The sequence below is a fragment of the Miscanthus floridulus genome, chromosome 3 (genome assembly GCF_019320115.1).
Source record: "Miscanthus floridulus cultivar M001 chromosome 3, ASM1932011v1, whole genome shotgun sequence".
Lineage (NCBI taxonomy): Eukaryota > Viridiplantae > Streptophyta > Magnoliopsida > Poales > Poaceae > Miscanthus > Miscanthus floridulus.
The window spans coordinates 55,334,318-55,398,139 of NC_089582.1; the positions used below are offsets into that span (position 1 = coordinate 55,334,318).

Consider the following 63,822-nt stretch of genomic DNA (forward strand, 5'->3'; position numbering starts at 1 on the left):
GTCGCGTCCCCGCTGCTCCGCCCTTCCTCTGTCCATGACCGACTGCACCATCATCTTCCTCTCACCACGCCGCCCCTCCCGCACTCCCCCGTCGGCCATGCCACACCCTGTGGCGCGGGTGCCGCCTACCGCCGTCGCCTAGGCCACCGGCGTTCGTGGCCAGGCCGCGTCGGGACTCCTCAGAGCAAGATGTGGCCACCTTCGAGTGCGCACCAACCTCCTGGTGCCCCGCCTCCATTTTCCCACCGCCGATGAGCCTCCTCCGGCCGAAATCGCAAGCTTTCCGACGACCTCCCTGCTGTGTTTCACGTCAGGGACCTCGTCTTAAAATTCGACATAAGGGAGGGACCTTTCTGCAGAACCTGTGACTCATGTGAATAGTGCCATAAGGACTGGTTTGTAATTATTTTGCAGGAACTTTGGAAATTCATAGTAAATCGTAGAAAATTCGTAAAATAGTAAATGAGGACTTTTTGGAATCCTTGTGAAATTCTCTATGCACTAGATCTATAATATGTCAGGTTTAGTTTAAAGTTTTAGCTGTAAAAATGGATTTGTGCAGTCAGGGTTTGAATGCTAGTCTTACTTGTTTTTTTTATAACTGCAGTTGTTGTGCTCAAATAAATGTGAAATTTTTGTGGAGTGCTACTAAGTTGATTGTTGTTGTCTGGTAAAAATTTCATGAGTTTAGGATTTATATTTTAAGAGTTATAAAAATAACAAATGCCCTATAATGCTTTGCTCCTACTCTGAATAGTTCTGCATGTTTGAATTAATTGGCTCAGTTAAGTTATGAATCATGACTTGATGAAAATACATGAGTTGTACTACTTTTCTTAAGCTTTCCAAAAAGTTAAATATCATGATTTTTGGCTAAGTAGATCTTGAGTTATACTTGTTTAAATCTCTGTGCTGTTTCTGCCCAAACCCAGACATGGTTTCCTTGTTCTTACTGTGGGGCCTTCTTAGTAGTAGAATTAGCTTTAGGTGTTTACAACAAAGTTATTTAGAATTTGCTAAGATTTCTAAAGAGTCTAGAACCACATTTATTGGACATGTATAACTCCATTTATAGCTGTTTAAAGTGGCATGTCAGTTTCTGTCTATGTTTTTGATAGAGATGCAATTATTGGATTAATTGACCCTTCTAACTGTAGAATCATCTTAATATGAGAATAATAAAGTTGTAGGTAACTTCCTAAGATTTTCAAAAAGTTATGGTTCATGTTTGTTGGAGGTCTAGAACTCCAATTATGCTTCTCTGATGATGCTATCCGTTTTCTATACCACTGCTGTTGGGCTGGATATGTAGTTTTGCTTGTGCAATTATTTTCATGGTGTAAATGATGTTTGCTATGGTGGTAGGGAATACAAAAGTTGTAGCAAATTTCATAATCTTCCTTTTGTTCAAATTGTAAGACCATAGGCCTGATAGTTTAGGAGTTACATGACTTTTAAGTCTTCTAGCAAGTTTTGATTTTATTCTGAGCAGATCTGAAAGATGCTAGTGTTTGATCTAGTTAGGATTTGAATGAGTTTTTGGTGATAATAACAAAGTTGTAGATAATTTATGTATCTAGATTCTGTTAAAATTTGGTGGTATTTGGCCAAGTAGTTTGTGAGTTATGCCTGTTTAAAGTTGGGTTACAGAATTGATTACTCTCTGTCTTGTTTAGACCAGTTTCTGTAAATGGTTATATTTGACTTAGTTAACTTGAGAATCATGCTAAGATGATTAAATATGAATTGTCGAAAATTCCATAAGCTTTCTAGAATGTCTTCTTGCAAGTCATTTGGATTTGTGTAACTACAGTTATAGCTAAATCTTGTAGCTGCTGTTTGCATGTCCAGAAATTGACAGATTCCCATTTTAGTTGTTCGCTTGTATATTGCTAAGTGTGGCTCATACCTTTGATGATGGTTGAGTTAGAGTACCTGAGATCTTGGGAAACTTGTGTCATGCTTGGTGTTGTCATCTTCTTTGCTATCGTGGCATGATAAATTGTGCGATATTTATAGTAAGCAATGTGAAGTGCTTGTGCATGTTAATGTAACCTTATGCTTGTCTTACTTACTGCATGCAATGCATTGCCTATTGCACTTCCATGTATTCATACACCTGCATCTTGCATCTCATTTAGGTACGCTAGATAAACCATGTGAAGGATGTGATGTGGAGCCGAACTCGAAGATTGGGTTTGGTGGATCTATCCCGAAGATGGAAGGACTAAGCAAGTGCTAGGACCGGAGATGTCACCAAGTCGGTGCAAGCTAACTAAATTGACTTGTGTTGGATCCCAGGCAAGCCCCGGAGCATTCTAAGTCTCCCAGTATTTTACAAATGATTACTTAAGTACTTATGATTAATGTATTAGGTTATAAGAGTTGAATGAAACCACTGGATGCATATACATTCCTTGTCCAGATATTACACCTTTAACCGGTATAGGTCCAGGATCGGATATATGCTTAGCCCTGCTTAGACCGGTACAAGTCGAGTGATGTCCTGTCACCTGTGAGATATAGGGGGATACTAGAGCACGGTTGGCTATATTTGCTATCGTGGAACAGAACCATGGGGTAAAAGAAAATCGAGACCGGGCGGGATGTCGATAGCGAAGCAACAAGACGTGGAGGTCTTGGGTGTGGATCTATCCCCGTCTGTGTCGATTAAGGACCGTACCATTGTTGGCGATTCTGACAAGATTGAACGCATGCCTCTCACTTAGCTAGCCGGATAACTCGTTCCGACCGCGAAGCCGAGTAATTCAACTTAGGCCGGGACCCGTTCTGTTGTGCGCTCCTTCCGGGGGACGATCAGACTGAGCCCAAGGGCAGGCTAGGCCTGAACGTCCTGGCATCTGGTGTCCCAGATTGTGCGGCGTGGTATGGACCCGCGAAATGTGTACCTGAGTTGTACCAAAGGTGACCTAAGGTGACCATTGATCTGGTCTGCCTGGGTTTGTGTTAGGAATAAATTCCCAGCTGGTTGAAATCAATTCGAATTGCCGTCTCTCCTGGATAGTGAGAAACTTGGCTAGTCCCAACATCGTAGTAATTGGATTATGGAATGTGATGGTTCGGATAAACATGGAATTACTATACCTGCTATGGTTACTATTGTATGCTCTAAAAAGATATACCACATGTTTGGCACAGGATAGTTGCTAATCTAGAGATGGATAGTTCTAATTAACTTGATGATAGAATTATAATTGTATAATTGAGTTAATCGCTTGTTATGCAAAATGTTGTCAAGCTACCTCCACTTATAAAGCCTTGCATACTCCTTGGAGTCAATTTTATTTCTGGTTATGATGGGTAAGTCTAGCTGAGTACATTCGAGTACTCAGGGTTTATCCCACCATGTTGCAGGTAAGGTTTGACCTGTTGAGGATGGTGGCTAACCACCGGTGGGCTCGGTGACTCTATATTCACTTCTCATCTATATGCTTTTGTCTGAGGATGTCACTTATGCTAGCAATGTATTTGGAACTTATATTAATGTAATCCTTTGAAAGCAAATGTTGTTTTCACTAATCGGTTTTGAAACCCAAACTTGCCCTATTACTTATGAACCTATTTGTAATATTATTTTCCGCTGCAACTCTGCGTATGTGATTTGTATTTGCTTAATCACGCGATCTTGGTTGTGATGTTGATTTACCGAGGTCCTGCGTGACACTTGGTGGACTACCGGGTTTATATAAGTGAGAGTATGCGCGTGTCAATGTATTCAACGGGGACAGCCGTACTTGATCTTGTATAAATTGGGCGGTTCTGTCACAGCTATGGAGCATATGGCAACAATGGTGATCCACATGACCTAGAGGTAAAGCTCATGAACTTGACCCCGTTCCTTCTATCTCTCCTTTAGATTACAGGAACAGCGGTAGAAGGCGAGAATAAGGTAACAGATCAGCTTAGATAAAGGGAGCTATTTATGTGGTGGCGACCAGGGAAGCGAACCGCACTTGCACAGATTATGCCCTAATACAAGCCCCACACACCCTCAAGAAATGAGCTGGCACACCATAAACGTGCAGGGATGCCATTAAGATGTGGAATCCAGGGAGGTCGACCACCCCTAGGATTCGCATGTAGAGCGCCCCATAGTCATCATGACTGCAGAACGCGCACGCAATCACACACCAAGTAAACGTCGATAAGCCACGACCATGGCAAGGAGGCCTGAAAGCCCCTAAGCCCATGTGCAAGGTCACTGGTCGTGACCATGACCCAACATCATGCTTAGGAAACCCACTCTTGGGTCAGTCCTTAAAAGGGCTCGAGGGCATAAAGGGATAGGGCAGGGACCAGATTGGCCCCTATGGCTCTAATCGGTGGTGCGAAGCCATACGATCGTCTCTCTCTATGTTCGAGTCGTCCGCTTTGAAGTCTCCTGGGTTGACCCCCTCTGAGGGGGAGGCATCTTGCCCCTTAGCCACTATGGAGGCAGTTGGGGACCGATGGGATTGATGGCCAATGATTTATGGGATGTCTCTCGACGAGGCATAGCCAAATTCCACGTCAAGTTGGGAGGATATTAGGTCCCGCTTGAATTACCCATCGACCCCGATGAGGCACACCGCTCTGACCATGTGGTTATGGTGGACATGCCTCTCCCCATGTGGGGCAAAACTAAAATTTGCCTATAGCAAGGCACCATGACCCCTCGGGTCATGAGAGGCGTCAGGGAAAGAAGAAAGTGGGCACCAATAGCCCCACTATCAGGACGAGGCCTAGCCTCGACCACTTCCTCCCTGAGCCCTGGGTTCTCTACCTTCGAACGGATAGCAACACATCCACCGAGGATCAAAATCCAGATGGCGCCAAGTCGAGACTCCAACCCCTAGTCAGGGAAGGTGTCTTAGAAACCCTGACGCCACCCAAAAAGCACACCTTAAATTTCCACAAAAACACAGGACGATCCCGGGCCAAAAATCTTAGGAAATACCTTGTGATAGCCTCAAATGGTAGGAAGGTCTCCATTTATAGGCTTAGGACAAACTGAGTAGCCTGAACCCCCCGTGCCATGTGGCACACTACGGTAGGTCACCACCAACATCAAATGCCCACGTAAGATAAGGAAAATCGAGACTCTAACAAAAGCAGGACCAGTATGATGTCGATGAAACTACTCAGCCCTGCCTAGGTCACGAGCCCTAATACGCAGCACACTGACACAGCAAGGCTCAGTAGTCACATACCACATCATCAGGGCATCCTGATAGGGCAAAGCACAATGGCCACCTATCGCATTGAACGCACTTACCCGCAAGGGATCGAGTGACGAAGCTCGAATAAGCCATGACTACGAACCCACGCGCAACGCACACGCACCTTAGAGCTTTCACGATCACTTCGTGATCATAAAAATACTTAGGGGCTACTATTGAGGTTGTGACCCTGGGGTGTCTCAAGGCACCGATTAGTTAACAGGCCAAGCGGCCCACAACATATCAGCTAGCGAAAGCCTAAACGACTGAGGCCCAGCTAAGCCAAGCGAACTAGGATGAACGCTAAGACCGGGGTCAGCCATGACCCCTCCTTTGTGCCTTAGCCACACGGTGTTGGGAAGGCGCATGACCTCTCCCCTGTCATGACCCCTAGAAAGAATGGGGAGAGGTTGAGCCTAGCCAAGCATGCCTACTCCGATAAGAACAAGCACGCCGCACTGACCCTGCAAGGACCGAGGAGACAGTAGTCACCTCGGTCCGATCAGACACCATCCCTATGCCACGCTGCACAGACAAGACAACAAGGTGATCAATGACCTGAGGACATCCACCAGCTCCTGTACGATGCCCTAGGAAACCAAGATACGATGACGAAGACCACAATAGAGATCACATCACACAAGACGGCTGGTGAACCACCATCGTGCTGACAGTGCCACTACAGCTGGCATAGTAGCACCATGCCACGATGTGGCCACAAGACCATGACGATAACCACGCCTAGACGTACTCCACGAGATGGCATAGCTTGCAAGCCAAGTTAGCTAGGCCCTCCCTTAGGCTCACGACCCTTTGATCGGGAGAACCTATTGCTTTGTATTCGCCCTGGCCCCAAACTCTATATAAGGGTAGCCAGGGCACCTATCTCAATATCATTCTGCATCCTCTACCATTTCACTCTTTCTCCATAGTAGTAAAGCTCCTAGAGCTTCCCTTTGGGCAGCCCACCGCCTAGCTTTGGTTCCTCTACCTCTTCCACCATTCTTGCACCCCCCTCATTATAAGAACTTCAGAGCATTCAAGCAAGGAACATGAACTCGATCATCTCTGAGACCAGACATAGGGCTCTGGCCTAAACCAGTATAAATCCTCGTGTCTTTTAGATGCTACCATCGTCTTCCGAGAACAGCGTGGCAATTGTATAAATTTACTAGTCCGGTTTACAAAACACCGACAATGACAATCCAGAGATTGAGAAGGAGGAGGAGGCACCTCCAGTTCACCACCCACCTCAGGGAGGTCACCCAGCATAGAGCATTCACTTTGGTATGCTTGAGGTACATCACACTCAGGTGCCCCACTATGTTGCTAGAGTAAACTACAAGGCTAAGGGTATGACTGAGAGAGCCAAAGAGCAAAGGAGGATTGATCCTAGGAGTTAGCCAGAGAGTTGCCCATATGATCATAGATTTTGCACCATGTTTCAGCTTGACTAATATCATAGTGTAATACTCCCTAGAAACCCAGTTGGGGCTAAGTCTCAGTAGATTGATTGGACACATGTTAGAGAGTTACAGAAGCCTTCTCTTGATATTGCTATTGCTACATGTCAGCGTACAGGTGTGTACTAGCTCATGGAGTTTTAGCATTCCTGGAACTCCAAAGTTATTGCATAGTTCTACGCCACCTTGTTTGTAGAGGAGGAGTCAAGGCGTATGCACTGGATATTAGAGGGTCAGTGGTACAGTGTTGATTATACAGTCTTCTTAGGGCATCTGGGCATTTTAGAGGAGGAGCTTTAGAGAGATAGGATTCACACTGAGCAGGTACTACCTCCTAAGAGGATGGCTTACATGTATAGAGGTGGCTCAGTTGGAAAGGTGAATGGCCTTCATCCCACCTATAGGTACCTAGATAGGATGTTCAAGAAGTCCATTGACTGCAAGGGAGGTGACAAGGGTATGATTGCATATTACTCTAGGAATCTTCTCCACAGGATGGCACTAGATGCAGAGTCATTCAGTATCTTTGACTTCATCTGGTGTGAGATCTAGAGTGTTGGTGAGAGGCCCATCAAGGGCTATGGTTTCAGTCCATACATCATGTATATGATTGAGAAGGTGACCAGGCACCAATTTGAGTATGACAGGCCTCACAAGGTTCTAAAGATTATAGCTGATTTGCCAGAGGTTGGAGTCCCCCCACCTGGTCTAGGGGAGCAGCAGCAGCAGTAGAGGCAAGTGCACCTGAGTGTGGTGCAACAGCAGTAGGAGGAGCTTCACCTCCACCATGTGCTCCTCCATGTTCTTCTTCATGACGCTGTAGACCTCCATCTCCTATTTGCAAGATTTCTAGTGCCATTTTTGGGATGTGCAAGGACAATGAGGTCCGACAGTGGAAGGAGAGAGAGGCTAGGAGGAAGGACACCTGGAATCTCAAGTAGATTTCTCAGAACTTGGAGCTTAGACCTCCTAGGTCTCCTATCTTAGATGGTGACCCCCCTCCAGTGAGACTAAGACTGAGGATCAGAGACAGGTTAGACACGATAGACTAAGTTTCTTTAGAGGCATGAGTAGCAAGCACCACAGCAGTAGGCTCAGCAGTAGGAGCAGGCACCGAAGCACCCTGACACCTTGCCACTGTAGGCTCATGTGCCTACTCATGCTCAGCCACGTCCTAGTGCAGCAGATGAGTATGCTTCAGACTGATGGAGTGAGCTCACAGGTGGATACAGCTACTATGGGTATGGTGGTTACGATCCTTCTGGTGATAGTGGTTCTCATCCAGCTGGTGCTCCACGTTCTGAGGATGAGGATGATGGTGGACAGGATGATGATGATGATGATGATGATGATGATGAGTGATCTCAGGTGTCAGATACAGCTTGCAGCCCCTTTGTGCTTGGATTGTCAATTTTGGACCTTTTGTGGTGATAGATAACAAAGAGGGAGAGAGACTTATTAAAGCTTCAGATGTGTTTCATGTGTTATATTTATACCTGGAGATATGTACTGCAGCTGTAGTTAATCATCATTTGAGCTTCATTGATGTATCTTGAGTTTGAGTTGTACCTTGAGTTTGTGATAGATTGTATCATGTGAGAAATGAGACTTGTGCTTTGTGGATGTATCTTTTGAGACTCATGTGACATGATCCTTATCTTGTAATATAATCTATCTTAATTGTTTGTGGACTTGAGAAAATTTGTGATCAGTGCTATGTGTGTGATATACATGTGTTGTATTTATTTTCATAAGGACCCTACATGTTTAGAGTGGATTTGTTTGGTGTGATGCTTTTATTTATTCCTTCCTTGTGTGATATATCATGTCATATGCATCACGGTTTTATTTGGTAACACACACTTGCACCCCACGGATGTAATGATTTAGGGGAAGTCTCCTATGTGTTTTAATATGTGAAATTGACATTTGAGGTCGTTTTGTGAATTCCATTCATAATCACATATTAAGGGGAGCCTCTCATAAATCATTGAATCCAAAAGCTTTAATATTTAATATCTTTTTGTAAGCTTTAATCAAGTTGTCATCAATCACCAGAAAGGGGGAGATTGAAAGTGCATCAAGCCCTTTAGTGGGTTTTGGATGATTGAATGACAACATGATTAAAGGTCTAACTCATTTGCTAAGTGTGGACAGAAAATAGGTTATCTCACAGGTATTTAATGAAAGCCAAAATAATTTGTTGTTGTAAACAATCTAGTTCAAATACAAGACAACAATGCAAATGTAGTTCATGCAAGGCTTACTCATTGTGGGATTTCTATGGCTTATATGAAAGCAAGCACGTTGAAGAACTTATTAATGAGACATAAGGGATTGCATATGGAATGGTCTCATATACTAAAGCTTGCTACATTAAAAGACATTTATACAAATGATCTAAATGGATGATTCAACACCAAGTGTGACTTTATGGCTTGAGACGGTGAAGATAGCAAGGAAAGGCTTCGAGGTACTAAACAAGGGTGAAGGACAAGCGATGGCTTGATGGCCGAGGAACCTAGCTAAGGTGAAGAAGGAAGTACTTGCATTAGTCTAGATACTAATGAAATCGTGACGGTCACATTGAAGTGGAGGATCAAATCCTAGGTGAATAAAGGAGTGACTTGATAAATTTGAAGCCAACTCACATTTATTGAATGAAGTCAAGTCACATGCTCAAGATGGCTATGCTCAAGGAGAAAATCATAGGTGACATGATTGACACCCTCACTCGATGAAGTTTTAAAGTTATGGCATTCGGTTCAAAGGATTTCAACTCAAGCGCTTCAATTCCATTTTCATTAAAACTTGAGTAAATAGGTATGTCGTACTATTAAGAGGGATACATCATGTTGATAGATGATTATCGATAAGTGCTCAAGCCAACCCATGTGATGTTTGAGTGAAAGAGAGACAAAAGAGCTAACTTGTGTTTGTTGTGCCTGGCCCAGACGTGTCTGGTATTTGCCTAGCCACAGTAACCTTCTTGGTGTTCTCGGTTTGGCTCATTGGGAGTTCCGACAAGAGTCGGGAGTTCCGACGCCTCGCAGCTTTACTAACATTGTGACCGTTGGGGTTGTACGGCCAATACCGGACGTGTCCGGTATTCGCCAACGGCTACATAATGGCTACTTTTTCAAAGGGGCTATAAATACCCCTTAGCCTCCACCTTTGGAGGGTGCTGACTTCCAGACATGTTTTTTAGCCTTGAGAACACTCTCCAACCCTCTCTTAGTGAGTGATTGATTCAAACTTGCAAAATCCACCTTGTGGGTTGAGTGAGATTCAAAATTGAGAGCAAGCCACCCTTGAGCACTTGTACATATTTGCCGATCTCGTGATTTGCATTTGTTACTCTTGGACTCTTCGGTCCTAGACGGCTAGGTGTCGCCGGAGAGCACCCAAGAGCTTGTGGTGTGCCTCGAGAAGTTTGTACCGGTTCAATTCCACTGCCGCAAGGGAAGGAATCAACTAGTGGAAGGAGGAAAAGGAGTTGGAAAAGACTCTGGCTAGAGTGGCCTTCGTGGTCCTCTAGAGCTAACCTTCGCTAGGTCGCTCGCAGCCCCCTCAACGGAGAGTAGGACTCAACGGAATCCGAACTTTGGTAAAACAAATACCGTGTCTCGATCTCTCTTTACATTTGGTATTTGTGATCTTGTTGTTTTGCTTGAGCTTGTGAGCAGGTGACCAGTGAGTACCTACAGCTTGTGAGCAAGGAGGAATCAAACGGAGCAAGTCGGGCCGCTGTCTGCAGAACCCACATATACCGGACGCGTCCGGTATTTGGGGCCAGTGCCAAATTCATTTGTTCTTTGCTCTAATCTTTGTGTTGCAAGCTTGTGGCTCCGTTCTTTTCTCTGATTTGGAGTTTCCAATTTCGCATTTTAAAGGGTTGAATTTTAGAAATGCCTATTGAAAGCCCCCCTAGGTGGCATCCTCGGTCCTTTCACTATTTCCATTCTAATTGCTGTCGTCGATGGTTGTGTTGAGACACGTTCAGCGATCTTTACGTTACTAGTATGGTGCCCGTGCTAACACTACGACAACATTCAAATATGCAAATTGAAACAACCAAAAGACAGTTTGGTCTTTCCTACATAAGACTTAGCATTTACAACTTAGTTGGTTACCATTTAGCACTCAACAAGCACGATGCAAATTAACATATGATAAGAAATTCCTTTTTAGTGAAATTGACTTAAATCTCTTCGATGACAAAAAAAATATTTGTTGCACCCGAAACTTTCTGTCTCCATATCAAATGATTTATCTTCATGAAACAAAGGTTTTTGGCAGGTAGCACAAGTTAGCATGACCCATTTACACAAAACGGAGGCTATTCCATACAGAGTTGATACTGACTATTAGGAACTTTATGCATGCTGATGTTCATTAATGCAGACTCTTGCACAAAGAAAGATCACAGGCCAGTGTCGTTTATATAAACTAAACAAAGTAAGAAAGCATTAACCATATGCATTAGGCTCATGGATTACAAGATCTTCACTGCTTTCAGAAATTAAAAAAAAACAAAAAATATATTAAAAGGGCCAAGTGCATGAGAAAATGAAATAAAAAAGATACAACAATCACTTGCCTATACGCGTGGGTTCTGGACATCATCCACTGCTGAAGCTACTGCAGGTAGCTCAACATGGCCCAACCAACTGTTCCAGATTCTTAATCATCACCTTAGCAGAGCCCTCTGCGATCTGAGAACCTCAGCTGCCATGGATAGAATTGTATTACTGGCGACAAGCGTGACAACAAACTCGATGGCAAGGTGGCGGGTGCCGTCCTCTGGTTCTGGGGCCTCGGCAATCTGCAGCATGGAGGCGACCACGTCGGGCAGCTGGCGGCGCAAGAACGGCTCTGTGCCAGCGAGGTCTATCATCATCTCCAAAGCCTAATTTCATTGAGCAAACTTTTACATTCACAAATTATTTTCTCAGTCGCCTACTGACAAGTAGATAGCTTTTAATTAACTGAGAACGGCCCAAAAAGAATATCTGAACTTGCTGGTTCTAAAATGTCCAAGAAAGGCAAGCTCATTATACGATGACAACACCATCCGTTGCAAGATAAGCACATTTTAGATAAATCAGTTCAAGAAAAAGCAGAAAATAAAGGAACAAGGAGCTAGAGCTAGCGTAATCAACAGCCAAATGTACTATCATCAACTAATATTCTCATCAGTGCAATTCGTAGGACGATTCAAAGATTCCAAATATAATATTAGCATCTGTAATTCTATATACTGGAAGCCACTAAGAACAGAAATCTCACAGCCTTTGGTCATGCATCAGCAGAAGCAATGATTGAATGGAATCAGCAGAAGTAAAGCCTCCAGGCTCCAGCGTAAGTCATGCATCAGGGGCAGTTTCTTTTTGTGTGTGCATACGGTTAAAAGAATTTGATCAAATTAACAACTATCTAAACCCACAATAATGCAAACTAAAGTCGATGGATCATTGTTGCATACAACATACATCAAGGTCTCTCAAGCGTGGCACGTTCTGCGGCTAAAATTGATGACAAGCACACTCTTTAGAGACTAATGCAGAGTTGTTCTTTGGTCCACTCGCTTGCTCTCACGATAATGGATAATCTGAACTGCAAACACAAAAATAAAAATTTTATTCACTAATCTTGCTTTCTTTGCGGGCTGACTGGTAAACTGGTAGAAGGAATAGGGGACAGTGGCTAGTGGGGCATAAACACAAATACCTAACGTGCAGGCCGGGCATGGTGGATCACCTTGCGCCTTGGCCTAGAGGCAGCTGCAGAGCTGCTCGCCTGCACTCCTAGATCGTGACCACACAGTGTATATAAGGGATCGAATCGAAATATCGAATAGTACAGCCGTCCCGTTTCTTGTCTTCACGCACGCGGCACACCTAGCCACCTCACCGGCTAGACGTACCTCCGAGCATGTCCGGCGGCGGCGGCGGCGGTGGCGGCCGCGCCCGCATCTATGGGCCGACGAAACTTGAGAACGACTTCTACACTTAGAAAAAGAAAGAAGAGATCGAGCCAGTTCTTGCCAAGATCAAGACGATCTGCCGCCGGGCGAAGCATGACCGTGAATAGTACAGACAGAACGAACTTCTTGGTTGCTTTTCATGTAGAAGAAGAATGGTGCGTGGCTCATGAAACCCCCATGATCTAAAACTCGTGGGGAAACAGTTGAAGGAAATCATCATCTCTGCTCCAGGATCCATCCAACGATCCATGCTATGTACTATACAGTGCACTAGTACAGTATATTGCATTGCTACCGGCCTTCGAGGTGCGTGATGGTTAGCTCGCTGTTGCCGCAGGTGATCTCTCGCGCGTCCACGGCGAGAGCCGCGGCGGCAGCCGCCGGCCAAATGTTTGGGGCCGCCGCGTGGGCGTGGCTCATGGGCGTGCACACCACGGGCCTTTGCGGCTGCGATGGCGCTACCTGCTGCGACAGCATGGGGATGACGTTCGCCATGGGCGGCCGCTGGGTCGGGCACTCCTGCACGCAGAGCAGCGCGACCTGGACGCACGTCGCCGCCTTCGCCAGCTCGGCTCCCGTGCAGTCGCTGCGAATTGCTGGGTCGATGAGGTCATGGCTCCGCCCTGCTTCCCAGAGCCCCCATGCCTGATGATCGTCGTCACGTCAGAGTAATTCAATCTGAATTGACTGAATATACACTTATATGTCAAGTTTCTGAAATGGATGATCGATGCTTACATATGCTATGAGATTGAAACTTCGGTGGTTCTTGCTGCCGCTGACGATCTCCAGCAGCAGGACGCCGAAGCTGTACACGTCCTGCATGAAGGACACCGTGCCGTCCATGGCGTATTCCGGTGCCATGTACCCACACTGTTGTGTCATCGTCGCGCCAAAGCATGCAAACGCACGGTGGTCAGTAGTTTCTCACGGTGGAAATTCTGCCAACACCCAGTGCAGTGAGCGAGAGAGAGAGAGAGTCCATCGTCCCTTCTTACTATGTGCCGATGATTGTCCTAGTGATGGTTTCTTGGCGATCGGCGCTGCCGCTGAAGAGCCTGGCGATGCCGAAGTCGGAGATCTTGGCGACCATGTCGGCGTCGAGGAGCACGTTCGCGGCCTTGAGGTCCCGGTGGATGATGTTGAGCCTTGAGTCCTGGTGAAGGTAGAGGACTCCCCTGGCGATGCCGAGGATGATGTCCAGCCTCGTCTTCCACCGCAGCGACGCACGCCGCCTCTCATCTGCACGTACGCAATGCAAGGCCGCCGTTCACCGGGTTTAGTTACTGCTCCTATTTGGCACACACAAGTACAGCAACGCAGTTAAATATATATAGGATCGGAGTACCAAAAATGAAGGCGTCCAAGCTCTTGTTGCTCATGTACTCGTAGACTAGCATCCTCTCTGAGCAGTGGACGCAGCAGCCCAGAAGGCGGACCAGGCTGCGGTGCTGCAGCTTGGCGATCAGGACCGGGGGTGAAAACGGTACGGAAATTTTCCGATCGTATTCGAGACCGAATTTGTTTAGAGGAGTTCAGATTTGTTTATATCCGAGTCCGGATATTCAACATTGAAAAAGTTCGGCGAACTTCAGCGCCACCGTTCTATTTTTTTCCCCTCCATGCCATCAGATTGGGCTCTAACGGTGTCAAACTGTACGTGTGAAAAGTCAAAAATACCTTTATATCTAAATATGTCATTAATTTTTTTGGAGCATCTTAACGACTTCAAATAAAAAAACTCAAAACTAAAAAGTTGTATATCTCATCGAGATCTATAATTTTCATATAAAAATTATCTTCATTTAATACCACAAAAAATATGATTTTTCTAAGATATATTAATCATATCAAATCATATTTTTTACGGAATTAAATGAAGATAATTTTTATATAAAATTATAGATCTCGACGAGATCTACAACTTTCTAGTTTTGAATTTTTCCATTTGAAGTCGTTAAGATACTAAAAAATTAATGATATATTTAGACGTAAGGGTATTTTCGACTTTTCACACTTTAATTTGACACGGTTAGAACTCAAATCTGACGGCAGTGGCATAGAGGGCAAAAAAAAGTTGGAGCAGTGACGCTGAAGTCTACCGAACTTTTTCAGTGGGTCACAGAAAATTACGATCTTTTTAATGGCTCACGAGGAATTCCCTCATAATCCAATCAGACATTTGGGCATATACAGCATGTTCGTTTGTTGGTTTCAGTTAAGGTTTATCAGCTAGCTAATAGTGTTTTTCTCACAATAAACCAGTATCAGTCGGACTTATCAGTCTAGAAACCAACCAACGAACAGGCCGATAGTATATACGTACAAACAACAAACATATTCTGGCGTTGTCTTCAAACCTCAATATGTGATTACTACTCCGATCCCTATATAGTAGTATAGTACCTTGTAAGCTACGCCGAATCCGCCTCGCCCAATCACATTGTCTGCACAGAACCCGTTGGTGGCTGTTCGAATGATCCCCAGAGGGTACGTGGGGCATTCACTGCTGCTCATCATAAGCTCGATTGCCTCATCAGCCATGGTAACTGCAAATAAATAAATGGAGAGTTCGTTTATGAGGAAGCAACGAAGCATATATGATTGCTCTTTGTCATCAGACAAGATGCTTGTTGCTTAGAATAAATCACAAAATAAGTAAAACTAACCTTTCTTACTGCTGCGCTGCATTTTTCTCCAAATGACAAAGGCAAGAGATAGAAGCAGAAACGCGAAGCCGACGATCACCAGCGTGATGACAGCCGCAAACTTCTTCCGGGTGTTCTTGGTAGCGTCTGAAGACACATATGCGGTGCGGGGTGCATTGTACGTCAGAGAGACAGTGAGGTGACTGACTGCTTCAATCTAGCAATTTCTTAGAGTTCAAGGTACTCAGCCAGCTACGACGACGGAATGAGGGCGATGGGCTGATCACCGATGGCATTGTTCAGACTTTTCAGTCATCAGTCACGCATGCATATATTCGATCAATCTATATTTCTATGACGACGGAAGACCGAAGACTTAATTAATGCGATTAGAGAGAGTGAACAAAACACAGAGCATCCATCCTCTCGTCGCAGCTGGCGAAGCATGACTTGGACTTGAATTAAAGGTCTAGGCAGTGCCTGAAAACGTCTTGCAATTGCAACGACCATGTTCTACAAGGAAATTGAGTGAGTATTTGACCAACCAAAATTCGAATGTCCCTGAACCAAACGGGAGATGCCGTACGACCGTATCTCCTTCATTCCCTAGAATCATACGTATTATATATGCGACCAACTGATTGTTCATGATTATGTTTTTTTTAGATATAAAGAGTTCATGATTATGTATTATATACATATATACTATTAAGTGAGTAGAGTAGATGAACTACCAACCTGATCCCGAGCGACACTATGTAGGCCCCGTTCACTTGTCTTAAAAATAGTTTGTTTGGCTTCTTTTTTCAACCGGAACAGTATTTTTCTCTCACAACAATCCAGCTGGAACAGTGTTTTCAGCCAAGTTTCAGACCAGCGAACGGGACCGTATAGGGCGTATAGTAGGAGTGTATTTTGTTAGGATGATCTCCACCAGTTGACCCAACGGCCAATTGGGTTCTTGATTCGTGCCCTGATCGAGGGCGCTCAGTCGTTTCTAACTAGCTGATAGGCCCCTGTCGCGCAGCACAATAAATAGGAGGTGGGGGCTGGGACTCGAGACACGAGGTTCACCGCAACCGCCAGTGCCCACCATGTCCAAACCCTAGTCCGATCGTGAGGGTGCGCTGTAAGCGACAGGAAGCTCAATCGCCTTCGCCGCCACCACTACGATGCTACCTCTACTCTGACACTAGAGGCGTGTTACGCCGCGCCATGGCGGGGTACATCATTAAGTTTCTCATCTAAGTTATGTTTTTACCCACTGATCTACGCCTAGATGGTCCAAGACTTCTATCAATGGTATCAGAGCCAGGTTAGGTTGTAGATCTAGCCCGGGGTAGTATCAGTTTTCAGCATTTAGAAGGAGATGAACGAATCGAGTCGAATCGGGTTGAAACCCCAACCCTAGCCCAAACCCTAAGTGAGAAAAGAAAGAGGGTTGGCGGGACTAACCTTTCCCACCTACTGGCCACCACCGCCTGACGCGGGATGGCACCATGCGGGAAGTACAAGCCGAGCCACCGCACGGCGCTGCTTCGTCAGTGCACGGGCCAGGGCTCAAAGCACCGCCTCACGGCTGCTCGACGACGGCGGGCTCACCCTCGGGCGAGCGCGCACCGGCAAGAGATCTCGCGGCGGTGCCATCGTCCTCCTCTGGCCACGGGACACCTCTCGAGATCTCACTCGCTCCGTGCAGGGATAGAACAGAAGGGAGTAGGAGCGAGAAAAGAAGAAGAGGAAGGGGAGCCAGACTTGCTTCGATGGCTGTCTTCCTCACCATCGCCGACGCCCACCATGGCTAGTTCGAGTCTGGGGTAAAAAGGTGAACAGAAATTAGAAAGGGGTGATTCAAATCGGATCAAACTCCAACCTAAAACCCTAACCCTAACCCTAGAAGAATGGACGGAAAGGGGAAGGACCTACCTGATTTTCTCGCCGCCGTCACCACCGCCATCGTGCGGGAAGAAGCCCCGCTGTCGCCTCGCCGGCACGCGGGGAGATAGCCGAGCCACGCTCGCCGCCGTGCGCGCGAGCCCCAGCCGAGGGCACCATCATAGGACCGCTTGACGGCGGTACGCTTACCCATTGGGGAGCGCACGCTCTAACAAAGGGACATGCGGTGGTGTCGGAAAGATCTAGAGTTTAGGGCAAGTCCTACCGTAGCACGTGTGGGGGATTAGGGCACCGTCGCCCAGACCGCTCGACGGCGGCGCACTCAGCCTAGGCTGAGCGCGTGCGCCGGCGAGGGGACCGGCGGCGGAGCCACTGCACTGCCTTTTCTCTTCCGGCTGCCGCGAGGAGAGGAAAGGCAGGGAGAACCGAATGAGGTTAGGGCTCGGGAGCCGTGGCCACGGACGCCGTTTTGAACCGCCGAGGAGCGCGGACAACCGTCGGATCGCGATGAATGGACGACATTCGCTGGACCGGATTTGGCCTAGGCGGGCGAGAGAAATCCCGGCCCAGGCCCAGGTTGCGGCCTGGGCACGGGGGAGCGCGGGCGCGAGCGGCAGCAGTGGGCTGATTTTGCTGCTGGGCCGCGACAGTGCGCAGCGCGTGAGCGGTTTCGGCCCAATTGCACAGAACCGATTAAAGTTAGTTTATTGATTTTCATAAGCAAATTTTGATGATTTTTTATCTAGTTTAAATCTCTGTTAAAATTTAAACCAACGGGATAATTTTTTGAGAGAGTATTTGAGTACTGTAAAATGCTTCTAAAAAGTAGATAAAAAATTTTCATGTTTCCGCTGCAAAGTTTAATTCGAATTATCTTCTAATTAAATTCGAACCAACGGAAGAAATTAATTTGAAGAGCATTGACTTTTAGTAAATTATGATTAAGTTTATCCTCTAATTAAATTAGAACCAACAGAAAAAATTTAAATTAGAGGAGTAGTTTATTTTGTTTAAGTCAGATTATGGTATTGCCATTTTCTGACCAACGTTGATGATGATAATATTATAATGAGTTCAAGGTTAAGGTTTAAATCTCTGATAAATTTTACACCAACATGGTCAATTTTTCAGAGAGTAGATAAGGACCAAGAAATGTTCCTAAACTAAAAGAATGTATTTTATTATCAAGTTTCCGCTGCAATGATGTTGATTATCTTCTAATTAAATTCGAATCAATGAAAGAATTTAATTTTGAAGAGTAGTTATATGTATTTCAAGTTGATTTATGAGTTTTATATATTAATTATATTTTCTGCCCAACGGTGACGTGGAATTGATACAGAAGCATCTTATTTATTTAACAAACGAGATCACTCGGCTGCATGTCAATGGGCTGCAATGCTGAATTTTTTTTAATTTTAACACTTTTTCGAACTTAATTTTAAATCTAACACTCTCGGGTTTTTTAAAACTAACACTTTTGGCCGCGCCTATTGCCCTAGCGCGGCCAAATGCCTATGCCGCGCCATGCATGGTGGCGCGGCAGAGGGCTGATGTGGCGGCGACCAGAAACGCTGGCCGCTGACGTGGCAGGGCTCTGCCGCGCCACCGATCTTGGCGCGACAGTGCCGCGCCCTGATCCATGGCGCGACAGAGCCAAATATAACCTCCGCCGCGGCCAGTCCCGCTGGCCGAGCAGCAAAACGGCCTAGGCGTCGCTCCCGCTCCCGACCGTCACCAAGCACGCCGGCCACCGCGCCACGAACGGCGGTAGCCCGGGCCTCCATTGCTGCCTCCCTCCCTTCCCTTCCATTCCCCGGCCGCCTCCCTTCATCCTCATCCTAGTTCAAGGTAATGACACATATTTTATTTTCGTTTAAATGGTGGATAGGATATTATGAATGGGAGTTAAGGTAAGTAGGAAAATTATGTTTGGGAACTATGGTGAAGATATTAGTATGAGTTTGTCAATGTTAAGGTTAATTATTTAGTTAGAAGTATGTTTGCCATGTATATTTTTGTTGTTATAATTGTTGTTTATAATATTTTAGTTGCATTGCAAATGATTTTATTTTACATTAATTTGCGTTGTTTTGATTGGTGTTTAATTTGAACCGTTTTATTAGATGGAAGACATGTTTCGGGAGCAGTTATGGTAAAAACGGGGTCGTCCTAGAGAAATGTACCCCGATGAGTCTAGCAAAGATGCCCCGTCCCTCCTGAACTCCCTATCCCTAACTATGACTATGGTCGTCCAGCTGACGTGTTTCAATCGAGACATCCAGACACAGCGGCTCGTTGCTTCTACATGTGTAGTCGTTTTAATATAAGTTGTTGTTTCCGTATATTTTTCTTCTTCATTTGTATTACTAGGTTACTAATATTTTGTTGAATTTTTGTTGTGTAGGTCCATGAGAGGTGCTTTTCCTTTTAGTGGATCGACGGTACAGACAAGTTTGACCCCAGGTACCTCTATTTTGATGATTGGTGGAGAGGGCGACATCCATGAGAGCACTTTGAGCGGTGGGTTCCACCTCCCCCTAAGCCCCACCCCCTTCAATGACGGCTAAGGAGAAGCACTTAGCCGCAGTTATACGACTCGAGGAACCTCCTCTGTGCCATTGCGGAGACCGAGCCGTGATAAACCCTGACAATACGTTGGAGTTTGTGTGTCCAAACAAGCATGAAGTAAGTGCAAAGTGCATGTGTTGAAATGTTGAGCTATATGTGTCATGTACTAATGTCACGTTATTTAGGTGTATTCAATGGCGAAGTGTCGTTTCAAGGAGTGGTTGTATGGTCCTAAGAACAAATGGCCCGAAGAACCTCTAAAAGCAAAACAAAAGAAGAAAGAAAGGTTAATTTACAAAGCACCACCAGTCAAGTGCGAATGTGGTGTTAATTCTAACTATGGCCTAGTCCATTCGGAGCTTGGAATAGGCCATTATTGCGGCCATATGGTTGAGTACGAAGAGGTTCATTATTTTTATGGTAAACATGAAATCGTATTTTGTTTCTTTTGCTAAGACATATATGATATAATATTTCTTTTGAACAGAGCACTAGGAAATGCAGGTGGGAACGTTACGATGGTCAAGCTAAGTTATTGGATGAACTGAAGAAGAGGCAACTAATTGTAAGAAAGAGGGGATATGGACCTGACTACGTCAACCTATTCGTTAAACATCACAAAGAAAAGATGCGTGAGTTTGCTAGACAGCGCGGTATTTGTAACCCGATCGATGTTGGGCTTAACAAATGGGGATTGGAGAGACGGATGACGTTAGAGGAGGAGAGGGCAAGGAAGGAGTCAAGGGAGGAGACAAGAGTAAAGATGCAGGTCTTGAACGAGCATGTTGCTGCATTATGTGCCAGTGAGTGCTTGAACGCCTATTTTCGTTGCTTGATTTTAAATGTAATATAATCACGTTGCTAACTGATTACATTTTATACATGAAGGGACTGGTTACAGCGAGGATCATGCTGCAGAGGTTGCTCGTGCAAGGTATGAGGAGAAGAAGTTAGATGAGCATAGATCATGAGCTAGTCGCACCGTTCAATCCCCGATTGTGTTGTCTGATGAGGGGGACGAGGATAAGGACAACACTGGCAGACTTAGTGAGCTAATTACTCTAGCAGAGGCGGGCTTGCAGGCGGTGGAGGATGAGGACGACACTAGCAGACTGAGCGAGCTCATCGCTCTAGCAGAGGCGGGCTTGTAGGCGAAGGAGGATAAGGACGACATTGACAGACTGAGCGAGCTCATCGCTCTAGCAGAGGTGGGCTTACAGGCGGAGGAGGATGACGATGCATTCTTCACTTAGGCCATAGCAGCCGCAGATGAAGCGGAGGCCGCTTACTACAGGCGATAGGCAAGTCAGAGCAACGCAGGTGAGCCTAGCCATAGCAACAGGGTTGTGGTTGAGGATTGGTACTCGGACGATGAGTTGCTTACTCAGTATGTTTCTGACTGAGGGTTTTTGATTGCGACATCTGTTAGTTCCATGCTTTATTAATGATCAATGTAGCCATGTAGTAGAAATTCTATTGTGTTGTCTTATATTCCATTTGAACTACTGATGTATTGTACCCATGTATCATGTACTCAGATTACCCATAATCGATCTTAAGTGATCACATCTGTTTGTATCATGCGTTAAAAATTTCTAAAATAAATGTAATCATTTGTCACGCCATAGCCCACGGCGCGTCTGTGCTATACAAAAGTACAGAACTACAAGCGGAGGTGGGCTTACAGGAGGAGGTGCTGTACAAAACTACAAGTGTTGTACAAAACGAATATGAAGCAAATAAATGGACGATAAGTTGCCATACAACATTTTCATTGGTTTATGAGTCTACAAGTTTTCGACGACAATATTCGTTCGACATAAGTTCAACATAATGAACTAAGTCCCACGACGTAATGAACCTCGTCGTCCGGTACAAGAAGGGGGTCGTTATACTCCGCATCAAGAAGGGGGATCAGCTAGTGCGGCTTGGGAGGGGTCATCCTGTTACAAAATGATAAATAAAGGGTTGGAGTATTCAAATTAACAATTTTTAGATTAACATTATGTAGCATTGCAAAATTTGAACTACTTGTTATGCAATTCGAACACAATATGAAATCACCTGTTGTCTTCTATGTCGGCTAGCCTTGTGGCTAGATTGTTTGCAAACGGAGCAAAGATTCCTGCTGTCAGTGTGTTCCCGCTGGCGGCGGAGGATGCGAGAGGCAACGCTGAGAGAAGAGCAAGGAAGAGAATGTGGCTCATGGCCATGGCCATGCGCGCGAGCGAGCGACAACTCTGACAGGAGTGTAAGACTGGAGCGCGAACATCAGTTTGCTTCAGGCCTGGTTTAGTTACTAAAAATTTTCACCCCAAACTATCACATCGAATCTTGCGGCACATATATGGAATATTAAATATAGACGAAAAAAACTAATTGCACAGTTTGGTTGAAAATCGCAAGACGAATGTTTTAAGACTAATTAGTCTATGATTAGCCATAAGTGCTACAGTAACTACCATGCGCTAATGCCGGATTAATTAGGCTTAATAAATTCGTCTCGCAGTTTCCAGACGAGCTATGTAATTAGTTTTTTTATTAGTATCCGAAAACCCCTTCCGACATCCCCGAAACATCCGATGTGACATCCAAAATTTTTCATTTCGCGAACTAAACGCAGCCTCAGTAAAGAAGGCTATGGTACTGTAGAACCTTATTCACTTTTACATAGAGCATCTCCATGGCTCTATGGTCCAGAACTTGAGTTGTAGTGCAAGCTAAAACTACCAAGCAACTAAGTGCTGACTTGCTGACATGGTTTAATGGTTTAACTACAGGGCACGGCAGCTAAAAATGTTCGATGAAACGATACCGAGTTGTCTACTACACGTCAACACTTCTTGTTGCCATTTGCCAAGTTGCCGCTTTGTTGTTCTATATGGGAGGCACCCATGGTCAGAAGTCAGAACCCCTGCTGAACATTTAAGCATGTTTACAGAGTTAATTATTAACAGGTGATCTGAGCATTTTGCACTTGCATTATTACGCGTAAGGGGTTGTTATTTATGTACTATATATATTGGTTTTGGATGCTTCAATGCTTCAGTCAAAGGCGGAGGATATATACTCCCTCGTTTCAAAACGTTGGTTATTTTGATTTTATTCCAAGTCAAATAAACTATTTTAAACTATGATCATGCTTATATAGAAAATGACAGCAACATTTACAGTATTAAATTAGTTTTATCAAATCCACCAAGAAATATGTCTTGCTATTGCATTTTACGGTATTGTATAATTTTTTCTATAAGTTTGGTTAAATGTTTAGAGAAGTTTAATTTATAACAAAATTAAAGATGTCCTATATCAAATTTAATATTGTGGTCATTCGGTTTTCAAGCATAAAACTGAGTAACATCACCGGTGTAGCGCTCCTCCAGCCTCAAGAGCCGCTTGATACAAACTAATGTACATGCTTTGTTTGTACCAATCACACTGCTGTCAGCTGATGCACATCATCAGCGCATACGTGTTGCATGCTACTGAAACTCAAAAGGGAGTATACATAACTAACTTCATTATTTTACGTGTTCTGCTAGCTAGAATTATTTTGTGAGTGACACACAACATGCACATAATAAAAACTATATATCCGATCTGATTGGGCGAAAGTTCCATGATTTTGGTATTTGTAACTAAGCTTCTGTGAACCTGACCTCAAGAAGTTCTAGTCTTGACGACTTGACCATTAGGTGCTGGAAGTTCCAGGAAGCTGAAACTACGCTATCACCAGCATATAAAATTTTGGGTTGCTTACTTAGAACAATTATTATTCTCTCCTGCTGATGAACCCATTTATTAGTTTCTCGTCCGAGTTTGGTATCAGCAAACTTAATGTACCTGATGAACCAAAATTCATGCCTGGAGATACCAAAAAAAAAAAAAGAAGCAAGAATCACCTGTACAAATGAGAAATAGCAACATATGCCTAGAAAAGGGCCTCATGCATGGTCAATGTACCAAGTTTTTTTTTTAGTTCAAATTTGAATTCTATATGGCGAACATGATGGGTTCGTGTTAAAAGACCGTTCTCATTTGAGTCCAAAGTCCAACATTGGACCTTACAGATCAAAGTGCTAGCTGAGCTGAAAGATGCAATTTTAGTACTTTTGATTTTCTTTTCATGATGGTACAAAATTGGAGTTCAAAGTCTCCAGCTTCCCTAGTGAAACACCAGGAGTGTCGTGGCTCTTCCACAAATCATGGGCGCTAACCCAAACGGACATGAGAAATGGCCTACTCCCTCCATCCCTGAAAAAAATTATATTTCTAGCTTTGTCTTAAGTCAATTTTTTAAATTTTGACCAAATTTCTAGAAAAAATCCGTCAAAATTTATGACATCAAATGAGTATCATTAGATGATGTTCATAATGTGCTTATTTTATATCATGGATGTCGTTACTCTTTTTTATAAAATTAGTAAAAAAAAATTAAGATAGCTTCACTTGCACGGATTCTATGAATTGATTTATTTGGACTACGTTTTAGTTGTCGTTTTCTTGGGAATGAGGGGGGTAATAATTTATTGAAAAATATACAGATAATTTTAATCATTATTATCAGAGAAAAGGGAGATTAATTGATACAAAAGAGAAGACATATATTGAAAGTTCAAGCAGACCTTGCTTTGCGTCATTTCGACAATATAGAATGTAGTTTGCTTATAATAGTAACAATCAAAATTTTATTACATGTTTTGCATGTAACATCAAAAACAATGTTACTTTTTTTATCGGAAAATATTGTTAATTTTAAAGTGAAAGGAGTTGCACCATGCTCTAGCTCTTTTCTTTTTGTCTGTATACGAGGGGAAACAAGGCTATATATATGTATTAGCCATATGTGAATAACACAATAAGCTTTAGAAATTAGGAGACGTAAGATGGGTTATGACGATATTAAATTAATACACAGTAGCATTATGCTTGCAGCTTCACACATAACCATAAAGGCATGCATTGCTTTGTTTTCTCCACAATTATGCCAGATAAAACTCGCACGCTCCATTATCCAATTAGCCGTCCTAGCTCAGTGGTAGAGCGCGTGGCTTTTAACCACGTGGTCGTGGGTTCGATCCCCACGGACGGCGTTTTTTGTCAGATCTGCTGAGATAAACTTCTCCTTTTATTTTTATTTTTATTTTATTTTTGTCATTTTTTCAGCTTTCCAATGTTTCTGTCATCTTGTGAACTTTTTAACTCGAACTTGCACAGGTCGCAATGTTGTAATACCGCTCCTATATTTCGAATGGTTGTAGAGACTCATGTACATCGTTGTATGATTATAAATCAAACCAAGTTTGGATAAACTTTGTTTTTGAGCTATCCATAGTTTGGAGGGTCAATATCTTATAGATTGACATACTTCTTCCTCTATTCCAAATTACAAGACATTTTAGCTCTTTTAATTGTATATCAGTTTTTTGGATGGAGAGAGTACACGAGAAAATCAGTTTGAGCGCCAAACATTACGAGTCTAAACTTACCTGGAAATTGGACAGTTTAGTGGGTCATACACTAATGCGACAAGGTTCGTTCAATGTTGAGCAGTTTCTTATCCTGTTAACAGTTTGTTTTGATCTCTCCATTTTTGGATGATTTTCTTTATTTTTTAGTGGCTCCAAGCTTGCTCTTTAGAGCTGAAATTTCTGATTTGGAAAAGGCAGCTTGCTTCTCTGGAGTGGAAGCACAAGCTGCCACCATTACCCAGGGAAAAAAGTCCTGCTCATGTGCTAATACAAGAGTTAATTAGTTGTTCTTTTCTTGGTGACCCTATAAACAATTGATGGGAGCGCCATGTTATTGTCCTTTTTGACTCTATTATTGTTCTGTTATTCTTTATGATTTGATATGTAAGGCTCTTCAAGGCTCCATCTGATTCTGCAGTACACAAATATTTATATATGTTTTTTTATAAAAAAATGCAGTGCAATGGGGAAAGAAGTTGTTGATATGTCTACTGAAGAATCAGATTGTGTAGGCCCCGTTCGGCTTACTGAATCTTGGTTGAAACTGGCTGAAAAACACTGTTCTGACTGAATTGTTGTGAGAGAAAAACACTGTTCCGGCTGAAAAAAAAACAAGCCGAACAAGTTGAATATGGGGTAAGCCGAACGGAGATGCCGGTCATGAGGAAGTTGTGAGTGCAGCCATGATGAAGATTCTTCAGGAAGGCACGAGAACCCTTATGCTATGAACTCACATATGGACAGCAACGGCCAGGAAGATGTGTCTGTAAACCCAGACCTGCTCAAGCTGATTCATGAGCAGGAGTCTTCTGTCAGCAATTCACCAGCAAAGCCTGCAGTAGCTAGACAGCAAGGTGTATGTCTAACACAAGGGTCTAGCCATACTGTCCCTGAGCCATGCACTGTTGCATCTGAAAGAAGAACATCTGGAGCAGGAAGTTGTGTTCCAATTCCTCATCCCACCAGCAGCGGGGAAAAACATTTGGATAAAAGTAGCTCCTGACCAAGAATCATGACAAAGAAGGTTTGGTAGCCATCTGTACCCTCCTTTGAACTGTACCCTTTGGGCGTCATCTACTTATCTTTGTTTCTCAGACAGTCTTATATTTGCCTTATGCTACTGTTGGCGTAAAAATATGTCGAAGCGCCTGGCACACAGCAAGTCGGAAGGATCAGCTTGATAGAGCAAGACTGGAGATCCGCTTGACTTCAACGCAGGGCTAACCGATCCTGCGAATTCCCAAATGCATGCCAGTCAATTTGACCTGCAATTGACAAAAAGAGAAAGTTTATCAGTAATTTAAGGTGGAACATGCCGGTTTTTGCCTAGACAGTTCCAAGTGTGCCATTTCGAGAGCAGCCAGACAGAGAAATCGACTAAACAGCCAATACACGAATAAATCAGCTATTAAGGACGGTAAAGCTCGTGGGTTACGATTGATTTTATGATGACAAGTACAATGCACGAAGATGTAAGTAAAATCATCAGCTAGGTGGATATTACCAGCGTAACGTATTGAGCCAATGAATCTAACGAGAAAGGATATAACATGCGAACAAATCGACTGTCCAGTACAAATGGATCTACAAATGCTCTGAATCTAATCTGTTACTATCAACAGTGAGGTTCGACCGGATCGATGGCAGCTATGATGATAATAACAAACTAAAACCGAAGAATCCATAAAACAGTCTATACATTGACAGGTTTTCTGAAAGGCATGCTATATGTGTGAAAGCACAAACGAATCGGCTGAAATAGCCGATTCAGATAAAAAATGGACTATAGCATGTAAACAATCGACTATTTAATATGGATAGACCTATAAACTTATCAGACCTAACCTGTTATCTTTAACAGTGGGGTTCGACCGAATCGATGGCAGCCATGATAAAGACAACAAATCAACCCTTTAAAATAAACAGATCTATTCACATTTAACAGAATCATGGAGACACACGGTAGGCGTTAAAGCACAGGCGATCGGCTATTTAGTCGATGCGGGCATAACAAACAGCCAGGGTCATGCCTGGTCAAAAAGCAAATCTACCAGCTAGTATCCTCCGATCTAAAATACTAATAGTTGGGGTCGACCGGATCGATACATCCATAATAGCGAGCTATGGACCAGATTCAACTAGCTAGTAAACCTTCTCAAGATCAAACATTCCTTGACCGCGTACTATGCACGACCAAGATCGAAGCAGAACAGCCGATAAAACATAATCCGTCGTTTAAAGTAAGAACCGTCGCAATGTAACATAATAAACGATGAATTAAAAGGATATGAGGCCGATCTAGATCGATCTCGATCGGGCAGGTTGATATTGCTGAAAACTAATGACAATAAGAACATCAGTAAGATCGGTAACTTGATGAATCTACCAGAAGGATGCCACCCTTAGCTAGAGCCGATAACTTGACCTTAATCTAATTCGAGCAGTGGAGGTCGAACCTAACCGATGCAGCCGTACTTGAACTAGATAATTACCGATAACTAGCTTATACTAGAACTCGCAGTGGAGGTCGAACTTAACTGATGCAGCCTTACGAACAGAAGTATAAGCCATGACGGTACTTACAGACAAGCCGGAGGTCGGCTAGACCGATGCAGCCCTGCTTGTTGAAGAACTCACCGAGATCTACACTACTACTCCTAAGGGTTGGCGTGAAGCCAAAAAAAGTAATTGATATTGATTGATTGGATGTCTGTTTATAATAGCCGGAGTCCAATATTTATACCCGAAACATAAGTATGAATCATACTCAAGTACGACTTATTACAATCTTTGATATAAGAGAAAACATTCATAACTTAAGATAACTTTGACCCTAATCTTTTTTTTTAGAGTCTGGCATTTTTCTCGACGCCAACCGTAGCTCATTGACATTATCCGCTGATGTCATCCGAAGAGAGACGATCCCTGTGCTGTATCTGAATCAGCTGATATCGATCCTTATGCAATTAATTCCTTAATGACTCAATCTTGAAAGTTTCGAGTTCCCGCGTTCTTTTTCCCAAATTTTGGTGTAAACAGCTGTCAAATTAACTTTTGGATATGAAAGTAGGCAACTTTAGTGACAAACTTTGTACTGTTTGTGGATTTGTAGAGTCCATCAGTCACACCCAGGAAGCCTCTCCAATCTGACAATACTTCTCAGTCAAGATGAGGACTCGTATTCTGTCACTTCTTCGTATCCTTTTTTCTTTTCAAATATGGATCACGTTGAATTCTCCTGTGGATCTTATTGTTCTGTCTGTTTAGTGTCTCTTTTATCTTTAATATTTTTATGCATATGAACTTTGGACGAACGCTTTTCTATGCCTTTATAACTGATTGTTAGTAAAAAAGATTGCTTCATTTGTATTCCCCAATTCCTGAGCTGTGTATAGAACTGTAACTTCAGAAGAGCTGGAAAAACTAAGACAACTGTTGCTGTTGCACCTACATTCGTCTGTGCTAATCGTGCTGAGAAGACAGGAGAGGTACATCTAATTTTGTGGTGCAATATCATGATTGCAGTTTGGCTTTAAAGAGTCAGTTGAGTAATCAAAACTTTGTTGATTCTTCAGTTTTACATAAAATTAGAAGAAAAGCGCAAGGCTTTGGAAGAGGAGAAACTCCAAGCAGAGGCTAGAAAGAGGGTAAGTCTGCTACTGTTTATTTTATGGTATTGCCTGAATATTGGTGTCTGTTTTGTTTTGTGGCGTCGTGAAGAGCACCCATTTTTGCAAAATTATTATTCCTAATACATTGGAAACTATATGCATTCTTATAAGCACTGGAATTAGAATTTTGGTGTAACTTAGTTTAACCTACCCTTTTTCCTCCACATTTTGTGGTATAAATATTTTGAACTTCATTGAGCTTAGTTTTTTTTATATGAGTTGTGTCTTGTCTCTGACTTTACTGAAATACTATCTGTTCGAGCTTTTGGAAACGACCAGTACAGCAATTTTTATTATTTCCATCTTGCTTGGTTAGTGCGGTAAAATGCAAGAAACAAGACAAGTTAGGATATGCTTGAAGCCTAGAAATGAACTAGGTTCATCCATCTTCTTATCCATTTGCATTCTTGTGTGTATAATAGCAACTATACGAGGTTTTGCACGTTGCTTCTTTGTCCAATCAATATAGTTAAATTGGTTAAGCCTTTTCTTGTATAAACACATGTACTAACCTTTAAGCTTGTGAAACTGTAGTTGTTTCTTGTGTACATGAATTGATTTTCCTTTATAATGAATATTTTGTCCCACAAAATCTGATATTTTTATTGGGAAAAGCTATATGCCTGATAACTTTAGGTACTGGCATTAGAATTGTTGAGGATGCTTGTATCTGAAGCCTGCTTACTCTTAGTATATTGTTACTGCACATAGACCTCACTTGATTGCACTAACTATGCTTCTGCCGTGTCATTTGTACATGCATATTTGATGCCTCTTGTAAACATCATTACGCTTTCACGTTTTTTATCAATAGTCTAACTTATGAAAATGCTTTGTTATCTGCCCACCAAGACGACGAAACTCCTCCTTACCAAGCCTGCTTTATGATCCTCTTTTTTATTAATCTTTTTGGGTTAACTAAAATTGCCGTTATTTCTCTTTCTTGTCCTTTTTTTTTCTAGGAAGAGGAAGAAGAAGCTCTAACAACTGAGGAAGAACTTGGTCGTCCGAGCAAAACCCATGCCAAGCTTCTACCAAGAGGGACCCCCACCAAAGGTTGAACTTAAGAAGGTAATGCATTTCCTGTTGTCTGCTATGTTATTTTAATCAATTCACTTTTTTCATTGTTCAATTGGTCTTAAATTAGATTCGTAAGTTATTCTGCTGCATCAATTCCTTAGATTTTCTTCATAATTTCATATTCATTGCTCTGGTGCTGCATCAATAGCTCCAGTTTTGTGTTTTTACTTTGTATATGTTGCTTTTCTTTGGGTGCCATGACCCTAAAGTCAAGGTTAGGGGGATCCTTATCCAATTTTGTTCCTTTGTGTTCCTGATTCTTTTATATACCTCACATTAACATATTGTATCTTGATATTTTGTGCAAGGAAAATATGCTTGAAACAACATGATTCCTGGGTTTCCAAATGCATATGACATTATTATCCTTGTGTCTGGCCATAACTGAAAATTTCAATTTTCTGGACACATAATTGTCTCTTTGCATTTGATTCTCGCAAAACAAATGATTGCCGTTTTCATCATCGACTTGGTTAGAAGAAATGTAAAAAAAATTTCACTGAACAAACTTGTAATGTTCCTACTCCAATAATGACATAAATCACCAAAAGGAGCATAAATTGTATATACAATCAGTTTAAAAATAGGTTTCTTACATTAATTTATACTTGTAACCTGTTGATTAAATTAATGGAAAGCTGTATAAGCCTGCCTGCTTTTAGCATGTACTAGTGCGAGCCTTCATTTTATTTTTTATTTTTTTTTTGCCTTTTCTTTTGCAGGTGCCTCCACTCATGCCAAGTCACCAAAGTTGACATGGAGAAAGAGCTGCAGTGACACCCCTCATACACCAGAGGGAGGAAATGGCAGTGCAGTATGCTGCCGGTTGTATTGACACAGCATTGGGAACTCCAAAGATGTTAGCAGCAAGGCACAATGTTCTCCAAAGAGCGCTTCAAAGACTGGATCAGCAACTAAATCCAGGGTCACCAAATCCAGGGAAGACCTGAAGGCTTCCATGAAGAAAGTGGGACAGCCAAGCGCCGCGAACTTCGCTTTAAAACCTAACTCATGAGGCTTTCACTCCCATGCCATTTTTCATTTTAATTTATACCTCACATCACCAAAAAGATGGCCTCATGCCCTGACAACAGTGTGTTTGTTGCTGGATTATTTTTGTATTGTCCTTGTAAGAACCTGGCTACCAAAGACCATGCGCTGTTCCGTCTTGTAAATGTGTTAGAATGTTTTGTATGGGGTAACTGGGTCAGTCCTGTGAGAACCAAGCGGGCAGCCAGATGAGCTGTTTGAGTGACATATTGTCATTGTGTGGCGGCATTCGCAGATCCTATGTATTGTATCTGAGCTGTAACTTACTGTGGGCATTGGCAAAGCGATTCTGATTGTTGTCGCAAAATTTGGTCAGGTCATGTTTCAATCAGGTATCCTTATGAATTGGAAACTGGGCTTTGTTTTATTTTTCTGTCCGAAACTTGAAACAGGAGTATGTTAACTTTCCGAAAAGAACACAGGGGCGTCACCAGTTCTGCAAACATGACTAATTTGTTGAATTAGCGATACTTTCTGGCAACATTATTCAGTTCCATGACTACCAGTAAATCCATCAGAAATCCACCACCATGATATCTACAGCCGTCAAAGGCAGCTGCAGTTCACTCAAACTGGTGTAAGCTGTAGAAGAACACTGAACTTGGAAACACAAGTTTTCAACGCGAGAAAAAGGGCATGATTTGCGCACTTGGTGTAAGGTAGTGACCTCCAAGTTTGCACGATTTGGTTGGCAAAGATCTGCCTTTCTGCAAATTGACTCTGTAAGCTGCCGTATTTTCTCCCATGTTTCTTCTGATGTGAGCTATTCGTGCAAATGGCTTACCATACATGCATGCTACCGACGACATGAGCAGCCATCGCATGTGCTCACTTTGGAGTTGGGACTATTGGTTGCTAGTGTTGTATGCCAGAAACCACGGGGTGGTGATGCGTCTGAAAATGCTCGATGTAGATTGCGCTATGGAGGAAACAGGAAAGCCACACCGGAAAAAAAGCAGAGCAGCTATCTTGAGTGGTCAAGCGAGAACTCTGACAGAGTGGAGTACATTGCTAATAAATCACCACGGAAAAAAAACACCTTTCCAAAAAGAGGCACCAAAATTAAGAAGCATTCTGAGTAGCACTACTACTGGGAGAAAATTCCTAGCAACTGCGGACATATTTAGTTTACAACAGCTTGATGTCAGTAAACGTGATCTTACTCTAGGTTCCAAGAAAACTAAAGCAAGCCCAAAGGAGCAAGTAAAAATGAATGATGGGAATAGTTACCGACAACTCAGAGACAGCAAGCCACTGTCAGTAAAAGGCTAACAAGCGAGTTAGGCTAGGCACTCGCTGTTATGCTGTCGTGCACGCTTGGTCGATGGTTATCCAGCCTTTGCCTCCAATTAGGTTGTGGTTTGACATTTGCTTCACTTGACACGCATGCTAAACTCACAGAGATGATACGGGATTTCTGGTGGGGTGTGGAAAAAGATAAGAGGAAGATGGCTTGGTTGGCATGAGACAAGATAATTCTGAAAAAATGTTGGGGTGACCTTGGTTTCAAAGATTCTCGGCTGATGGTTTTACGACTGATAAGCCGGCTGATGCTGTTTTATTGTGGAAAAAAAATACTGTATCATGTCTAATAAGCCGGGCTGATAAGTTCAAGTGAACAGGGCGTAAGGCTCTTCAACCAGGCCTTGCTTGGGTAGCAAGCCTGGAGACTCATCGTTGTCCCAAACAGTCTTTGTGCCAGGATTTTAAAGGCTAGGTACTACCCGAGAGGGCACTTAGTCGACACGGCATTCTGCACCAACCCGTGCCCGGCCTGGATTTGCTAAAGAAAGGTATTAATATTATTTGGCGAGTCGGTGACGGCAATCAAATTTGCATTTGGAGAGACCCTTGGATCCTAGGGGCGGATACATACAGAGTAACTACGCTGTGAGGAAGGAATGGTTAGCCGATTTGTTTGTTGGGATAAAAGGATAAAAAACAATGCACAATTAATCTCTCGTCTTGTCATGAATCATGAGGAGAACATCTAAGATCAGATCAGTAGTAGAAATTAACAACCACATGTGTTATGAACGACATATAGGAATATGAAGTAAAGAATCAAGCCACAGAGGAGACACACGATTTAACGTGGAAAACCTCTCCGATGTGAAGGGGAAAAACCACGGGCACCAGCCAACAACAATCTCACTATCTCAAAAGTTTTGGGTTACACGCCTATGGCGGCTTACAAGAGAATCAAGTCTCCACGAAACCCTATCAAGGGTGTATATACATCCTGAACATAACTCCAACACTCTTGAGACAAATTCATCTTGTCTCAAGATAGAAATTCATCTCATGGAAGCCTGGCCTATGTCCTGTAGTGAATTTGGAACAACTCCAACAAACTCCACCTTAAGACAAATTCATCTTGTATCATAAATCAACCTTTCATCCTGAACATAACAAAGATAGAAAACCACTGGTGCCAACAATAGTCTCTTGGACTATCCAATTAAACCAACTAAGCTTGAGCACAGCTCAAACTTAGCAACAGGAACAGGCTTTGTCATCATATCAGCAGGATTATCATGAGTACTAATCTTGCATACCTTCAGCTTACCTTCTTCAATCACATCACACACAAAATGATATTTGATATCTATGTGCTTAGTTCTCTCATAGAACATCTGATCTTTAGTGAGGTAAATTGCACTTTGACTGTCACAGTGCAAACTTATGCAAGATTCAACTCCACAAAGTTCAGCGTACAAACCTTTCAGCCAAATTAATTCTTTGCACGCTTCACAAATAGCCATATATTCTGCTTCAGTAGTAGACAAAGCAACAACTGACTGTAAAGTAGCCCTCCAACTCATAGCACAACTGCCAACAGTAAACATATAACCTGTAAGTGATCTTCGCCTGTCCAGATCAACAGCATAATTAGAATCCGGCCCAAGCCTCCGGCGACGGGCCTCCGCTTCGCTCTGTCAGAAGCCCGGTCTATATCCTGGAGTGAATTTGGAACAACTCCAACAACATGCATAATAGGCATGGCGATTTACATGGATAAGCTTCTTAAGGTGAAGAGTAAAAACCACACGACCAACCGTCCACTCGAAGCTTCCACTATGATCAACAATGGATACAAGGAGCCTTCTCTAGAGCATCTAGAGGATTACACCCTTTCAAATCTGGTGCTCTACTCAACCAATTTTTAAATCAACTTGATAAATCGAAGTACTCTAAGCAATGTTTTTCTAAACGGTAAACGGTCTTTACACGGTCGCCCTTCGTTTAGCGTTTAGGCTGTTTACACGGTGTTTAAACGAAGTAAAACGGTCTAAATGGTTTTGTACTTTAAAAAAAATACATATAATTATATATATGCATGTAAAAAATCAAGTATTCTAGCATTTATACATATTTATCTGAGTAAAAATCAATTATTTTGGTATGTATATATATTTATGCATGTGAAAAGAACCAAATATAGATATTTATGCATGTAACATATCAAGTGTACATATTTATAAATATAATAAATTTAAGTATACAAATTTATCCATACAAAACTGAACTAGATTTACCTCGTGTTCGTCTAAACAGTTGTTTAACCTGTTTAATACTGTTTATCTCCGTTCCGTTTAGGCCGTTTAGACCGTTTTTCCATTTTTTTGACCGTTTAATTTCTGTTTACCCCCTAAACAAAAAAATTTACCACCGTTTATCGTTTAGTGGTCGTTTAATTAGTCGTTTAGGCCATTTAGGCGAACACTGAGTCTAAGTGACGAACGAGTTCACCAAGTGATAAGGAACGTCCTTGAGGGTGGCCTGATCTTCACGACAATAGGTCATGAATCAAAGATAACTTGCTGCGAACAGCGGGATAACTAACTTTATACCTGACAAAGGTTGGATGCGACCAAGCGACGAGGAGAGAGGCACTGAAACCCCAAAGACTTCGACTCAATCTCCGAACGACCGCAGAACCACAATCCGGAACTAATTCACACAAAACGGTACAGCCGTACAGGAAACCGTAGAGCACGAACTAGAAGAACCCAGAGGGATCACTTCGCAAGTCCAAGAAGGACAAAGGTTTGAGTAAGGCACTCGGCAGCTCGGCTATAATATCATGTAGTTTATCAAGTCATCAAAAGGTTCCTAATAGCTTAGAGACAGGGGATATTTATACTAGGAACAACCCTCCTAGTTATGTGTGAAAACGAAATGGAGTTTTTGAAGATAGGCAATGTGAAAGGTCCCCTCGAGATGGATTCCCAAAGTGGTCTTCTCGTAACTGTTGGCCTCCAAAGTAGTGTCCACTAATCTAGCCATAACTCCTTATTGGGAAGTCCAAATGACGAACTGTTTGTTGGGTGTGAAACTAGACTCGAAGAGCTTTCCAGCCATGTGCAGCATGCACCACGAAACTTGTAGATTGTTACAGTTTTGTATGGGAAGTTGTACCAAATTCTGCCCCTGGTAGACTATTGACCTTCTGCGTCACTTTTTCCTGGGTCCGGTCATCCATCCGTGTTACTTGTCATCCACGTTACTTTTTTCTGGGTCCGGTCGTCCATCCGTGTTACTTTTCCGATGGAGCTATTTTATAGCACCGTGTCTTGAGCCTTCGGCCATGTGCCTTCCACGTCTTCATGTGCAAACCTAAGCATCATCAAGATATGACATTTAGGTAGTATAACATTCTTAGAAGTGTTAAAATTATAATCAGTTAGAAATGAATTCACCTGCTCTTGTAGTTTCTTGGCACGGCTTCTTGTAAGTCACCCTTGATTTGTATCCTTTGGACTTGAGATAGCGTGCACGGCTGGGATGTCCTCATCATCCTCCCCCTCTTGAAAAGGAGTTGTCCTCGACTCTTCCAATCAAAAGAATGGAGATAGATCGGCAACATTGAAACTTGTACTCACAGCATAAGTACTTGGAAGATCAATTTCATATGCGTTGTCATTGATCTTGCGAAGCACTTTGAATGGATCATCGGCTCGAGGCTACAACTTGCACTTGCGTTGTTCAGGAAAGAGATCCTTGTGCAAATGCACCCAAACCAAGTCTCCTGGTTCAAATAACATCTTCTTGTGACCCTTGTTGGTGCGCTTCTCATACATCTTGGTCATATTTTCAATGTTTGCTCTAGCTCGATCATGAAACTTCTTGACAAATTCAGCTTGTCTGCTTGCATCAAAGTTCATACGTTCCTACATAGGTAAAGGCAAAAGATCAATGGGAGTAGCAGGTTTGAAACCATATACAATTTTGAATGGACAAAATTTTGTGGTCATGATGAGGACATCACTTCTTCAGAGGTACCCGCTGATCCTCCAACCGTCATGCAAGGTCCAATGACCCGGGCTCGAAAGCGACAACTCAATTTAGAGGTGAGCTCGTTCTTAAGCGATACTTTTCATACTTTTGAGAATAGACTACTACCTAATGATGTTATCTTGCTTAGGAACATTGGAGAGGGTCATGAAGGACTTAGAGGAAGTGGTGGAGGTGATGATGACCAGCAAGGACGTCCAACACAAGCCGGAGGCCCAATCCAACAAGAATTCGAGTTTGCCTCGGCCTCCAGGACCAATTTGCCTTAAACTGGTCACCAGGACGCATTCGGACTCTGTTTTTGATGATTCACATATGGATAGAAAGCTAATTTGATAAGGAAGCCAATCCAAGTGGTTTCACGTCAAAAGCTATTCGGAATCAACGGGAATCATTAAAACAAGTCAGCGTCCAGAATCTACCAGGGTGCTGCAACACCGTCTTTTGGTTCGTTGGACCATGTATCGAGTTTGGGCCCATTAGGGGCGCGTCCAGGGGTTTTGCATGACCCTAGAGTCTTCATAAACAGCCGCCGCCCCTCCGTTAGGGTTTGGGTTTTGCTTAGATTATTCTGTCAAGAACAGTTTCACCGTTCATCGGTTTGTGAGACCCCAACTTCGTGAGATTAATCATTCATCTGCAATTTGGTTGTGTTCTTTCTTGTTCTTGCTTGTGTTCTTCGTTGTATAGGCAGGGATTAGCCTTCTTGGTGAGGTCAACCTAGTCCGTGACTTGGTTGATAACCAGAGGAGCTATGGTGCTAAGATTGCAGGGTTCGATCTTTCGACCTGAAGCCGGATCGGTGTGTCATTCTCCGCCACAACGATAGTTACCTCTACCTGGTGGAAGATCGGGATCCCTGTCTCCATTAAGTGGTATTAGAGCTAAGGTATACCATTAGGTTCACTTTTATTCCCTAGTTTTGAGTGTTTCGCATTCGTCCCATAGTCCAGTGCCATACTCGTTTTTCCTGTCTTATAACCTTCCGCGCCATAGCCTTTGCATATTTCAGTTTCAGAGTCCGTCGTGTTGAGTTTGTGTCCTGGTTGAGGTCTTGTTGCTGGTTAGGTCATGTTAGAGTCCAGTTCGTGTGTTTTCCCCCATCGTTTCTATCAAATCTTTGCTTCTGTGACTAATTTTACGCACATTGTTCCCGTTTTGTCCTCTAATTCGGAGCCAATTCTTAAAACTGGTCTAGTTTTCGCATACGGACTCCGATTTCAACGTTCCATATATCAAAATCGATCAGAAAAAATTTTGGATCTGTCCATCCCTGCATTGTTGGAGTTCGAAATTTTTAGATTGGTCAAAAAGTGGTCACAAGATCCTCTTTTCGTGGTCACAAGGCTTTTGTCGATTTTGAGCAAGTTTTCTAAAAATTCCACAGGCCACGTCTTTCACTTGTTTTAGCTCATATTTTCTGTGGTTACTTCTTTTGTGCTCCTAAGTAAAGGAAAAATATCAAAAAAATTAAATAAAAAAGTTAAAATTTCCCAAAAAACAACGATAGCCAAAAAATAGAAAAAAAGAGAGGGGCAAAAGAGGAACAATATTTAGAGGAGCACATAGAGAAGACCAAAGTGAGCTATGTTAGCGTGTGCTATCTGGTTCCTTTTTTGTGTTGCTGTTTCCATCCATCATACTTGTTTTTCATACACCTGTAACCTTGCTATCCACAATACTTTTGTCACACGCCTGGTACTTGGAACATTTTAGACCAGCAACGAGAACAAGTACTTTGGACTATAATTCAGTATTACTTTCTGTTACTGACTTGTGTGCCAGATATACATATTACTCTTTGTGTGCCTTCCAAGCTCCACAAACTCTTCAGATCAGTACAGACAAAGGGCCTTGCAATCTCGGTACCACTGCCTCACAGGTATCATGAACCAGTCGCCGGTTGTACCGCCCACTGCTTGTGTTGGTAAGAACTTTGTAAGAGCTTGGTAAGACGCTTCCATTTGCTGTGAAAAGTGACACCACTGCAACCACGTAGTCATTTGGTAGGGATAACTTTCACCGTTTGTTCCTGTTTTTGTATTTTCAATGGCAGGAGATGAACAGACTGGAGATAACAATCCTAAGGGTTTCAATGAGTGTGTCAGTCAAGAGCAACTACAAGTTGTTGTAGAGGATGCCCAAAAAAGGATGAATGAGGCTGTCAAGAAGGCCGTCACTGACGCACTCATTGAACTCAACATTGGCAATGGCATGGAGAGATTGGACAAGCGAATTTCCACGCTAACCGATAAGGTTACTGAGTTGGAAACCTTTGTGGCGGGCAACAACGACATCTCCAGCAGCAACACCGATGGTCAAGACACGGTGTATGATGCCAACAAGAACATAGGTCGAGCAGCTGTCCGACAAGAGAGATTACAACAACGTCTTCGCCGCAACACGATAGGTATGGGTGGTGTCCACCACCACCGTCAAGGTAATAATCATCGTGTGCCCGATAATCCTTATGCTAAAATTAAGTTCACAATACCATCTTTTTCGGGTCATTATGATGCTGAGGGATATCTTGATTGGGAGATGACGGTAGAACAAAAGTTTAGTGTCCACCTTGTACCTGAGCAGCATAGAGTTAGACAAGCTACTAGTTAGTTTAAGGATTTTGCCATTATTTGGTGGAATGGGCTAGCTGCACAAAATGCTTTACCTGGTATGTGGGAAGAACTTAAGGTAGCTATGCGTGATCGTTTTGTTCCTCCTTCTTATCATAGAGACTTGCATAAGAAATTGATGCGTTTAGAACAAGGAGATAAATCTATACAGGATTACTATGGTGAGCTCCAAAAGGGATTGATGCACTGTAGTGTTGTGGAGGGAAATGAAGATGCCATTTGTCATTTTTATTCGGGTTTGAGGCGTGAGATTCAGGACATTGTTGATTATAAAGAATTTAACACTGTCAACCAGTTGTTTCAGTTTGCTATGCTTGCAGAAAAGGAATTGTAGGGGCATGAACAGCAGGGCAAAAGCAAGTTTAGCACTAGCACATACACGCCATGCTCGGCACCATCTTCAGGGCTGACCAAGCCAACCACTTTTCAGGCGCCTCCACCAGCGAGCAAGTGACCATCAGCCTCTGGAGTTTCCGCTACACCTAAGGCACCTCCTGCACGACCTTCAGATTCAGATAAAAATTCTTTGTAGGTGCCTACCAAGAGTTCCTCATCCGTTGCATCAACGGGACGCACTTCGGGTATTTAGTGCCACCGCTGCCATGGCATTGGCCATGTGTAGAAGGACTGCCCAAGTCAGCGGGCATATATTGCTACAGAAGATGGTTACATCAGCACCTCTGACATTGAGGATAAAGAAGACCATGATGCAGATGAGGACGACAGCAAAGTCCTTGGTGACGAGGCCACGGCGTCCTATAGGAGCATCATTGTACAGCGGGTGCTCAGCTCACAAGTCTAGCAACTTGAGAAGCTACAATGCCATAACTTGTTCTAGATTTTCTTCATCATCAGCGACCGTCGAGCACGTGTCATTATTGATGGAGGTAGCTGCAATAATTTGGTGAGTTCTGATTTGGTCAAGAAGCTTGGCTTGACCACACGCCCACACCCACGTCCATATCATATTTAGTGGCTAAATGATTCTGGTAAAGCAAAGGTAACACAAACTTGCAGAGTTTCATTTTCCATTGGTTCTTATGTTGATTCTGTTGATTGTGATGTGGTACCTATGCAAGCTTGTTCACTCTTATTGGGTCATCCTTGGGAACATGATAATGATGCTACACACCATGGTAGAAGTAATAAATACACTTTTGTGTATAAAGGAAAGAAAATTACTTTGGTACCTTTGACCCCTACTCAAATTGTACAAGCTGATAGAGAGTGCGTTGCTAGTTTGAATGATGTTCAATGTGAAAATCAGCAAGTTGCTAATTCTATTTTCCCACCTAAAAAGGATAAGTCTACATCTATTTCTAAGCTTGAGGGGATTAAATTGAAGGGTGGTGTTATGCTTGCAACAAAATGTGACTTTGCTGAAATTTCTGATGATGATATTTGCTATGCTTTGGTATGCAAACGAGCTATGTTTTCGCTTGATGATATTGTTAGTTTGGTACCTCCTACTGTCACTAACCTTTTGCAAGAGTATGAGGATATTTTTCGAACTGAGATACCCCTGGGGCTGCCACCTATGAGAGGAATAGAGCATCAAATTGATTTGATTCCAGGAGCAACCTTGCCCAACCGTGCTGCCTATCGAACCAATCCCGAGGAGACTAAGGAAATTCAGCAGCAAGTCCAAGACCTTTTGGACCATGGGTATGTACGTGAAAGCCTTAGTCCTTGTGTCGTTCCTGTACTTTTGATTCCTAAGAAAGATAGAACTTGGCGTATGAGTGTTGATTGTAGAGCCATCAATAATATTACTATTCGGTATCGTCATCCTATTCCTAGGCTAGACGACATGCTTGATGAGTTGTGTGGTTCTATAATTTTCACTAAAATTGACTTGCGAAGTGGCTACCACCAGATTAGAATGAAACTTGGAGATGAATGGAAAACTGCGTTTAAAACCAAATTCGGGTTGTATGAGTAGTTAGTTATGCCTTTTGGTTTGACAAATGCACCTAGCACTTTCATGCGCTTAATGAGTGAGGTTTTAAGAGTTTTTATTGGTCATTTTGTGGTAGTTTACTTTGATGATATATTGATTTACAGCAAGTCTTTTGATGAACATATGGATCACTTACATACTGTTTTTAATGCTTTACGTGATGCACATTTATTTGGTAACCTTGAGAAGTGCATCTTTTGCACGGATCGAGTTTCTTTTCTTGGCTATATTGTAACTCCATAGGGAATTGAGGTGGACGAGATGAAAATTGAAGCCATAAAGAGCTGGCCGGTTCCCCAAACCGTCACACAGGTGAGGAGTTTTCTTGGTCTTGCAGGATTCTACCGCTGCTTCGTCAAAGATTTCAGCACCATTGCTGCCCCGTTGCATGAGTTGACGAAGAAAGGATTGGTGTTCCATTGGGGAAAGGCACTTGAGGAGTCATTTGACACTTTGAAGGACAAGCTTACACACGCACCATTGCTGCAACTTCCAAACTTTGGTAAGACTTTTGAGCTAGAATGTGATGCTAGTGGAGTTGGCACTGGAGGTGTTTTGATGCAAGATGGTAAACCCATTGCTTACTTTAGTGAAAAATTGCATGGTCCTGTTCTTAATTATTCCACGTATGATAAGGAATTGTATGCACTTATTCGTTCTTTAGAGACATGGCGTCATTATTTGTGGCCTAAGGAATTTGTTATTCATTCTAATCATGAATCGCTTAAGTATCTTCGCTCTCAAAATAATCTGAATCGTGGGCATGCTAAATGGGTTGAATTTATTGAATCTTTTCCTTATATTATCAAACACAAGAAAGGGAAGGATAATGTGATTGCTGATGCTTTGTCTAGAAGATATACATTGCTGTCCCAACTTGATTGTCAGATTTTTGGTCTTCAATCAATAAAAGAACAATATGTGCTTGATCCTGATTTTAAGAATGAGTTGCTTAATTGTAGAGAGGGACGTGCATGGAATAAGTTTATGATCAATGATGGGTTTTTGCTTAGAGCTAACCGCCTATGCATTCCAGTTGGTTTCGTTCATCTTTTGTTGTTGCAGGAGGCACATGGAGGCGGATTGATGGGACATTTTGGTGCCAAGAAGATAGAGGAGATGTTGTCCACACACTTCTTTTGACTAAGGATGAGGCAAGATGTAGAGCGATACGTGGCTCGGTGTGCCACGTGTCAAAAAGCTAAGTCACAGTTGAACCCACATGGTTTGTATATGCCTTTTCCTGTTCCTTCTACTCCTTAGGCTGATATATCTATGGATTTTGTGTTGGGTTTGCCAAGGACTAAGAGGGGGAGGGATAGTATTTTTGTGGTGGTTGATCGTTTTTCTAAGATGGCACATTTTATTCCTTGTCATAAGAGCGACGATGCTGTTCATATTGCTAACCTTTTCTTTCAAGAAATCGTTCGCTTGCATGGTATGCCTTCTACTATTGTTTCAGATCGTGATGCAAAATTCTTGAGTCATTTTTGGCGCACGCTGTGGAATAAATTGGGGACCAAGCTGCTGTTTTCTACAACATGTTATCCCCAAACTGATGGGCAAACTGAGGTTGTGAATCGAACATTGTCTACCATGTTGAGAGCCATTTTGAAGCACAATTTGAAGATGTGGAAAGAGTGTTTGCCGCATGTGGAGTTTGCATATAACAGGGCGGAACATTCCACCACCAAGGTAAGTCCTTTTTAGGTAGTGTATGGTTTTAACCCCCGTGCTCCTATTGATCTTTTGCCTTTACCTATCACTGAGAGAATACATAGTGATGCTAGAGAGCGTGCTGATTTTATTCATAAGTTGCACAAAACAACTAAAGCAAATATTGAAAGAATGAATGAAAAGTATAGAATTGCTGGTAGTAAAGGTAGAAAAGAGATTAAACTTGAACCGAGTGATTTGGTTTGGTTACATTTGAGAAAAGATAGATTTCCTGAGCTGCATAAGTCTAAATTAATGCCAAGAGCAGCTGGTCCTTATAAGATCATTGAGAAAATAAATGATAATGCCTACAAACTTGAATTGCCACCCGAGTTCGGGGTTAGTCCTACCTTTAACATTGTAGATTTGAAACCTTATTTGGGAGAAGAAGATGAGCTTGAGTCGAGGACGACTCCAATTCAAGAGGGGGAGGATGATGAGGACATCACTTCTTCAGAGGTACCCGCTGATCCTCCAACCATCATGCAAGGTCCAATGACCCGGGCTCGAAAGCGACAACTCAATTTAGAGGTGAGCTCGTTCTTAAGCGATACTTTTCATACTTTTGAGAATAGACTACTACCTAATGATGTTATCTTGCTTAGAAACATTGGAGAGGGTCATGAAGGACTTAGAGGAAGTGGTGGAGGTGATGATGACCAGCAAGGACGTCCAACACAAGCCGGAGGCCCAGTCCAACAAGAATTCGAGTCTGTCTCGGCCTCCAGGACCAGTCTGTCTTAAAATGGTCACCCAGGATGCATCCGGACTCCGTTTTCAATGATCCATATATGGATGGAAAGCTAATTTGATAAGGAAGCCAATCCAAGTGGTTTCACATCAAAAACTATTCGGAATTAACAGGAATCGTTGAAACAAGTCAACATCTAGAATCTACCAGGGTGTTGCGACACCGTCTTTTGGTCCGTTGCACCATGTATCAAGTTTGGGCCCATTAGGGGCGCGTCCAGGGGTCTTGCACGACCCTAGAGTCTTCATAAACAGCCGCTGCCCCTCCATTAGGGTTCAGGTTTTGCTTAGATTATTCTGTCAAGAACAGTTTCACCGTTCATCGGTTTGTGAGACCCCAACTTTGTGAGATTAATCATTCATCTGCAATTTGGTTGTGTTATTTCTTGTTCTTGCTTGTGTTCTTCGTTACGTAGGCAGGGATTAGCCTTCTTGGTGAGGTCAACCTGGTCCATGACTTGGTTGATAACCAAAGGAGCTGTGGTGCTAAGATTGCAGGGTTCGATCTTTCGATCTGAAGCCGGATCGGTGTGTCATTCTCCGCCACAACGATAGTTACCTCTACCTGACGGAAGATCGGGATCCCCGTCTCCATTAGGTCAATTGTACCACCCTGTTGTATGCAAATTCTATATGTGGCAAGCTTTCTTCCCACAATTTTAGATTCTTCTTTAGGACAGCTCGCAACAATGTTGACAGTGTGCGGTTCACAACTTCGGTTTGCCCATTAGTTTGAGGGATGACACATTGTGGAGAATAGCAGCCTCGTTCCAAGTTTCCCCACAAGGTCTTCCAAAAGTAGCTCAAAAACTTGGTATCATGATCAGACACAATGGTACGTGGCACTCCATGTAGATGCACAATTTCCCTAAAAAATAATTCAGCTACATGTGAAGCATCATCGCTCTTATGGCAAGGAGTAAAGTGTGTCATTTTGCTAAAATGATCTACCATAACAAAGATTGAATCCCTCCCCTTCTTGGTTCGAGGTAAACCAAGAACAAAGTCCATAGAGATATCCTTCCAAGGTACACTAGGAATAGGTAGAGGAGTGTATAAACCATGAGGGTTCAAATGGGACTTAGCTTTGTGGCAGGTTTCACAGCAAAGAACATGCTTCTCCACGTCTCTCCTCATCTTAGGCCAAAAGAAGTGATTAGCGAGTACTTGATCTATTTTCTTAGGACCAAAGTGGCCCATAAGTCCACCCGCATGAGCTTCCTGCATAAACAAAATGCGAACAGAACAATCTGGAATGCATAGTTTATTAGCTCGAAACAAAAACCCATCATGCAAATGGAATTTTTCCCATCCCTTGCCACCACAACACTTGGAATATGGCTCAGCAAAATATGAATCAGTAGCATATAAATCTTTTATACTTTCCAAACCAAGAATTTTAGAATCAAGTTGTGAAAGCAAAGTATGACGTCGAGACAAAGCATTAGCTACAACATTATCCTTCCCTTTCTTGTACTTGACAATGTATGGAAAAGATTCAATGAATTCACTCCATTTTGCATGTCTTCGATTCAGTTTTAGTTGTCCTTTAAGGTGTTTCAAAGATTCATGGTCTGAATGTATCACAAATTCTTTAGGTAAAAGGTAGTGTTGCCAAGTTTCCAAACTCCGTACAAGAGCATATAATTCTTTATCATAAACTGAGTAATTCGGAGTTGGACCACTTAGCTTTTCACTGAAGTATGCAATTGGCCTCCTTTCTTGCATGAGCACACCTCCAATCCCTACACCACTGGCATCACATTCAATTTCAAATGTCTTACCTAAATCTGGGAGTGCATGGAGTGGGGTTGTTGTTAACTTCATTTTTAACTCTGCAAATGCCTTCTCTTTTGCTTCTCCACATTTAAAAGGCACTTCTTTCTTTGTCAACTCATTGATTGTAGCAGCAATGGTGCTGAAATCTTTCACAAATCGCCGGTAGAAACTAGCAAGTCCGAGGAAGCTTCGAACTTGGCTCACATTTTGTGGAGGTACCCACTCATGAATAGATTTGATTTTTTCCTCATCCACCTCCACACCTTGGCTTGAAACAACAAAGCCAAGAAAGACTACCTTGTCTGTGCAAAATGTGCACTTGTCAAGGTTAGTATACAATTTTTGCTCACGTAGGATAGCAAGCACACTTCGGATATGCTCAATATGTTCATCAAGGGAATTGTTGTAAATTAATATATCATCAAAGTAAACCACAACAAACTTGCCAATGAAAGTTCTAAGCACATGATTCATCAATCTCATGAAGGTACTAGATGCATTAGTCAATCCAAAAGGCATTACCAACCATTCATACAACCCAAATTTAGTTTTAAAAGCTATTTTCCACTCATCCCCTTCTCGCATTCTTATTTGGTGATAACCACTTCTCAAGTCATTTTTTTGTGAAAATGATAGCACCACTAAGTTCATCAAGCATGTCATCAAGTCTAGGAATGGGATGTCTATATCTTATTGTGATGTTATTAATAGCTCGACAATCAACACACATTCTCCATGAACCATCTTTCTTAGGAACTAAAAGAACAAGAACAACACAAGGTGAAAGACTTTCTTGCACATACCCTTTTTTATCAATTCTTCCACTTGTTGCTGAATTTTCTTTGTTTCCTCCGGGTTGGTGCGGTATGCAGCTTGATTTGGAAGTGAAGCACTAGGAACAAGGTCAATTTGATGTTCGATCCCTCTCTTAGGTGGCGTCTCCGGTGGTACTTCATCCAAAAATACATCCTCATACTCCTGCAACACATTAAAAACAACACTTGGCAAAGTAGAGGACAAATCATTAGTAGAAAGAAAATTTTCCTTGTACAGGAGTACAAAGAACATGGCATTGGGTTCACTCAATTCTTTTAAATCCCCTTCCTAGCCATCATAAGTAATCCCTCTTTTCCCGTTGTCTTGGTTCTTTGCGGCTGTGGGGTTTTATTTGGCTTTGGAATCACTCCCTCACTATATTTGTGGGTCACTCGCAAGTGGTTCTCTCTCTCGCTATTTTCTTTTTTGATCATCCTTCAAAATCTCCTCCGGTGTCAAAGGAAGCAAAGAAATTTGCTCTCCTTTGTACATGAAACCCAGCTTGTTGGTTCTACCAAAAATCTGAACATCACGATCATATAACCATGGTCTTCCTAGTAGCAGTTGGCATGCTTGCATAGGTACCACATCACACTCCACATGATCATTATACCTCCCAATAGAGAAAGGAACTGTCACAACTTGGTTCACACGTAGCGTGCCACAATCATTAAGCCATTGCATCTTGTATGGGTTAGGATGGCGCCTATGTTTTAGCCCCAATCTATCAACTAACACCTGACTTGCAATATTGTTGCAGCTGCCATTGTCAACAATAATTCTACATAACTTGTCTTTGATCATGCCTCGAGTATGGAAGAGATTGTGTCGCTACCCGTTCTCTTCTTTCAAAGCAGTAACACTAAGCACTCGAAGAGAAATAAAGCAGTTATTATCACCTTCATCGGGTTAGATCTCATTCTCATCAGTTTCAAGTTCTTCATCATATCTTGGACCATCTTCCTCAGGATCACTTTTAGATTCCCATTCACCATGCTCATTCACAATCATGGTCCTCCTATTTGGACATTGGGCAGCAACATGTCCACGACCATGGCACTTGTGGCACACAATTTCTCTGCAACATGTAGAGGAAGTAGAGACCGAAGCAACAGTTGGGGCTGCTATACTTGCAGCAGACCATTATTGATTTGCAGGAGATGACGTTGTAGAAACCACCATCTTCGAAGGAGCAATGGATGGAGAGGGTATAGCTGCAGCACCTTGGGACTGACCTCCACCAAAAGAAGTACCGGACTGCTGCTTGCACCATGGAGCTGCAATGGAATGGCTTGCAGAAGATCTTTCATGTGTCTCTTGCTGATTTTTTCTCTCAATGCTCATAGCTTGATCAACAAGGTCTTGCAAAGTATGATATGGAAACATCTCAACAAATCCAAAAATTTCTTCATTGAGACCACCCAAAAATCTTGCCATTTTTTACTTCAGATCTTCTCTAATTCTAGCCCGCACTAACAACAACTCCATCTCCTTATAATACTCATCAACAGATCTTTTTCCTTGCTTCAACATTTGCAACCTACTACGAAGGTCACGCTGATAGCTTGAGGGTACAAATTGCCTTCTCATCACTTGCTTCATCTCTTCCCATGTGTTGATATGTTCACGACCCAACACAAGTTGATTCTCCTGTATTTGATTCCACCAAGTGAGAGCATAACCAGAGAACTCAACTGAAGCAAGATTGACATGTCTCTGATCAGAGAGATTATGCACTCTAAAAATTTGATCACACTACTCAGCCCACTCAAGATATGCATTTGCATCTTCTCTTCTAGTAAATTTTGGGATACTCAACTTGACATGAGCAATGCTATCCGGATCATCCCTATTATGATGACCACGATGATGCTCCCTATCTTCATGATCAGCACGCTGGCGATGATCTCGGTGCCGCTCAAACAACCCATCATTTGCAAAGGGATTTTCATTCATTAGATCCCTCTGCATGATCAAAATCATCAAATTCTTCATCGTCAAAACGCACACGGTGGTCACGACCACGCCCATGAGCTCGTCCTCCATCCTGACCATGATGTCTAGCCCATCTACCACGACCATGACCATCTCTGAAACAGTCATGTCCCGCATCAGAATTTTCTCCACCAGATTCATCATGTTGATGCCAAGGAGCCCTTCATCCGTCTCTAGGCATGCGTGTGTCTACCATTCTCTCCATGGCCTCCAAGAGCGAGTCTACCATTTGGTGCAACTCAGCTCATGCAACAGGGGGTTCTTCTTCTCCACGACGACCACCATGAATACTCGAATTGGATCCTGACATGTTAGCACTTATGCAAGAAAAGTGGAATAGATAAATTTGTGGAATCACACAACCTTTCCTCTTACTTACCAATGCTCTTGCTTGTTCTCAAGGACAAGGAATGTGCTAGTGTAGCAGTTCAACGGAAGTGATTGAGAGGTCACAAGGTGTCGATGCAGAAAGTGACCAACACGTAAATATTTATAGTTTTGCCATACGTTGTGATCGGAGGTGGCCTAGCACTCAATAACACAGGATTTATACTAGTTCAGGCAACGTGCCCTACGTCTAGTTTGAGTCGGTCGGTGACTTTATTCCTGAGCCTAGGTGCTCAAAGTTTGCAGTGGGGTTACAAACGAGAAGGAGAAAGATAGGGGGTACAAGAGGTCCAGTCAGACTCTGGTAAGAGGGGTCGAGAGTGATGGGAGCTCTACTATGTGCTATGTGTTCGAGTGTGTGCTTGAGGTTTGAACCTAGTGGTTCTATTGTTGTGTACTAATGAACTTGATCGATCTGAATCAACTGTCCTTTCGGGAGAGAGCGCATCCCCTTTTATAGATGAAGGGATGGCCATACAAGTGAGAGGGAGAGAGTATATATGCTGCTAAATCTTGCTACCCATGCGGGCGGGTACAAGATAATGGTAGGCACCAACAATACTGTTTAATGTCAGATGCACATAGGAGGTTGCGTCGTCTTCTTCAGGTATGGCATATGTCGGTGTCTGCCACACTGTTGACACCTAGAGGCATGTAAGGGGTTTTACCATGTTCGCTCGGTATGGTAAATGCCGGTGCCCACAACACTGTCGACGCCTCAGAGGCACGTCGGGGAGCCTTACCGTATTTGTCTGGTATGGGAGTTGATGGCGCCCACAACACTGTAGGGGAAAATGTCGATGCCTACAACATTGCTTGGGTTCTGTCATGTCAGGGACGTCGTAGGGTACTGTCCTACAGGTGTACAGGGTACGGTCCTTGGTATTATGGTTGACTTGAGTGCGCTGCCTTACTTTCTCCTTCTATTTCCTAGTCCTTACCGAGCGGGCGTCTCCGGTCGGTTGGTCCTAGTCGGCTCTGATTGCGCTAGTCGGAGAGGAGCTGTTAGTAGGGGTTCAGCGCATTCTTGGTCGGAGAAGCAGGTCAGAATCGGAAGTGGTGTTTGGCCAAGCCTTCTAGTCGGAGAGGCCATTTGGAGGCGGGCTAGAGACTGAAGCGAGCGCTCCGGTCGGTGAGGTGGGCCGGAGTCAGAAGCAGGCGTCATTCCTCCTCGGCCAGGCCTTTTGGTCAGAGATTGGATCGTCCTTCTGGCCTATCGTATAGGTATTCGGGTCAGCCCATGAGTTGCATGTTGCTCACAACGTTGTCTATTGGGCTAAGCCTTTGTTTGGGAAGCCAGTCCATGAGGGACCCCAGGTTTATGAACCCGACAAGAGGCCCCCAGCCCTCGGGTGATTCAGGTAGAATCATTTAGAGGATTTTTGTCTCGACGATGAGTGTAGCCCTCGAGTGATTCGGATAGAATCATCTAGGGGTTTTTTTGTGTTGCTAGTGGGGGAAGTTTTGTTTTGTCAGCGGGTGCGTGTGAGTGCACTCACGGGTGTAGCCCCCGGGCGATTCGGGTGGAATCACCTAGGGGGTTTTGTCAGCGGGCATGTGTGCGTGTATTTTAGTCGAGGCAGAGTCGTCAACCAAGGTGTCGTGCGCAACTGAAGTGGTTAGTTTAGGGATCGGGTGAGATGGACTCATGGATCCTGGCATCGATGTAGCCCACGCAGCCGAGGTAGTTAGTTTAGAGATTGGGCAAGACAGACTCGTGGATCTTGGCATTGGTGCAGCCCGCGTAGCCGAGGCAGTTAGTTTAGGGATCAAGCGAGACAGACTCGTGGATCCTGGCGTCGGTGCAGCCCACGTAGCCAAGGTTGTTAGTTTAGGCATTAGGTGAGATATACTCGCGGATCCTAGCGTCGGTGCAGCCTACGTAGCCGAGGCAGTTAGTTTAGGGATCGGGCGAGATGGACTCACGGATCCTAGCATTGATGTAGCCCGCATAGCCAAGGTAGTTTAGTTTAGGGATCGGGCGAGACGGACTCATGGATCTTGGCATCGGTGCAGCCCGCGTAGCCGAGGCAATTAGTTTAGGGTATCTTGAGCCCTTGAGCCCATTTGGGCTTGGTAGGGGTCGGTTTGAGTTTGGTGCGTTACCCCGTCTTTGGTTTCTCACAATCAAAGGGGCTAAGCTTTGTCACTTGCCTCGATCGCTCGAGCTCAAGTGACGCGCTTGGTGAGCTCGCTAACGGGTATGATCGAGTGTAATCCGAGTCCATCATTCGTGATGGGGTCAGCATAGCCCTATTATGACATTCCACTGCTCCTTTACCTATAACCCGGTAGATGCCTAGGTCATTTTAGAGACTGACCCAGGTGGCCTGCTAGCCTCCCCTCGATGGAGATTCTGTGGGTTTGGCAGAGGCTTAGGATCGAATGAGAAGGTTGAGATGACCCTATCTGCTTCGGGGCAGACTAGGCGAGGGTCGCATGGGGCTCATCTACGCTTTCTCCCCTGGCTCTGTTTGATGTGAGGTGGCCTCGAGCCTTTTGTGGGCCAGCCTTTGAACCCTGGTCGGTTGTTGCTCATGTTGAATGAGGCAACTGCCGCTTCATGACGCAACACAGAGCGTTGTGATGCATTTAGCTACATGTGTGATGCCTTAGTTCCCGAGCCCCTAGGCGATTCAAGCCCAAATCATCTAGGGGCACGGGCGTATGGAATGAATGATTATATAAAGAAATAGTGGGGGTTGGTAATGTTACCTTGATAACTCGAGTGACGAGGTTTGAAGAGCTCTAATCAGAAATGTCTGACCAGGATCCATGCTCGTTATTTGTGATGGAGTCGGCATGGCCCACATGGGGCATCCCTTTGCTCCCTACCTATCTCTCGGCATTTTCCTGAGCCATTCAATTTGACTTAGGAAGCCCGATGGTCTCTCCTGGTGGAGATCCCATTGTTTGGGTCTTTCCAAGTCCTACCTGGGAAGGCGGAGGGCCGCCTGCGCATGGTGGCGCTTTGGTTCTTGCGCCCGGTGTGCGGTAGTGGTGGGCCATACCCAGGCCACGTCCTATCTGACCAGGCACCATTCCGTCGGGCAGGGAGCATCCCATCGGTCAAGGTGTGTCCCATCGTATCCCATCCGCATTGAATGGGGAATGGAGAGGGTTTTTCGCCCCTGTTGTTTTGCCTTTCCCCAATTGGCGTGCCTTCCCCAACTGTTGCGCCCTTTTCCCTAAGTAGGAGAAGGGAGAAGGCTTTTGCCCTGTTCCTTCGTCTATTCCTCATCTGTCGCCTCTTCTCATCTTCCTTCTTGCCGAGAGCGTTTGAGAGCCACGGTGGTTCCTAGGAGAGAAAAGGGGAGAGCGAGGGAGAGGAGAAAACTCACAGTTTCATTCGTAAACCTTTAGCGAAATGTCGAGCTAGAGCTCATCCGTCATGAGGGAGTCTTTGCTAGAAGCCTTCATCGTGAAGGGGTTCCTACCACCAAAGGAGGTGGCGCACTGGAGGGTTCCCGGGAGGGAGGATTTCCCGCAACCTAGGCCCGGTGAGGTGGTTTCCTTCCTCACCTTCCATGAGCGCGGGTTAGGATACCCCGTGCACTGATTCCTACGTGGGCTCCTCAATGAGTGGAGTCTAGAGCTATAGCACCTCAATTCGACTGGGGTGCTACATATCACCAGCTTCATCACCGTCTATGAGGCCTTCCTTAGGATGGAGCCGCACACGGACTTCTTCCGGTGGCTGTTCTCTGGGCAAACTTTGTCGGTGGGGAATCTACCCGAGGCCGCGCCGGTGGGGGCTTTGCCCTGTAGAAGAAACCGAGCATGGGGGGCTCGTATCCCACGTACATCCCCTACGACTCCAACCAGGGGTGGCACAGGGAGTGGTTCTATATCAGGAACCCAGTGGAGGCACCGTTCCCGGTGTTCACTGGTGGAAGGCCAGAGAGGCAAGAAAGTTGGTCATGGGGCCCTTCCTGTTGGGAGAAGAAGAAGGTGGAGATCATCAAGGCAGAGCTCTAGAAGCTCGTGCATCATGGCCTTGATGGGGTATGGGTGTTCCACACCCTCTACTGCCATCGGGTTGCTCCGTTGGTAGAGAGGGCACGGCCAATGTGGAAGTATGGTGGCCCGACGGACCCCGATCGTGCGTCGCCGGAGGAGCTACCGAACGACGAGGTCTAGAGTCGCCTCGATCGGGTGCTACAACTGAAGCCCAAAGAGAAGGTCGATGGAAAGCCTGAACCTCTCAATGTCTCGGTGGTGTCCAAACAGGTATGCTCCCCTCTCTTTACTCCGTGTTCTTTTCCCCTTTGCTTTCCTGCTTTTTTCATTTTGAGTTGCCTATTTTGTAGGGACTTGAAGCTTACAAGTCTCGGCCGCACCTTCCGAAGGGGCCAGAGGGCATAGCTTGGTAGGCCGCCTAGAAGGAGATGACAGATGACAAGAAGAAGAAGAAAGCCAAGGAGACTCGGTGAAAGTATGAGAAGGAGAAGGAGATCGCCCGGTGCATGAAGGCCGGGGAAAATAGGAGCGACGTCGAGTCAGAGCTTGAGTCGGAGGGCCCCATAGAGGTGGGGGATGACATTATTTTCTCTAAGGGGGAGGAAAGTTAGGAGGTCGTTGTGACCTCGGCAGAGCATCACAATCCTACGGCCGTGTCTGCTGGCGGTGAGCAGGAGGTAGAGAGGCACAGCGATGTTCCCACACCGAGGAAGCACGCTGTGAGCGCAGACACCGTCGACGAATGGGAGGCGAAGCAGACGGGGTCACCATGCCTTTTGATGGCATCACCGGTCTCATCCCCGCCTGCCACGGGTGCGGCCGAGCAAGCCAGGTGGTCAGAGGAGCGGGCTTGCACCTGTGCGTCGCCGGGGCCAGCGCCAGCACGTGACTCATAGCAGGAGGATGCCCCGCCTGCTGCTCCGGTTGGCGTGTCCTAAGCCAAAGGTCATGGTGACTTACGGGCCGGGCAAGAGTCGGTTAGGTCGACTCCTCCCCCTGCTGAAGTGAAGGGGCATGGGTCGCAGCCTGGGAGTGGTCCTCGCCCTGCGGGCTCATCGATGTCGGGTCTTGGTTTTAGAGTCATACCACTTACATCCCGATATGCCTTTCTTTGTTTCTTTTTTATCTTGCTGTTGAGTCTTTTTGGAGTATGACTGACCTGTACTTTTTGACAGCGACTGAACGCTGATGGGGTTGAGCATCGCCCCAACTCCTGTGTAGGAGGTTTGGAGGCCCACCTTGCAGCGCGCCGCGGCGAGCAACGGGGAGAGCAGGGTGGTGGTGGCGAGTCCTTCCCTTCTGGGGGTGGTGCTCCCCAGGTCAGTTGCTAGTACGGTGACAATGGCGGTGATGGTGTTGGCGGTGATCCCGATGGTGACGGCGGAGGCTGTGTCAGAGGTGTCCCTCGTGGCCCCTCCTCCACCAGCTGTGGTGGAAGAGGAGAGGGAGATCGGGCTTCTTGCCTCACCTTCCCGGTCAGCGCTGGCGATGCCTGGGGGAGATGCGGCCGAGACAGAGCCGGAATGCCTGTTGGTGGCCCGTGAGACTGAGGTGGTGGAGATCACCTCCGACGACGAAGCAGATGATGAGGTGGAGCCACCGGTGCTGTTGTGGGAGCTGGTGGTTGTCCAGTCAGAGGTTGGGCCCTCCAGCGGGCTAGAGGAGACTAACCTAGAGTGGCCCTGCCCTAAGGACCCATCCAAGGTTCAGTTCATCCTTCAAGATTCGTAGGAGTGTCAGCTCTGGGACATCCATGGGGGAGAGGACTTGCCATGGAGTCCGATCTTGCCAAGTTGTCGGTGAAGCTTGAGGATGCCTAGGAGCGGGTTAAGTCCGTCCAGCGGTTGGTCAAGGCCAACCTATGCCACGCCATAGAGGTGAGTTTCCCACGCTTGTCCTTGACCCCTTGGTCTCTCGTTGGTTGCCTCAGCATGCTTGCTTCTCATTTTTGTAGGGTCTGTAGGAGATGTCGTGCCGCAAGTCCCATTTCCTCCGGATAGAGCATACCTAGATGGCTGAGTTTGAGCACCAGCTAGAGTCTACCCGCCGTGAGTCCTAGGATCAGGCAACGGAGGCAACCGAGGCACGAGTGGCGGAGTAGCTTGCGGCGGAGCGAGTGACCGCCGCTGAGCGGGGGCTTGAGGTGACGAAGGCCTACTAGGCGGAGATCGAGGCAACGCTACGAAAGTTCCTGGTGGACACCGAGGTGACACTCCAAGGTACCCTAGAGACCTTGGAGGTGAAGCGAAGCACCCTGGCATCGGAGTGGAAGGCCCGATCAAAGGGTGACCAGGAAGTGCTCGTGCTCCAAGGCCAGGTGATGGGGACAGAGGAGGAGAACGTCCGGCTGCGCAAGCAGGTGACTTGGCAGGTGGAGGGACTCTCCATCCTCGAGACCACCCACCTTGGTAAGTACTTTTTCAGCTCTTGATGTGTTGGTTTCTTTCTTTAGCCTGCTTCTGAGTTTGTAGCCCTTCTTCTAGAGCTGGGTGGAAAGGTGGAGTCGTTGGAGCGGGACTTGGAGATGGCCAAGGCGACGACTGGCCGGAATGTAGAGGCGCTGGCCAAGTCCCTTGAAGAGCGACATGCTCTCAAGGGGGAACTTGACCAGATATGCAATGTTGCCTAGCTCATCATCTCAGAGGTCTTCAGGTCGGCGCCAAGTACTAGTGCACCCGCCATCCGGCTGGCGGAGGTTCCAGATGAGGTCTAGGCCCTCATCACCCATGGGCTGTTCTACGGAGTGTTAGGGGTGTTGACTTTGGTGGTGATGTACCACCCGGACCTAGACTTCACCACCATCTGCAGTGGGTATGCCGATGGCTATAGCATAGAGGACATCCAGTCACTCGGGGAGAGCTTGTAGCCACACACAAAGTTGTTGGCCGAGCAAGTCTCCGCGCAGTGGGTGATGGATGCTCGTCGTGAGGACATGGCCAAAAGCGTGCGTCAGGAGGACGTCGCCCTTCCTATGGATGGCATGGAGCCTAGGTCAGAAGTGGACGTCACCTTGTCTTTGACCGAGCCGAATGTTGCCCAGTCGGTGGACGAGCAGCCCCTTCCCTCGCTAGTCGAGCCGATGGTCGATGCCATCGTGGAGCCATAGTAGAAGTAGTAGAAATACTTTAGCAATTATTAGAAGATAATGCCATGGGGGAGCCCCCTGTTAAAGCATTTTTGTGTATTTATGAATACAGTAACTTTATTTTTGTGATGGAACTACTCCGTTCAGGAAAGCTTGTTCTATCCGTTCCTTATTTTTACCTTAGCATAACTTTGTTTTTTATTCTCTTCTTTTTCGCACCTGCCCATTCGCACCAAAGGCTGCAACTTTAAGAGCCTGGGCATGGCCCATGAGGCTAAGTCGCTCGTAACCATAGGTAGAGGCGGGGCGCGATCGATCAAAATATTTTAAGTAAAGTTACGTAAGGAAATTGAAGGAATGGACTGCCCTTTTGTTCGGGGAAACTGTATTTATCATGTGAAAGTAAAAAGAGGGGTGACATTGCATCCCCATGGGGCCCCCAAGCGACCCGGAGCAAAAGTGTTCAGGTCAGGGCGCTTTACAGGAGCGAACGTTAAGTAAAAAATGATAATACTAAATTTTAGAGGAAGAACGACATAGTTGTTCGCTATTCCAAGTGTTGGTGAGAATGTTGCCGTTGTTGTCCTTCAGTCGGTAAGCGTCTAGTCAGATCACCTCAGTCGTCGTATAGGGAACTTCAATCATTCGGATCCTTGCCCGCTACGCCCCTTTCTTGGCTGCTGCTTCTTCGCCTTTTTCTTCTTTCAGCCCGCCAGCCTATCATAGAAGGCGCTTGAGAAGCTCGCTGTTCTTATAGAGGTGTTTGACAGGGTAGGTGTGGTTGGTGCATGGGCTCTCCATGAGCTCGTTGAAGTGGTCCAAAAGGCCCTGCTAGGGTTCCTTGCTTGTGTGATCAGTCGTGGCAACCAACGCGGAGTTGGCCTATCGGCGGCGATCTTTTCTGTTCTTTTTGCCCCTTGCGTGGAGGGACCCTCGTCCTGATCCTCGTGGTTGGCCTTGCCTTTGCCTCAGCCTCCATTGAAGCGCTACGGGAATGGTGCTCTTGGGATGTGTCGGCCAAAGGCCCGTGGTCCTAGGACATCTGGGCTGGGACTTCGGTCGTTAGGCCGGTGACCGCGCCTGGGGTGTGTTTCACCACTCCTTGCGATGGTTCGGCTGAGATCTGTGTCGCCTGCCATCACTACCACTTCATGGACATCATCATCATGCCAAGACCGATGCCGGTTGTTGATGATGCTACAAGCATCTTGGTTCGGCCCAAGCCGCTCGCATATAGGCGGTCGATGTGGAGCGGGCGCCTGGTTAGACCGAGACATAGATGCAGCATCCTATGCCATGCTCGGTGGCTATAGCGATGAGCGGGTGGAGTGATTCATCTGGTGCGTCCCCACTCCCCTAGTGGGGAGAGGGGCCGCAAGTTGGTGTCGCGATGCGGAGCTCTCCGCCTATTGAACAGCGGCAGTTTCCACTAGTGCCCGAAGGTTTCGGTGGATCATCTGTTCCTAGGGGTCGTTTGGCTTGGGAAGGCCACGCAGAAGTATTGCCGCAGCAGCGATGTTCTGGTCAGCCTGAGCGAACTATGGGGGATCGTTTCCCCCATCCATGATGTTGCGCTGGAGCTGGCGGGTGCAACCTCGAGCGCCGCTCGCCATTTTGTGCGCACAGGGCGTAGTGTGGTGCGCCGAGCATGCCGGTGCAGATGGCTGTTGGTCCTACCACCATTATCGTAGCTCCTCGCCGTGCTCTTGGGTGAGCACGAGGGTCCCCATATGCGGGTCCCAAAGGGTGTGAGTCTGTTAGGACTCCGCTACCACCAGTGGCTCTCCCAAAGCATCCGCCATAGCGCACTACCAGGACGGACAGTGGCTAGGTGCCACATCATCGATGCTGGAGCCATCACTCTCAACATCATCATCCATGAGGTCAAGGAAACAGGTGGGAGCATAGCTCGCCATCCCCACGAATTCGGATATGAGAAGGGGCGGCACCGGCATCCTTTGTAGCCCCCAGGCGTACGCATCCATGGGGGATGCGAGGCCATAGGGGAACCGGTCGCAGGGCGGTCATGGTAGGGACAATGGGGTCCCTCTAGATAATCGGTGGAAGATAGTGAATAGCGAGTAAATAATGGCATGTACATTACTCACAGCGGGGTTTAAGGAGAGAGTTTGCTCAGAATGAAGCGCAGGCACCTCGTCGTTGAAGTCGTTGGGTGTCCTAGAGCCGACGGGGGGCGCCCCTCTGATGGGCACCGAGATGGCTGCCTCCTCATAGAGGCGTAGTATGTCGAGCTGGTCGGCAATGAAGTCCAGGCTTTTAAAGATGAAGGCCTGGGATGGCTTGAAGACAGGTGGAATCCGCATCCTAATAGGTGGGAGTACGGGAAACTCTAGTGAGCCAAAGCGAGTCATATCACTTGAGCCCACCATGGCGAAGGTGGCAGAAAAGTGGGCCATCCGATGACCAAAAAGTGTTGAACGTACAGCGTCTTCCCCACGGACGGCGTCAACTGTCGGTGCAGAAAGTGACCAACACGTAAATATTTGTAGTTTTGCCGTACGTTGTGATCGGAGGTGGCCTAACACTCAATGACATAGGATTTATACTGGTTTAGGCAACGTGCCCTATGTCCAGTTTGAGTTAGTCGGTGACTTTATTCCTGAGCCCAGGTGCTCGAAGTTTGCAGTGGGGTTACAAACGAGAAGGAGAAAGATTGGGGGTACAAGAGGTCTGGTTGGACTCTGGTTAGAGGGGCCGAGAGTGATGGGAGCTCCGCTATGTGCTATGTGTTCGAGCGTGTGCTCGAGGTTTGAACCTGGTGGTTCTATTGTTGTGTACTAGTGAACTTGATCGATCTGAATCAACTATCCTTTTAGGAGAGAGTGCATCCCCTTTTATAGATAAAGGGGATAGACTTACAAGTGAGAGGGAGAGAGTACGTATACTGCTAAATCTTGCTGCCCACGCCGGCGAAGATTGCATTAGCCTTCTGGCCTATTGTCTAGATATTTGGGCCAGCCCATGAGTTACGCGTTGCTCGCAACGTTGTATGTTGGGCTGAGCCTTTGTTTGGGAAGCCGGTCCATGAGGGACCCTGGGTTTATGAACCCGACACAAGGATTACGAGTCGAACAGCCTAATTTTAGATTTTGGTGGAGCTAAAGGTGGCTAATCAAGGGAGGCTATGGTACTACAAACCAAGTGGTTTTATGTGTTCAAAAGATATGAAGTTGCTGCTATGGAAATTACCACCAACTTGAATATGTAAACTAAAATTTGTACTTATACAACCCGCAACATAGCCCCAACTTTCAATTCTTTTTACTTCTCTTTTTTTCAATCTTTCTTTCTTCTTTCTTCTCTCTTTTTTTAGATTTTTTTTATACCAACAAGGGTTCGGATAACAAATGAAACACAATGCAAAATATATGAAGATGGTAACTAGCAACTTGATGAACACAACAACACAAAGATAGCAGTACCGCCAAAAGGCTATAGGATTTTTTGTGGCTTTTTCAGTGGACTTTAGGTGGTGAACAAAAACAGTAGCAAATGATGGATAAATCACATGTAAATATGTGGATGATGGTGAAACCTACCGTGTCAACGAAAGCTTTGATACCAGTTGATAAGGAATGTCCTTGAGGGTGGCCTGATCTTCACGGTAGTAGGTCGCGAATCAAAGATAATTTGCTGTGAATAGCAGGATAACTAGCTTTATACCTGACAAAGGTTAGATGCGACCAAGCGATGGGGAGAGAGGCACCAAAACTACGAAGACTTCGACTCAATATCCGAACGACCGTAGAACCACAAACTGGAACTAATCCACACAAAATGGTGCACCATACTGGAAACCGTAGAGCATGAACTAGGGGAACCCAGAGGGATCACTTTACAAGTCCAAGAAGAACAAGGAAGAACAAAGGTTTGAGTAAGGCACTCAGCAGCTCGGCTGCAATATCATGTAGTTTATCAAGTCATCAAAAGGTTCCTAATAGCTTAGAGGCAGGGGATATTTATACTAGGAACAATCCTCCTAATAGGTGTGAAAACGAAATGGAGTTTCTGAAGATAGGCAATGTGAAAGGTCCCCTCGAGATGGATTCCCGAAGTGGTCTTCTCGTAACTGTTGGCTTCCAGACCAGTGTCCACTAATCGGGCCATAACTTCTTATTGGGAAGTCCAAATGACGAACCATTTATTGGGTGTGAAAGTAGACTCAAAGAGCTTTCCAACCATGTGTAGCATGCACTACAAAACTTTATAGATTGGTACAGTTTTGCATGGGAAGTTGTACCAATTCTACCCCTAATAGACTATTGACCTTCTGCGTCACTTTTTCCTGGGTTCGGTCGTCCGTCCGTGTTACTTTTCTGATGGAGCTATTTTGTAGCACCGTGTCTTGAGCCTTCGGCTATGTGCCTTCCACATCTTCATGTGTAAACCTAAGCATCATCAAGATAGGACATTTAGATAGTATATATAACATTCTTAGAAGTGTTAAAATTACAATCAGTTAGGAATGAATTCACATGCTCTTATAGTTTCTTAGCCCAGCTTCTTGTAAGTGCCCCTTGATTTGTATCCTTTGGATTTGAGCTAGCGTGCATGGCTGGGTTGTCCTCGTCACCAAGTTTGGTGCTAATCCAACCACGTTTGATAGATTTGCTTCTCTTTCTTCCTCTCTTCTCTCATGTTGTGGTGTGTGTTCTGCTCTCTCCTTTCTCACAGCAATAGCTCTTACAAAGAACAGAGGCTAGGGTTTTTCCTTTTTTATCTATCCCAAGAAACAATCTCAACCGTTGATTTAGGAACCGGATCAACAGTGCACAAGTACTGGACTGGTAGGTTATTTTTGATGGGCTCAATTACATCCTCCATGTGGAGAGATAGCCCAACACTGTTTTACTCAGAAGGAATAGATTGGAACCTTGAATCCATAGCACCTTCAATCCAGCTAATGCCGAGGCTATCGCCAAAATCCGACTCACGACAAGAAGAACAGAGGATTTCCTTGCATGGCAACCATAGAAGTCAGGAATGTTTTCGGTGCAAATCGCATATGACATAGCACTGCGGGAACAAATTAGAGAGGCAAGCTCGGTGTTTAGAATCATACGGGTGATTTTGGCACATAATATGGAGCGCATTTAGAATCCTTCATTCATGAGCACTTTCTTTATATACCCTAAAAATCGGTAATGCTATGATTAGAGCGTCCGGACTGAGAGTCTCTCTGAATGCTACGTGGTCTCACCATGTCCACGTATTATCCACCGCAGGTGAAACTATTTGATACCTCGCCCTCAAGTGGCTACTCAGACTTATCTTCTTCCCTTCCATCTCGTCTCTCCCTCTCCTCCATATCTCCGTAAAAATCACAGAGCGCCACCGCTGCTTCCTTCCTCCACCTAAGCTGACCACGCCGTCTTCTCCCTCAGTTCATGCACCGCCTCCCAAGCCTGTTCCCCATCCCCAGCGTCGATGGGATGCCTGAAAGGTCCTAATATGGCTAGAGGGGGTGAATAGCCTATTTAAAATTCTACAAACCAACTAGAGCAATTTGATTAGTATGACAAATAGCGAAAAGCAAACTTACTCTAGCTCTATAAGGGTTGCAAACCACATATCCAATAATTCTAGTTACTATGATCATTAGACACATAATTTACTAAGTCACTACTCACTAAGAACTCTCACACTTGCTACACTAAAGAGCTCCACTAGATGAACTTAAGCTACAAGTAAGCTTTCAATTCTAGCTACACTAAAGAGCTTACTACAACTAGTTTACGGGTATGTAAATGAGTAAGTAAAATGATTATACCGTCGCGTAGAGGAGTGAACCAATCACAAGATGAATACTAACTCAATCACCGGGAAAATACCAGATGGCAAGAGACAACCAATTTTCTCCTAAGGTTCACGTGCTTGCCAACACGCTACGTCTCCATTATGTCGACCAACACTTGGTGGTTCGACAGCTAAGAGCTGTTGCACGAACCTCGTCCACACAATTGGACACCGCAAGAACCTATCCACAAGTGAGGTAACTCAATAACACGAGCAATCCACTAGGGTTACCTTTCGGTGCTCCACCGGGGAAGGTACAAGTCCCCTCACAATCATCGAGAGATGGACATGAACAATCAACAACTCGTGCAAATCCTCCTTCGCTGCACCAAGCGGTCTAAGTGGTGGCAACCACCAAGAGCAACAAGCGAATCCGACAGCGAAACACGAACACCAAATGCCTCTAGATGCAATCACTCAAGCAATGCACTTAGATTCTCTCCCAATCTCACAAAGATGATGAATCAATGATGGAGATGAGTGGGAGGGCTTTTGCTAAGCTCACAAGGTTGCTATGTCAATTTAAAAAAATAGCCAAGAGAGTGAACTTGAGCCAGCCATAGGGCTTAAATAGAAGCTCCCACGAAATAGAGTTGTTGTCTCTCTGTTCACTGAAAATTCAGGGCGACTGGACACACCGGTCAGATCGATCGGACGTAGGACCCAAGTGTTTAGTCGCGCGATGCACGCCACGTGGCCCCTGCTTCAAATGCTGATCACCCGATCTCAACGGTCATCAGTACATTTAAGCTATGACCGAACGCACTATAGTGTAGGACCGGACGCATAGTGCCCAGCATCTGGTCACTTCCAGTAGGTACCAGTCGCGATCGGACGTGTCAGTTTGATCTCGACCGGACGTAGGACCCTAGCATCCGATCACTTCTAGTAAGGTTCCACCCATGACCGAACGCGTCCGGTCACGCCCGATCGGACTCGCCCAGCGTCCGGTCACTCACCGTCTCCTCTGTGCGCCGCCACATCAGCATGACCGAACGCTGAATAGTGTTCAGCCAGAGTCCGATCGCCTGCGTCCGGTCAAGAGACCGAGGGCGGCCTTCACTATGCCACTGACCGGACACAGGACCCAGCGTCCGGTCACCACGTGACTAGCGTCCGGTGCACTCTGTGAAACCCTGTCTTTTCTGTACAGGGCGTCGGTGGCACCGTCGGACTGTCCGCACTCTTTGTGCATATGTGTTAGCATAATTTCACAAACATTTTGTGCATGTGTGTTAGCATAATTTCGAACCCTTGCTCTCAAGTGCTAAACACAATATGTATCACCTTTGTGCATGTGTGTTAGCATAATTTCATAAACATTTTCAAGGATGTTAGCACTCCTCTAGATCCTAAATGCATATGCAATGAGTTAGAGCATCTAGTGGTACTTTGATAACCGCATTTTGATACGAGTATCACCCTTCTTAATAGTACGACTATCGATCCTAAATGTGATCAAACTCTCTAAGTGTCTTGATCACTAAAACAAAAAGCTCATATCAATTTCACCTTTGCCTTGAGCTTTTTGAATTTCTTTCTCTTCATTTCCAAGTTCAAGCACTTGATCATCACCATGGCATCACCATTATCATATCGTGATCTTCATTTGCTTCACGACTTAGAGTAGTGCTACCTATCACATAATTACTTTGATAAACTAGATTAGCACTTAGAGTTCCATCAATTTACCAAAATCAAACTAGAGCTTTCAATGCCTTGTCGCTGCGGGGAGATGTCGCTGCCCCTAGCTGATGGCTGCTGGCACACGGGCCAAGGCACCTCAGGTCGTCCCCGACCAAGCCAAGGCACCCACAAGCGCCACAGGTGCTGGTGGTTCTCGCGCGCAGCCACTCGCCACTGGCTCCTATCCTGACGGTCAGAATCGACCGACCCGGCCTCTCCCTCCCCTATGTTGTAAAAGTGTTTCCGATGTTTAAGTGGTATGTTGCAAATGTGTTTATATGAATGTTGCAAAAGTAGATCGGGATGTTGCACATGCTACAAGTGTTTCAGAGGTATGTTGCAATGGTTTGTTGAAAATGTTTTATCTGTTTTCAGTCTCTTATGTTGTAGAAAGTGTTTTCATGTTTGCAAGTTGCAAGTGTTTTATCTGAATATTGTATATGTTTCACACATATGTTACAAGTATATATTTTAAATGTTACATCTGTTTTAGACGTATGTTGTATTTAATTGATTGATGTTCTTTGGAGAGTCACTGGGCGTGGTGAGTGATGGACCCGCTGACAGGGGTGGGGTGCGCGTGCGAGGCGACGAACGGGGGCGTGCTACGCAGGCGACGGATGGGAGCGAGCTGATCGAAAGCCCGGTTACTTCTTAGACTATCTCCAACAACAACACCCAAAATACAAGACCCATTCAATATTTGGGTAGCGCTATAGCCAAATGGTTTAATACTCATTCGACATCTTCCCTAACAACAGGACTCAAAAAAAATTCTTTCTTACACATAGATTTTCAGAAAAGAGGATAGTCGGCTATTCTGCTACCACAGTCTTACGCAAGCGGCAGCCGTCCCCTGCTAGCGTACGTCCGGGCGCCACACTT

At 44.8% G+C, this 63,822-nt stretch overlaps 1 protein-coding gene, 1 non-coding gene and 1 pseudogene across 2 annotated transcripts; 2 read left to right on the forward strand and 1 right to left on the reverse strand.

The window, feature by feature from the left end:
* Positions 1-12,959: 12,959 nt before the first annotated feature.
* LOC136543760 (G-type lectin S-receptor-like serine/threonine-protein kinase B120) lies at positions 12,960-17,273 on the reverse strand. Its single transcript, XM_066536125.1, has 7 exons — positions 17,243-17,273; positions 15,338-15,463; positions 15,075-15,217; positions 14,017-14,146; positions 13,667-13,910; positions 13,407-13,539; positions 12,960-13,313 (listed from the first exon to the last, which is right to left on the reverse strand). Exons 1-7 carry the CDS (start codon positions 17,271-17,273, stop codon positions 12,960-12,962), a joined length of 1,161 nt encoding a protein of 386 aa, XP_066392222.1.
* Positions 17,274-24,804: 7,531 nt separating this feature from the next.
* On the forward strand, positions 24,805-24,876 carry TRNAK-UUU (transfer RNA lysine (anticodon UUU)). The gene has a single exon. It is a non-coding gene; the product is annotated as a tRNA-Lys (tRNA).
* Positions 24,877-25,717: 841 nt separating this feature from the next.
* LOC136545765 (protein WVD2-like 2) lies at positions 25,718-30,955 on the forward strand (annotated as a pseudogene).
* Positions 30,956-63,822: the final 32,867 nt, after the last annotated feature.

Coding starts and splice junctions, on each gene's coding strand:
- LOC136543760 (XM_066536125.1), bottom strand. CDS start 17,273: ATGGCGGTGGTGACGGCGGCGAGAAAATCAG. Junction 14,147..15,074: donor GATTCGGCGTAGCTTACAAG/GTACTATACTAC, acceptor GTACCGTTTTCA/CCCCCGGTCCTGATCGCCAA. Junction 13,911..14,016: donor CTTGGACGCCTTCATTTTTG/GTACTCCGATCC, acceptor GCGTACGTGCAG/ATGAGAGGCGGCGTGCGTCG.